This window comes from Thermobia domestica, chromosome 18, assembly GCF_964235325.1.
Source record: "Thermobia domestica chromosome 18, izTheDome1.hap1.1, whole genome shotgun sequence".
Lineage (NCBI taxonomy): Eukaryota > Metazoa > Arthropoda > Insecta > Zygentoma > Lepismatidae > Thermobia > Thermobia domestica.
The window spans coordinates 111,436,280-111,508,368 of NC_137471.1; positions in this window are offsets into that span (position 1 = coordinate 111,436,280).

Genomic DNA, 72,089 nt, shown 5'->3' on the forward strand with positions numbered 1-72,089 from the left:
ACCCTTGCAGGATTGATGAGACCACGTGACACTCATCTTAAGTCGAAAAAGTATGTCTTCAAACACTATTTTCTTCAATTTTCTTCAAAACTGTACTATTTGGTATAAATATGTTGTTAGGTAACATCTCAACAATATAACATATGTCATTTTTATATATATTATATTGTTGTGCATTGCACCTAACAACTATATACTAAAGGCTATATCTCCGAAACTTCTGCACATATTTTAACGAAATAAAGCTCAAATTGGAGAGCATTGCCCCCTTTATGATGTGAGTGCAAGCAGAGTCCTCTACCGTAGACGGGAATTTACCTTGAATATATCATATTTGGTACTTTCTAACTGTTTTTTGCAGAATATAACAGATTTTATACCATAATATGTCTCATTGCCTCATAACAATATGGCTGGCGAATGAGAACCGAGGGGTAAGAACATGTACCATTCAGAACTACACATAGCGCACTCGGTATATGGTGCATTTTCTTTATTTCTTGATGAAAAAAAAAATAATTTTATACTATTAAGGGTTGAAGTTTTGGATCACCCTGTAAATTTTTTCTACACAACTACCAAATATACTACCTAAGTGTTGCACACATGATAAAGGGGAAAGAAAATCTATAGATTACAACAAAAAATGTAAAAAATGAAGTTAGTACCTGTTGTTATACTTGAAGCAATTTAACCCTTGCAGGAATGATGAGACCACGTGACACTCATCTTAAGTCGAAAAAGTATGTCTTCAAACACTATTTTCTTCAATTTTCTTCAAAACTGTACTATTTGGTATAAATATGTTGTTAGGTAACATCTCAACAATATAACATATGTCATTTTTATATATATTATATTGTTGTGCATTGCACCTAACAACTATATACTAAAGGCTATATCTCCGAAACTTCTGCACATATTTTAACGAAATAAAGCTCAAATTGAAGAGCATTGCCCCCTTTATGATGTGAGTGCAAGCAGAGTCCTCTACCGTAGAAGGGAAGTTACCTTGTATATATCATATTTGGTACTTTCTAACTGTTTTTTTCAGAATATAACAGATTTCATACCATAATATGTCTCATTGCCTCATAACAATATGGCTGACGAATGAGAACCGAGGGGTAAGAACATGTACCATTCAGAACTACATACAGCGCACTCGGTATATGGTGCATTTTCTTTATTTCTTGATGAAAAAACAATAATTTTATACTATTAAGGGTTGAAGTTTTGGATCACCCTGTATATTTTTTCAACACAACTACCAAATATACTACCTAAGTGTTGCACACATGACGAAGGGGAAAGAAAATCTATAGATTACAACAAAAAATGTAAAAAATGAAGTTAGTACCTGTTGTTATACTTGAAGCCCTTGCAGGATTGATGAGACCACCTGACACTCATCTTAAGTCGAAAAAGTATGTCTTCAAACACTATTTTCTTCAATTTTCTTCAAAACTGTACTATTTGGTATAAATATGTTGTTAGGTAACATCTCAACAATATAACATATGTCATTTTTATATATATTATATTGTTGTGCATTGCACCTAACAACTATATACTAAAGGCTATATCTCCGAAACTTCTGCACATATTTTAACGAAATAAAGCTCAAATTGGAGAGCATTGCCCCTTTATGATGTGAGTGCAAGCAGAGTCCTCTACCGTAGAAGGGAAGTTACCTTGTATATATCATATTTGGTACTTTCTAACTGTTTTTTGCAGAATATAACAGATTTTATCCCATAATATATCTCATTGCCTCATAACAATATGGCTGACGAATGAGAACCGAGGGGTAAGAACATGTACCATTCAGAACTACATACAGCGCACTCGGTATATGGTGCATTTTCTTTATTTCTTGATGAAAAAACAATAATTTTATACTATTAAGGGTTGAAGTTTTGGATCACCCTGTATATTTTTTCTACACAACTACCAAATATACTACCTAAGTGTTGCACACATGATAAAGGGGAAAGAAAATCTATAGATTACAACAAAAAATGTAAAAAATGAAGTTAGTACCTGTTGTTATACTTGAAGCAATTTAACCCTTGCAGGATTGATGAGACCACGTGACACTCATCTTAAGTCGAAAAAGTATGTCTTCAAACACTATTTTCTTCAATTTTCTTCAAAACTGTACTATTTGGTATAAATATGTTGTTAGGTAACATCTCAACAATATAACATATGTCATTTTTATATATATTATATTGTTGTGCATTGCACCTAACAACTATATACTAAAGGCTATATCTCCGAAACTTCTGCACATATTTTAACGAAATAAAGCTCAAATTGGAGAGCATTGCCCCCTTTATGATGTGAGTGCAAGCAGAGTCCTCTACCGTAGAAGGGAAGTTACCTTGTATATATCACATTTGGGGCTTTCTAACTGTTTTTTTTTTCAGAATATAACAGATTTTATCCCATAATATGTCTCATTGCCTCATAACAATATGGCTGACGAATGAGAACCGAGGGGTAAGAACATGTACCATTCAGAACTACATACAGCGCACTCGGTATATGGTGCATTTTCTTTATTTCTTGATGAAAAAACAATAATTTTATACTATTAAGGGTTGAAGTTTTGGATCACCCTGTATATTTTTTCTACACAACTAGCAAATATACTACCTAAGTGTTGCACACATGATAAAGGGGAAAGAAAATCTATAGATTACAACAAAAAATGTAAAAAATGAAGTTAGTACCTGTTGTTATACTTGAAGCAATTTAACCCTTGCAGGATTGATGAGACCACGTGACACTCATCTTAAGTCGAAAAAGTATGTCTTCAAACACTATTTTCTTCAATTTTCTTCAAAACTGTACTATTTGGTATAAATATGTTGTTAGGTAACATCTCAACAATATAACATATGTCATTTTTATATATATTATATTATTGGGCATTGCACCTAACTACTATATACTAAAGGCTATATCTCCGAAACTTCTGCACATATTTTAACGAATTAAAGCTCAAATTGAAGAGCATTGCCCCCTTTATGATGTGAGTGCAAGCAGAGTCCTCTACCGTAGAAGGGAAGTTACCTTGTATATATCATATTTGGGGCTTTCTAACTGTTTTTTTTTTCAGAATATAACAGATTTTATCCCATAATATGTCTCATTGCCTCATAACAATATGGCTGACGAATGACAACCGAGGGGTAAGAACATGTACCATTCAGAACTACATACAGCGCACTCGGTATATGATGCATTTTCTTTATTTCTTGATGAAAAAACAATAATTTTATAGTATTAAGGGTTGAAATTTTGCATCACCCTGTATATTTTTTCAACACAACTACCAAATATACTACCTAAGCGTTGCACACATGACGAAGGGGAAAGAAAATCTATAGACTACAACAAAAAATGTAAAAAATGAAGTTAGTACCTGTTGTTATACGAGAAGCAATTTAACCCTTGCAGGATTGATGAGACCACGTGACACTCATCTTAAGTCGAAAAAGTATGTCTTCAAACACTATTTTCTTCAATTTTCTTCAAAACTGTACTATTTGGTATAAATATGTTGTTAGGTAACATCTCAACAATATAACATATGTCATTTTTATATATATTATATTGTTGTGCCTTGCACCTAACAACTATATACTAAAGGCTATATCTCCGAAACTTCTGCACATATTTTAACGAATTAAAGCTCAAATTGAAGAGCATTGCCCCCTTTATGATGTGAGTGCAAGCAGAGTCCTCTACCGTAGAAGGGAAGTTACCTTGTATATATCATATTTGGTACTTTCTAACTGTTTTTTTGCAGAATATAACAGATTTTATACCATAATATGTCTCATTGCCTCATAACAATATGGCTGACGAATGAGAACCGAGGGGTAAGAACATGTACCATTCAGAACTACATACAGCGCACTCGGTATATGGTGCATTTTCTTTATTTCTTGATGAAAAAACAATAATTTTATACTATTAAGTGTTGAAGTTTTGCATCACCCTGTATATTTTTTCTACACAACTACCAAATATACTACCTAAGTGTTGCACACATGATGAAGGGGAAAGAAAATCTATAGGTTACAACAAAAAATGTAAAAAATTAAGTTAGTACCTGTTGTTATACTTGAAGCAATTTAACCCTTGCAGGATTGATGAGACCACGTGACACTCATCTTAAGTCGAAAAAGTATGTCTTCAAACACTATTTTCTTCAATTTTCTTCAAAACTGTACTATTTGGTATAAATATGTTGTTAAGTAACATCTCAACAATATAATATATGTCATTTTTATATATATTATATTGTTGGGCATTGCACCTAACTACTATATACTAAAGGCTATATCTCCGAAACTTCTGCACATATTTTAACGAATTAAAGCTCAAATTGAAGAGCATTGCCCCCTTTATGATGTGAGTGCAAGCAGAGTCCTCTACCGTAGAAGGGAAGTTACCTTGTATATATCATATTTGGGGCTTTCTAACTGTTTTTTTTTTTCAGAATATAACAGATTTTATCCCATAATATGTCTCATTGCCTCATAACAATATGGCTGACGAATGACAACCGAGGGGTAAGAACATGTACCATTCAGAACTACATACAGCGCACTCGGTATATGGTGCATTTTCTTTATTTCTTGATGAAAAAACAATAATTTTATAGTATTAAGGGTTGAAATTTTGCATCACCCTGTATATTTTTTCAACACAACTACCAAATATACTACCTAAGTGTTGCACACATGACGAAGGGGAAAGAAAATCTATAGATTACAACAAAAAATGTAAAAAATGAAGTTAGTACCTGTTGTTATACTTGAAGCCCTTGCAGGATTGATGAGACCACGTGACACTCATCTTAAGTCGAAAAAGTATGTCTTCAAACACTATTTTCTTCAATTTTCTTCAAAACTGTACTATTTGGTATAAATATGTTGTTAGGTAACATCTCAACAATATAACATATGTCATTTTTATATATATTATATTGTTGTGCATTGCACCTAACAACTATATACTAAAGGCTATATCTCCGAAACTTCTGCACATATTTTAACGAAATAAAGCTCAAATTGGAGAGCATTGCCCCCTTTATGATGTGAGTGCAAGCAGAGTCCTCTACCGTAGAAGGGAAGTTAACTTGTATATATCACATTTGGGGCTTTCTAACTGTTTTTTTTTTCAGAATATAACAGATTTTATCCCATAATATGTCTCATTGCCTCATAACAATATGGCTGACGAATGAGAACCGAGGGGTAAGAACATGTACCATTCAGAACTACATACAGCGCACTCGGTATATGGTGCATTTTCTTTATTTCTTGATGAAAAAACAATAATTTTATACTATTAAGGGTTGAAGTTTTGGATCACCCTGTATATTTTTTCTACACAACTACCAAATATACTACCTAAGTGTTGCACACATGATAAAGGGGAAAGAAAATCTATAGATTACAACAAAAAATGTAAAAAATGAAGTTAGTACCTGTTGTTATACTTGAAGCAATTTAACCCTTGCAGGATTGATGAGACCACGTGACACTCATCTTAAGTCGAAAAAGTATGTCTTCAAACACTATTTTCTTCAATTTTCTTCAAAACTGTACTATTTGGTATAAATATGTTGTTAGGTAACATCTCAACAATATAACATATGTCATTTTTATATATATTATATTGTTGTGCATTGCACCTAACAACTATATACTAAAGGCTATATCTCCGAAACTTCTGCACATATTTTAACGAAATAAAGCTCAAATTGGAGAGCATTGCCCCCTTTATGATGTGAGTGCAAGCAGAGTCCTCTACCGTAGACGGGAATTTACCTTGAATATATCATATTTGGTACTTTCTAACTGTTTTTTGCAGAATATAACAGATTTTATACCATAATATGTCTCATTGCCTCATAACAATATGGCTGGCGAATGAGAACCGAGGGGTAAGAACATGTTCCATTCAGAACTACACATAGCGCACTCGGTATATGGTGCATTTTCTTTATTTCTTGATGAAAAAAAAAATAATTTTATACTATTAAGGGTTGAAGTTTTGGATCACCCTGTAAATTTTTTCTACACAACTACCAAATATACTACCTAAGTGTTGCACACATGATAAAGGGGAAAGAAAATCTATAGATTACAACAAAAAATGTAAAAAATGAAGTTAGTACCTGTTGTTATACTTGAAGCAATTTAACCCTTGCAGGAATGATGAGACCACGTGACACTCATCTTAAGTCGAAAAAGTATGTCTTCAAACACTATTTTCTTCAATTTTCTTCAAAACTGTACTATTTGGTATAAATATGTTGTTAGGTAACATCTCAACAATATAACATATGTCATTTTTATATATATTATATTGTTGTGCATTGCACCTAACAACTATATACTAAAGGCTATATCTCCGAAACTTCTGCACATATTTTAACGAAATAAAGCTCAAATTGAAGAGCATTGCCCCCTTTATGATGTGAGTGCAAGCAGAGTCCTCTACCGTAGAAGGGAAGTTACCTTGTATATATCATATTTGGTACTTTCTAACTGTTTTTTTCAGAATATAACAGATTTCATACCATAATATGTCTCATTGCCTCATAACAATATGGCTGACGAATGAGAACCGAGGGGTAAGAACATGTACCATTCAGAACTACATACAGCGCACTCGGTATATGGTGCATTTTCTTTATTTCTTGATGAAAAAACAATAATTTTATACTATTAAGGGTTGAAGTTTTGGATCACCCTGTATATTTTTTCAACACAACTACCAAATATACTACCTAAGTGTTGCACACATGACGAAGGGGAAAGAAAATCTATAGATTACAACAAAAAATGTAAAAAATGAAGTTAGTACCTGTTGTTATACTTGAAGCCCTTGCAGGATTGATGAGACCACCTGACACTCATCTTAAGTCGAAAAAGTATGTCTTCAAACACTATTTTCTTCAATTTTCTTCAAAACTGTACTATTTGGTATAAATATGTTGTTAGGTAACATCTCAACAATATAACATATGTCATTTTTATATATATTATATTGTTGTGCATTGCACCTAACAACTATATACTAAAGGCTATATCTCCGAAACTTCTGCACACATTTTAACGAAATAAAGCTCAAATTGGAGAGCATTGCCCCTTTATGATGTGAGTGCAAGCAGAGTCCTCTACCGTAGAAGGGAAGTTACCTTGTATATATCATATTTGGTACTTTCTAACTGTTTTTTGCAGAATATAACAGATTTTATACCATAATATATCTCATTGCCTCATAACAATATGGCTGACGAATGAGAACCGAGGGGTAAGAACATGTACCATTCAGAACTACATACAGCGCACTCGGTATATGGTGCATTTTCTTTATTTCTTGATGAAAAAACAATAATTTTATACTATTAAGGGTTGAAGTTTTGGATCACCCTGTATATTTTTTCTACACAACTACCAAATATACTACCTAAGTGTTGCACACATGATAAAGGGGAAAGAAAATCTATAGATTACAACAAAAAATGTAAAAAATGAAGTTAGTACCTGTTGTTATACTTGAAGCAATTTAACCCTTGCAGGATTGATGAGACCACGTGACACTCATCTTAAGTCGAAAAAGTATGTCTTCAAACACTATTTTCTTCAATTTTCTTCAAAACTGTACTATTTGGTATAAATATGTTGTTAGGTAACATCTCAACAATATAACATATGTCATTTTTATATATATTATATTGTTGTGCATTGCACCTAACAACTATATACTAAAGGCTATATCTCCGAAACTTCTGCACATATTTTAACGAAATAAAGCTCAAATTGGAGAGCATTGCCCCCTCTATGATGTGAGTGCAAGCAGAGTCCTCTACCGTAGAAGGGAAGTTACCTTGTATATATCACATTTGGGGCTTTCTAACTGTTTTTTTTTCAGAATATAACAGATTTTATCCCATAATATGTCTCATTGCCTCATAACAATATGGCTGACGAATGAGAACCGAGGGGTAAGAACATGTACCATTCAGAACTACATACAGCGCACTCGGTATATGGTGCATTTTCTTTATTTCTTGATGAAAAAACAATAATTTTATACTATTAAGGGTTGAAGTTTTGGATCACCCTGTATATTTTTTCTACACAACTACCAAATATACTACCTAAGTGTTGCACACATGATAAAGGGGAAAGAAAATCTATAGATTACAACAAAAAATGTAAAAAATGAAGTTAGTACCTGTTATTATACTTGAAGCAATTTAACCCTTGCAGGATTGATGAGACCACGTGACACTCATCTTAAGTCGAAAAAGTATGTCTTCAAACACTATTTTCTTCAATTTTCTTCAAAACTGTACTATTTGGTATAAATATGTTGTTAGGTAACATCTCAACAATATAACATATGTCATTTTTATATATATTATATTATTGGGCATTGCACCTAACTACTATATACTAAAGGCTATATCTCCGAAACTTCTGCACATATTTTAACGAATTAAAGCTCAAATTGAAGAGCATTGCCCCCTTTATGATGTGAGTGCAAGCAGAGTCCTCTACCGTAGAAGGGAAGTTACCTTGTATATATCATATTTGGGGCTTTCTAACTGTTTTTTTTTTCAGAATATAACAGATTTTATCCCATAATATGTCTCATTGCCTCATAACAATATGGCTGACGAATGACAACCGAGGGGTAAGAACATGTACCATTCAGAACTACATACAGCGCACTCGGTATATGATGCATTTTCTTTATTTCTTGATGAAAAAACAATAATTTTATAGTATTAAGGGTTGAAATTTTGCATCACCCTGTATATTTTTTCAACACAACTACCAAATATACTACCTAAGCGTTGCACACATGACGAAGGGGAAAGAAAATCTATAGACTACAACAAAAAATGTAAAAAATGAAGTTAGTACCTGTTGTTATACTTGAAGCAATTTAACCCTTGCAGGATTGATGAGACCACGTGACACTCATCTTAAGTCGAAAAAGTATGTCTTCAAAAACTATTTTCTTCAATTTTCTTCAAAACTGTACTATTTGGTATAAATATGTTGTTAGGTAACATCTCAACAATATAACATATGTCATTTTTATATATATTATATTGTTGTGCCTTGCACCTAACAACTATATACTAAAGGCTATATCTCCGAAACTTCTGCACATATTTTAACGAATTAAAGCTCAAATTGAAGAGTATTGCCCCCTTTATGATGTGAGTGCAAGCAGAGTCCTCTACCGTAGAAGGGAAGTTACCTTGTATATATCATATTTGGTACTTTCTAACTGTTTTTTTGCAGAATATAACAGATTTTATACCATAATATGTCTCATTGCCTCATAACAATATGGCTGACGAATGAGAACCGAGGGGTAAGAACATGTACCATTCAGAACTACATACAGCGCACTCGGTATATGGTGCATTTTCTTTATTTCTTGATGAAAAAACAATAATTTTATACTATTAAGTGTTGAAGTTTTGCATCACCCTGTATATTTTTTCTACACAACTACCAAATATACTACCTAAGTGTTGCACACATGATGAAGGGGAAAGAAAATCTATAGGTTACAACAAAAAATGTAAAAAATTAAGTTAGTACCTGTTGTTATACTTGAAGCAATTTAACCCTTGCAGGATTGATGAGACCACGTGACACTCATCTTAAGTCGAAAAAGTATGTCTTCAAACACTATTTTCTTCAATTTTCTTCAAAACTGTACTATTTGGTATAAATATGTTGTTAAGTAACATCTCAACAATATAATATATGTCATTTTTATATATATTATATTGTTGGGCATTGCACCTAACTACTATATACTAAAGGCTATATCTCCGAAACTTCTGCACATATTTTAACGAATTAAAGCTCAAATTGAAGAGCATTGCCCCCTTTATGATGTGAGTGCAAGCAGAGTCCTCTACCGTAGAAGGGAAGTTACCTTGTATATATCATATTTGGGGCTTTCTAACTGTTTTTTTTTTCAGAATATAACAGATTTTATCCCATAATATGTCTCATTGCCTCATAACAATATGGCTGACGAATGACAACCGAGGGGTAAGAACATGTACCATTCAGAACTACATACAGCGCACTCGGTATATGGTGCATTTTCTTTATTTCTTGATGAAAAAACAATAATTTTATAGTATTAAGGGTTGAAATTTTGCATCACCCTGTATATTTTTTCAACACAACTACCAAATATACTACCTAAATGTTGCACACATGACGAAGGGGAAAGAAAATCTATAGATTACAACAAAAAATGTAAAAAATGAAGTTAGTACCTGTTGTTATACTTGAAGCCCTTGCAGGATTGATGAGACCACGTGACACTCATCTTAAGTCGAAAAAGTATGTCTTCAAACACTATTTTCTTCAATTTTCTTCAAAACTGTACTATTTGGTATAAATATGTTGTTAGGTAACATCTCAACAATATAACATATGTCATTTTTATATATATTATATTGTTGTGCATTGCACCTAACAACTATATACTAAAGGCTATATCTCCGAAACTTCTGCACATATTTTAACGAAATAAAGCTCAAATTGGAGAGCATTGCCCCCTTTATGATGTGAGTGCAAGCAGAGTCCTCTACCGTAGAAGGGAAGTTACCTTGTATATATCACATTTGGGGCTTTCTAACTGTTTTTTTTTTCAGAATATAACAGATTTTATCCCATAATATGTCTCATTGCCTCATAACAATATGGCTGACGAATGAGAACCGAGGGGTAAGAACATGTACCATTCAGAACTACATACAGCGCACTCGGTATATGGTGCATTTTCTTTATTTCTTGATGAAAAAACAATAATTTTATACTATTAAGTGTTGAAGTTTTGCATCACCCTGTATATTTTTTCTACACAACTACCAAATATACTACCTAAGTGTTGCACACATGATGAAGGGGAAAGAAAATCTATAGGTTACAACAAAAAATGTAAAAAATTAAGTTAGTACCTGTTGTTATACTTGAAGCAATTTAACCCTTGCAGGATTGATGAGACCACGTGACACTCATCTTAAGTCGAAAAAGTATGTCTTCAAACACTATTTTCTTCAATTTTCTTCAAAACTGTACTATTTGGTATAAATATGTTGTTAGGTAACATCTCAACAATATAACATATGTCATTTTTATATATATTATATTATTGGGCATTGCACCTAACTACTATATACTAAAGGCTATATCTCCGAAACTTCTGCACATATTTTAACGAATTAAAGCTCAAATTGAAGAGCATTGCCCCCTTTATGATGTGAGTGCAAGCAGAGTCCTCTACCGTAGAAGGGAAGTTACCTTGTATATATCATATTTGGGGCTTTCTAACTGTTTTTTTTTTCAGAATATAACAGATTTTATCCCATAATATGTCTCATTGCCTCATAACAATATGGCTGACGAATGACAACCGAGGGGTAAGAACATGTACCATTCAGAACTACATACAGCGCACTCGGTATATGATGCATTTTCTTTATTTCTTGATGAAAAAACAATAATTTTATAGTATTAAGGGTTGAAATTTTGCATCACCCTGTATATTTTTTCAACACAACTACCAAATATACTACCTAAGCGTTGCACACATGACGAAGGGGAAAGAAAATCTATAGACTACAACAAAAAATGTAAAAAATGAAGTTAGTACCTGTTGTTATACTTGAAGCAATTTAACCCTTGCAGGATTGATGAGACCACGTGACACTCATCTTAAGTCGAAAAAGTATGTCTTCAAAAACTATTTTCTTCAATTTTCTTCAAAACTGTACTATTTGGTATAAATATGTTGTTAGGTAACATCTCAACAATATAACATATGTCATTTTTATATATATTATATTGTTGTGCCTTGCACCTAACAACTATATACTAAAGGCTATATCTCCGAAACTTCTGCACATATTTTAACGAATTAAAGCTCAAATTGAAGAGTATTGCCCCCTTTATGATGTGAGTGCAAGCAGAGTCCTCTACCGTAGAAGGGAAGTTACCTTGTATATATCATATTTGGTACTTTCTAACTGTTTTTTTGCAGAATATAACAGATTTTATACCATAATATGTCTCATTGCCTCATAACAATATGGCTGACGAATGAGAACCGAGGGGTAAGAACATGTACCATTCAGAACTACATACAGCGCACTCGGTATATGGTGCATTTTCTTTATTTCTTGATGAAAAAACAATAATTTTATACTATTAAGTGTTGAAGTTTTGCATCACCCTGTATATTTTTTCTACACAACTACCAAATATACTACCTAAGTGTTGCACACATGATGAAGGGGAAAGAAAATCTATAGGTTACAACAAAAAATGTAAAAAATTAAGTTAGTACCTGTTGTTATACTTGAAGCAATTTAACCCTTGCAGGATTGATGAGACCACGTGACACTCATCTTAAGTCGAAAAAGTATGTCTTCAAACACTATTTTCTTCAATTTTCTTCAAAACTGTACTATTTGGTATAAATATGTTGTTAAGTAACATCTCAACAATATAATATATGTCATTTTTATATATATTATATTGTTGGGCATTGCACCTAACTACTATATACTAAAGGCTATATCTCCGAAACTTCTGCACATATTTTAACGAATTAAAGCTCAAATTGAAGAGCATTGCCCCCTTTATGATGTGAGTGCAAGCAGAGTCCTCTACCGTAGAAGGGAAGTTACCTTGTATATATCATATTTGGGGCTTTCTAACTGTTTTTTTTTTCAGAATATAACAGATTTTATCCCATAATATGTCTCATTGCCTCATAACAATATGGCTGACGAATGACAACCGAGGGGTAAGAACATGTACCATTCAGAACTACATACAGCGCACTCGGTATATGGTGCATTTTCTTTATTTCTTGATGAAAAAACAATAATTTTATAGTATTAAGGGTTGAAATTTTGCATCACCCTGTATATTTTTTCAACACAACTACCAAATATACTACCTAAATGTTGCACACATGACGAAGGGGAAAGAAAATCTATAGATTACAACAAAAAATGTAAAAAATGAAGTTAGTACCTGTTGTTATACTTGAAGCCCTTGCAGGATTGATGAGACCACGTGACACTCATCTTAAGTCGAAAAAGTATGTCTTCAAACACTATTTTCTTCAATTTTCTTCAAAACTGTACTATTTGGTATAAATATGTTGTTAGGTAACATCTCAACAATATAACATATGTCATTTTTATATATATTATATTGTTGTGCATTGCACCTAACAACTATATACTAAAGGCTATATCTCCGAAACTTCTGCACATATTTTAACGAAATAAAGCTCAAATTGGAGAGCATTGCCCCCTTTATGATGTGAGTGCAAGCAGAGTCCTCTACCGTAGAAGGGAAGTTACCTTGTATATATCACATTTGGGGCTTTCTAACTGTTTTTTTTTTCAGAATATAACAGATTTTATCCCATAATATGTCTCATTGCCTCATAACAATATGGCTGACGAATGAGAACCGAGGGGTAAGAACATGTACCATTCAGAACTACATACAGCGCACTCGGTATATGGTGCATTTTCTTTATTTCTTGATGAAAAAACAATAATTTTATACTATTAAGGGTTGAAGTTTTGGATCACCCTGTATATTTTTTCTACACAACTACCAAATATACTACCTAAGTGTTGCACACATGATAAAGGGGAAAGAAAATCTATAGATTACAACAAAAAATGTAAAAAATGAAGTTAGTACCTGTTGTTATACTTGAAGCAATTTAACCCTTGCAGGATTGATGAGACCACGTGACACTCATCTTAAGTCGAAAAAGTATGTCTTCAAACACTATTTTCTTCAATTTTCTTCAAAACTGTACTATTTGGTATAAATATGTTGTTAGGTAACATCTCAACAATATAACATATGTCATTTTTATATATATTATATTATTGGGCATTGCACCTAACTACTATATACTAAAAGCTATATCTCCGAAACTTCTGCACATATTTTAACGAATTAAAGCTCAAATTGAAGAGCATTGCCCCCTTTATGATGTGAGTGCAAGCAGAGTCCTCTACCGTAGAAGGGAAGTTACCTTGTATATATCATATTTGGGGCTTTCTAACTGTTTTTTTTTCAGAATATAACAGATTTTATCCCATAATATGTCTCATTGCCTCATAACAATATGGCTGACGAATGACAACCGAGGGGTAAGAACATGTACCATTCAGAACTACATACAGCGCACTCGGTATATGATGCATTTTCTTTATTTCTTGATGAAAAAACAATAATTTTATAGTATTAAGGGTTGAAATTTTGCATCACCCTGTATATTTTTTCAACACAACTACCAAATATACTACCTAAGCGTTGCACACATGACGAAGGGGAAAGAAAATCTATAGACTACAACAAAAAATGTAAAAAATGAAGTTAGTACCTGTTGTTATACGAGAAGCAATTTAACCCTTGCAGGATTGATGAGACCACGTGACACTCATCTTAAGTCGAAAAAGTATGTCTTCAAACACTATTTTCTTCAATTTTCTTCAAAACTGTACTATTTGGTATAAATATGTTGTTAGGTAACATCTCAACAATATAACATATGTCATTTTTATATATATTATATTGTTGTGCCTTGCACCTAACAACTATATACTAAAGGCTATATCTCCGAAACTTCTGCACATATTTTAACGAATTAAAGCTCAAATTGAAGAGCATTGCCCCCTTTATGATGTGAGTGCAAGCAGAGTCCTCTACCGTAGAAGGGAAGTTACCTTGTATATATCATATTTGGTACTTTCTAACTGTTTTTTTGCAGAATATAACAGATTTTATACCATAATATGTCTCATTGCCTCATAACAATATGGCTGACGAATGAGAACCGAGGGGTAAGAACATGTACCATTCAGAACTACATACAGCGCACTCGGTATATGGTGCATTTTCTTTATTTCTTGATGAAAAAACAATAATTTTATACTATTAAGTGTTGAAGTTTTGCATCACCCTGTATATTTTTTCTACACAACTACCAAATATACTACCTAAGTGTTGCACACATGATGAAGGGGAAAGAAAATCTATAGGTTACAACAAAAAATGTAAAAAATTAAGTTAGTACCTGTTGTTATACTTGAAGCAATTTAACCCTTGCAGGATTGATGAGACCACGTGACACTCATCTTAAGTCGAAAAAGTATGTCTTCAAACACTATTTTCTTCAATTTTCTTCAAAACTGTACTATTTGGTATAAATATGTTGTTAGGTAACATCTCAACAATATAATATATGTCATTTTTATATATATTATATTGTTGGGCATTGCACCTAACTACTATATACTAAAGGCTATATCTCCGAAACTTCTGCACATATTTTAACGAATTAAAGCTCAAATTGAAGAGCATTGCCCCCTTTATGATGTGAGTGCAAGCAGAGTCCTCTACCGTAGAAGGGAAGTTACCTTGTATATATCATATTTGGGGCTTTCTAACTGTTTTTTTTTCAGAATATAACAGATTTTATCCCATAATATGTCTCATTGCCTCATAACAATATGGCTGACGAATGACAACCGAGGGGTAAGAACATGTACCATTCAGAACTACATACAGCGCACTCGGTATATGGTGCATTTTCTTTATTTCTTGATGAAAAAACAATAATTTTATAGTATTAAGGGTTGAAATTTTGCATCACCCTGTATATTTTTTCAACACAACTACCAAATATACTACCTAAGTGTTGCACACATGACGAAGGGGAAAGAAAATCTATAGATTACAACAAAAAATGTAAAAAATGAAGTTAGTACCTGTTGTTATACTTGAAGCCCTTGCAGGATTGATGAGACCACGTGACACTCATCTTAAGTCGAAAAAGTATGTCTTCAAACACTATTTTCTTCAATTTTCTTCAAAACTGTACTATTTGGTATAAATATGTTGTTAGGTAACATCTCAACAATATAACATATGTCATTTTTATATATATTATATTGTTGTGCATTGCACCTAACAACTATATACTAAAGGCTATATCTCCGAAACTTCTGCACATATTTTAACGAAATAAAGCTCAAATTGGAGAGCATTGCCCCCTTTATGATGTGAGTGCAAGCAGAGTCCTCTACCGTAGAAGGGAAGTTACCTTGTATATATCATATTTGGTACTTTCTAACTGTTTTTTGCAGAATATAACAGATTTTATACCATAATATGTCTCATTGCCTCATAACAATATGGCTGACGAATGACAACCGAGGGGTAAGAACATGTACCATTCAGAACTACATACAGCGCACTCGGTATATGGTGCATTTTCTTTATTTCTTGATGAAAAAACAATAATTTTATACTATTAAGGGTAGAAGTTTTGGATCACCCTGTATATTTTTTCTACACAACTACCAAATATACTACCTAAGTGTTGCACACATGATGAAGGGGAAAGAAAATCTATAGGTTACAACAAAAAATGTAAAAAATTAAGTTAGTACCTGTTGTTATACTTGAAGCAATTTAACCCTTGCAGGATTGATGAGACCACGTGACACTCATCTTAAGTCGAAAAAGTATGTCTTCAAACACTATTTTCTTCAATTTTCTTCAAAACTGTACTATTTGGTATAAATATGTTGTTAGGTAACATCTCAACAATATAATATATGTCATTTTTATATATATTATATTGTTGTGCATTGCACCTAACAACTATATACTAAAGGCTATATCTCCGAAACTTCTGCACATATTTTAACGAATTAAAGCTCAAATTGAAGAGCATTGCCCCCTTTATGATGTGAGTGCAAGCAGAGTCCACTACCGTAGAAGGGAAGTTACCTTGTATATATCATATTTGGGGCTTTCTAACTGTTTTTTTTTTCAGAATATAACAGATTTTATCCCATAATATGTCTCATTGCCTCATAACAATATGGCTGACGAACGACAACCGAGGGGTAAGAACATGTACCATTCAGAACTACATACAGCGCACTCGGTATATGGTGCATTTTCTTTATTTCTTGATGAAAAAACAATAATTTTATAGTATTAAGGGTTGAAATTTTGCATCACCCTGTATATTTTTTCAACACAACTACCAAATATACTACCTAAGTGTTGCACACATGACGAAGGGGAAAGAAAATCTATAGATTACAACAAAAAATTAAAAAAATGAAGTTAGTACCTGTTGTTATACTTGAAGCAATTTAAACCTTGCAGCATTGATGAGACCACGTGACACTCATCTTAAGTCGAAAAAGTATGTCTTCAAACACTATTTTCTTCAATTTTCTTCAAAACTGTACTATTTGGTATAAATATGTTGTTAGGTAACATCTCAACAATATAACATATGTCATTTTTATATATATTATATTGTTGTGCATTGCACCTAACAACTATATACTAAAGGCTATATCTCCGAAACTTCTGCACATATTTTAACGAAATAAAGCTCAAATTGGAGAGCATTGCCCCCTTTATGATGTGAGTGCAAGCAGAGTCCTCTACCGTAGACGGGAATTTACCTTGAATATATCATATTTGGTACTTTCTAACTGTTTTTTGCAGAATATAACAGATTTTATACCATAATATGTCTCATTGCCTCATAACAATATGGCTGGCGAATGAGAACCGAGGGGTAAGAACATGTACCATTCAGAACTACACACAGCGCACTCGGTATATGGTGCATATTCTTTATTTCTTGATGAAAAAAACAATAATTTTATACTATTAAGGGTTGAAGTTTTGGATCACCCTGTAAATTTTTTCTACACAACTACCAAATATACTACCTAAGTGTTGCACACATGATAAAGGGGAAAGAAAATCTATAGATTACAACAAAAAATGTAAAAAATGAAGTTATTACCTGTTGTTATACTTGAAGCAATTTAACCCTTGCAGGAATGATGAGACCACGTGACACTCATCTTAAGTCGAAAAAGTATGTCTTCAAACACTATTTTCTTCAATTTTCTTCAAAACTGTACTATTTGGTATAAATATGTTGTTAGGTAACATCTCAACAATATAACATATGTCATTTTTATATATATTATATTGTTGTGCATTGCACCTAACAACTATATACTAAAGGCTATATCTCCGAAACTTCTGCACATATTTTAACGAAATAAAGCTCAAATTGAAGAGCATTGCCCCCTTTATGATGTGAGTGCAAGCAGAGTCCTCTACCGTAGAAGGGAAGTTACCTTGTATATATCATATTTGGTACTTTCTAACTGTTTTTTTCAGAATATAACAGATTTCATACCATAATATGTCTCATTGCCTCATAACAATATGGCTGACGAATGAGAACCGAGGGGTAAGAACATGTACCATTCAGAACTACATACAGCGCACTCGGTATATGGTGCATTTTCTTTATTTCTTGATGAAAAAACAATAATTTTATACTATTAAGGGTTGAAGTTTTGGATCACCCTGTATATTTTTTCAACACAACTACCAAATATACTACCTAAGTGTTGCACACATGACGAAGGGGAAAGAAAATCTATAGATTACAACAAAAAATGTAAAAAATGAAGTTAGTACCTGTTGTTATACTTGAAGCCCTTGCAGGATTGATGAGACCACCTGACACTCATCTTAAGTCGAAAAAGTATGTCTTCAAACACTATTTTCTTCAATTTTCTTCAAAACTGTACTATTTGGTATAAATATGTTGTTAGGTAACATCTCAACAATATAACATATGTCATTTTTATATATATTATATTGTTGTGCCTTGCACCTAACAACTATATACTAAAGGCTATATCTCCGAAACTTCTGCACATATTTTAACGAAATAAAGCTCAAATTGGAGAGCATTGCCCCTTTATGATGTGAGTGCAAGCAGAGTCCTCTACCGTAGAAGGGAAGTTACCTTGTATATATCATATTTGGTACTTTCTAACTGTTTTTTGCAGAATATAACAGATTTTATACCATAATATATCTCATTGCCTCATAACAATATGGCTGACGAATGAGAACCGAGGGGTAAGAACATGTACCATTCAGAACTACATACAGCGCACTCGGTATATGGTGCATTTTCTTTATTTCTTGATGAAAAAACAATAATTTTATACTATTAAGGGTTGAAGTTTTGGATCACCCTGTATATTTTTTCTACACAACTACCAAATATACTACCTAAGTGTTGCACACATGATAAAGGGGAAAGAAAATCTATAGATTACAACAAAAAATGTAAAAAATGAAGTTAGTACCTGTTGTTATACTTGAAGCAATTTAACCCTTGCAGGATTGATGAGACCACGTGACACTCATCTTAAGTCGAAAAAGTATGTCTTCAAACACTATTTTCTTCAATTTTCTTCAAAACTGTACTATTTGGTATAAATATGTTGTTAGGTAACATCTCAACAATATAACATATGTCATTTTTATATATATTATATTGTTGTGCATTGCACCTAACAACTATATACTAAAGGCTATATCTCCGAAACTTCTGCACATATTTTAACGAAATAAAGCTCAAATTGGAGAGCATTGCCCCCTTTATGATGTGAGTGCAAGCAGAGTCCTCTACCGTAGAAGGGAAGTTACCTTGTATATATCACATTTGGGGCTTTCTAACTGTTTTTTTTCAGAATATAACAGATTTTATCCCATAATATGTCTCATTGCCTCATAACAATATGGCTGACGAATGAGAACCGAGGGGTAAGAACATGTACCATTCAGAACTACATACAGCGCACTCGGTATATGGTGCATTTTCTTTATTTCTTGATGAAAAAACAATAATTTTATACTATTAAGGGTTGAAGTTTTGGATCACCCTGTATATTTTTTCTACACAACTACCAAATATACTACCTAAGTGTTGCACACATGATAAAGGGGAAAGAAAATCTATAGATTACAACAAAAAATGTAAAAAATGAAGTTAGTACCTGTTGTTATACTTGAAGCAATTTAACCCTTGCAGGATTGATGAGACCACGTGACACTCATCTTAAGTCGAAAAAGTATGTCTTCAAACACTATTTTCTTCAATTTTCTTCAAAACTGTACTATTTGGTATAAATATGTTGTTAGGTAACATCTCAACAATATAACATATGTCATTTTTATATATATTATATTATTGGGCATTGCACCTAACTACTATATACTAAAGGCTATATCTCCGAAACTTCTGCACATATTTTAACGAATTAAAGCTCAAATTGAAGAGCATTGCCCCCTTTATGATGTGAGTGCAAGCAGAGTCCTCTACCGTAGAAGGGAAGTTACCTTGTATATATCATATTTGGGGCTTTCTAACTGTTTTTTTTTCAGAATATAACAGATTTTATCCCATAATATGTCTCATTGCCTCATAACAATATGGCTGACGAATGACAACCGAGGGGTAAGAACATGTACCATTCAGAACTACATACAGCGCACTCGGTATATGATGCATTTTCTTTATTTCTTGATGAAAAAACAATAATTTTATAGTATTAAGGGTTGAAATTTTGCATCACCCTGTATATTTTTTCAACACAACTACCAAATATACTACCTAAGCGTTGCACACATGACGAAGGGGAAAGAAAATCTATAGACTACAACAAAAAATGTAAAAAATGAAGTTAGTACCTGTTGTTATACGAGAAGCAATTTAACCCTTGCAGGATTGATGAGACCACGTGACACTCATCTTAAGTCGAAAAAGTATGTCTTCAAACACTATTTTCTTCAATTTTCTTCAAAACTGTACTATTTGGAATAAATATGTTGTTAGGTAACATCTCAACAATATAACATATGTCATTTTTATATATATTATATTGTTGTGCCTTGCACCTAACAACTATATACTAAAGGCTATATCTCCGAAACTTCTGCACATATTTTAACGAATTAAAGCTCAAATTGAAGAGCATTGCCCCCTTTATGATGTGAGTGCAAGCAGATTCCTCTACCGTAGAAGGGAAGTTACCTTGTATATATCATATTTGGTACTTTCTAACTGTTTTTTTGCAGAATATAACAGATTTTATACCATAATATGTCTCATTGCCTCATAACAATATGGCTGACGAATGAGAACCGAGGGGTAAGAACATGTACCATTCAGAACTACATACAGCGCACTCGGTATATGGTGCATTTTCTTTATTTCTTGATGAAAAAACAATAATTTTATACTATTAAGTGTTGAAGTTTTGCATCACCCTGTATATTTTTTCTACACAACTACCAAATATACTACCTAAGTGTTGCACACATGATGAAGGGGAAAGAAAATCTATAGGTTACAACAAAAAATGTAAAAAATTAAGTTAGTACCTGTTGTTATACTTGAAGCAATTTAACCCTTGCAGGATTGATGAGACCACGTGACACTCATCTTAAGTCGAAAAAGTATGTCTTCAAACACTATTTTCTTCAATTTTCTTCAAAACTGTACTATTTGGTATAAATATGTTGTTAAGTAACATCTCAACAATATAATATATGTCATTTTTATATATATTATTTTGTTGGGCATTGCACCTAACTACTATATACTAAAGGCTATATCTCCGAAACTTCTGCACATATTTTAACGAATTAAAGCTCAAATTGAAGAGCATTGCCCCCTTTATGATGTGAGTGCAAGCAGAGTCCTCTACCGTAGAAGGGAAGTTACCTTGTATATATCATATTTGGGGCTTTCTAACTGTTTTTTTTTTCAGAATATAACAGATTTTATCCCATAATATGTCTCATTGCCTCATAACAATATGGCTGACGAATGACAACCGAGGGGTAAGAACATGTACCATTCAGAACTACATACAGCGCACTCGGTATATGGTGCATTTTCTTTATTTCTTGATGAAAAAACAATAATTTTATAGTATTAAGGGTTGAAATTTTGCATCACCCTGTATATTTTTTCAACACAACTACCAAATATACTACCTAAGTGTTGCACACATGACGAAGGGGAAAGAAAATCTATAGATTACAACAAAAAATGTAAAAAATGAAGTTAGTACCTGTTGTTATACTTGAAGCCCTTGCAGGATTGATGAGACCACGTGACACTCATCTTAAGTCGAAAAAGTATGTCTTCAAACACTATTTTCTTCAATTTTCTTCAAAACTGTACTATTTGGTATAAATATGTTGTTAGGTAACATCTCAACAATATAACATATGTCATTTTTATATATATTATATTGTTGTGCATTGCACCTAACAACTATATACTAAAGGCTATATCTCCGAAACTTCTGCACATATTTTAACGAAATAAAGCTCAAATTGGAGAGCATTGCCCCTTTATGATGTGAGTGCAAGCAGAGTCCTCTACCGTAGAAGGGAAGTTACCTTGTATATATCATATTTGGTACTTTCTAACTGTTTTTTGCAGAATATAACAGATTTTATACCATAATATATCTCATTGCCTCATAACAATATGGCTGACGAATGAGAACCGAGGGGTAAGAACATGTACCATTCAGAACTACATACAGCGCACTCGGTATATGGTGCATTTTCTTTATTTCTTGATGAAAAAACAATAATTTTATACTATTAAGGGTTGAAGTTTTGGATCACCCTGTATATTTTTTCTACACAACTACCAAATATACTACCTAAGTGTTGCACACATGATAAAGGGGAAAGAAAATCTATAGATTACAACAAAAAATGTAAAAAATGAAGTTAGTACCTGTTGTTATACTTGAAGCAATTTAACCCTTGCAGGATTGATGAGACCACGTGACACTCATCTTAAGTCGAAAAAGTATGTCTTCAAACACTATTTTCTTCAATTTTCTTCAAAACTGTACTATTTGGTATAAATATGTTGTTAGGTAACATCTCAACAATATAACATATGTCATTTTTATATATATTATATTGTTGTGCATTGCACCTAACAACTATATACTAAAGGCTATATCTCCGAAACTTCTGCACATATTTTAACGAAATAAAGCTCAAATTGGAGAGCATTGCCCCCTTTATGATGTGAGTGCAAGCAGAGTCCTCTACCGTAGAAGGGAAGTTACCTTGTATATATCACATTTGGGGCTTTCTAACTGTTTTTTTTTTCAGAATATAACAGATTTTATCCCATAATATGTCTCATTGCCTCATAACAATATGGCTGACGAATGAGAACCGAGGGGTAAGAACATGTACCATTCAGAACTACATACAGCGCACTCGGTATATGGTGCATTTTCTTTATTTCTTGATGAAAAAACAATAATTTTATACTATTAAGGGTTGAAGTTTTGGATCACCCTGTATATTTTTTCTACACAACTACCAAATATACTACCTAAGTGTTGCACACATGATAAAGGGGAAAGAAAATCTATAGATTACAACAAAAAATGTAAAAAATGAAGTTAGTACCTGTTGTTATACTTGAAGCAATTTAACCCTTGCAGGATTGATGAGACCACGTGACACTCATCTTAAGTCGAAAAAGTATGTCTTCAAACACTATTTTCTTCAATTTTCTTCAAAACTGTACTATTTGGTATAAATATGTTGTTAGGTAACATCTCAACAATATAACATATGTCATTTTTATATATATTATATTATTGGGCATTGCACCTAACTACTATATACTAAAGGCTATATCTCCGAAACTTCTGCACATATTTTAACGAATTAAAGCTCAAATTGAAGAGCATTGCCCCCTTTATGATGTGAGTGCAAGCAGAGTCCTCTACCGTAGAAGGGAAGTTACCTTGTATATATCATATTTGGGGCTTTCTAACTGTTTTTTTTTCAGAATATAACAGATTTTATCCCATAATATGTCTCATTGCCTCATAACAATATGGCTGACGAATGACAACCGAGGGGTAAGAACATGTACCATTCAGAACTACATACAGCGCACTCGGTATATGATGCATTTTCTTTATTTCTTGATGAAAAAACAATAATTTTATAGTATTAAGGGTTGAAATTTTGCATCACCCTGTATATTTTTTCAACACAACTACCAAATATACTACCTAAGCGTTGCACACATGACGAAGGGGAAAGAAAATCTATAGACTACAACAAAAAATGTAAAAAATGAAGTTAGTACCTGTTGTTATACGAGAAGCAATTTAACCCTTGCAGGATTGATGAGACCACGTGACACTCATCTTAAGTCGAAAAAGTATGTCTTCAAACACTATTTTCTTCAATTTTCTTCAAAACTGTACTATTTGGTATAAATATGTTGTTAGGTAACATCTCAACAATATAACATATGTCATTTTTATATATATTATATTGTTGTGCCTTGCACCTAACAACTATATACTAAAGGCTATATCTCCGAAACTTCTGCACATATTTTAACGAATTAAAGCTCAAATTGAAGAGCATTGCCCCCTTTATGATGTGAGTGCAAGCAGAGTCCTCTACCGTAGAAGGGAAGTTACCTTGTATATATCATATTTGGTACTTTCTAACTGTTTTTTTGCAGAATATAACAGATTTTATACCATAATATGTCTCATTGCCTCATAACAATATGGCTGACGAATGAGAACCGAGGGGTAAGAACATGTACCATTCAGAACTACATACAGCGCACTCGGTATATGGTGCATTTTCTTTATTTCTTGATGAAAAAACAATAATTTTATACTATTAAGTGTTGAAGTTTTGCATCACCCTGTATATTTTTTCTACACAACTACCAAATATACTACCTAAGTGTTGCACACATGATGAAGGGGAAAGAAAATCTATAGGTTACAACAAAAAATGTAAAAAATTAAGTTAGTACCTGTTGTTATACTTGAAGCCCTTGCAGGATTGATGAGACCACGTGACACTCATCTTAAGTCGAAAAAGTATGTCTTCAAACACTATTTTCTTCAATTTTCTTCAAAACTGTACTATTTGGTATAAATATGTTGTTAGGTAACATCTCAACAATATAACATATGTCATTTTTATATATATTATATTGTTGTGCATTGCACCTAACAACTATATACTAAAGGCTATATCTCCGAAACTTCTGCACATATTTTAACGAAATAAAGCTCAAATTGGAGAGCATTGCCCCCTTTATGATGTGAGTGCAAGCAGAGTCCTCTACCGTAGAAGGGAAGTTACCTTGTATATATCATATTTGGTACTTTCTAACTGTTTTTTGCAGAATATAACAGATTTTATACCATAATATGTCTCATTGCCTCATAACAATATGGCTGACGAATGAGAACCGAGGGGTAAGAACATGTACCATTCAGAACTACATACAGCGCACTCGGTATATGGTGCATTTTCTTTATTTCTTGATGAAAAAACAATAATTTTATAGTATTAAGGGTTGAAATTTTGCATCACCCTGTATATTTTTTCAACACAACTACCAAATATACTACCTAAATGTTGCACACATGACGAAGGGGAAAGAAAATCTATAGATTACAACAAAAAATGTAAAAAATGAAGTTAGTACCTGTTGTTATACTTGAAGCCCTTGCAGGATTGATGAGACCACGTGACACTCATCTTAAGTCGAAAAAGTATGTCTTCAAACACTATTTTCTTCAATTTTCTTCAAAACTGTACTATTTGGTGTAAATATGTTGTTAGGTAACATCTCAACAATATAACATATGTCATTTTTATATATATTATATTGTTGTGCATTGCACCTAACAACTATATACTAAAGGCTATATCTCCGAAACTTCTGCACATATTTTAACGAAATAAAGCTCAAATTGGAGAGCATTGCCCCCTTTATGATGTGAGTGCAAGCAGAGTCCTCTACCGTAGAAGGGAAGTTACCTTGTATATATCACATTTGGGGCTTTCTAACTGTTTTTTTTTCAGAATATAACAGATTTTATCCCATAATATGTCTCATTGCCTCATAACAATATGGCTGACGAATGAGAACCGAGGGGTAAGAACATGTACCATTCAGAACTACATACAGCGCACTCGGTATATGGTGCATTTTCTTTTATTTCTTGATGAAAAAACAATAATTTTATACTATTAAGGGTTGAAGTTTTGGATCACCCTGTATATTTTTTCTACACAACTACCAAATATACTACCTAAGTGTTGCACACATGATAAAGGGGAAAGAAAATCTATAGATTACAACAAAAAATGTAAAAAATGAAGTTAGTACCTGTTGTTATACTTGAAGCAATTTAACCCTTGCAGGATTGATGAGACCACGTGACACTCATCTTAAGTCGAAAAAGTATGTCTTCAAACACTATTTTCTTCAATTTTCTTCAAAACTGTACTATTTGGTATAAATATGTTGTTAGGTAACATCTCAACAATATAACATATGTCATTTTTATATATATTATATTATTGGGCATTGCACCTAACTACTATATACTAAAGGCTATATCTCCGAAACTTCTGCACATATTTTAACGAATTAAAGCTCAAATTGAAGAGCATTGCCCCCTTTATGATGTGAGTGCAAGCAGAGTCCTCTACCGTAGAAGGGAAGTTACCTTGTATATATCATATTTGGGGCTTTCTAACTGTTTTTTTTTTCAGAATATAACAGATTTTATCCCATAATATGTCTCATTGCCTCATAACAATATGGCTGACGAATGACAACCGAGGGGTAAGAACATGTACCATTCAGAACTACATACAGCGCACTCGGTATATGATGCATTTTCTTTATTTCTTGATGAAAAAACAATAATTTTATAGTATTAAGGGTTGAAATTTTGCATCACCCTGTATATTTTTTCAACACAACTACCAAATATACTACCTAAGCGTTGCACACATGACGAAGGGGAAAGAAAATCTATAGACTACAACAAAAAATGTAAAAAATGAAGTTAGTACCTGTTGTTATACGAGAAGCAATTTAACCCTTGCAGGATTGATGAGACCACGTGACACTCATCTTAAGTCGAAAAAGTATGTCTTCAAACACTATTTTCTTCAATTTTCTTCAAAACTGTACTATTTGGTATAAATATGTTGTTAGGTAACATCTCAACAATATAACATATGTCATTTTTATATATATTATATTGTTGTGCCTTGCACCTAACAACTATATACTAAAGGCTATATCTCCGAAACTTCTGCACATATTTTAACGAATTAAAGCTCAAATTGAAGAGCATTGCCCCCTTTATGATGTGAGTGCAAGCAGAGTCCTCTACCGTAGAAGGGAAGTTACCTTGTATATATCATATTTGGTACTTTCTAACTGTTTTTTTGCAGAATATAACAGATTTTATACCATAATATGTCTCATTGCCTCATAACAATATGGCTGACGAATGAGAACCGAGGGGTAAGAACATGTACCATTCAGAACTACATACAGCGCACTCGGTATATGGTGCATTTTCTTTATTTCTTGATGAAAAAACAATAATTTTATACTATTAAGTGTTGAAGTTTTGCATCACCCTGTATATTTTTTCTACACAACTACCAAATATACTACCTAAGTGTTGCACACATGATGAAGGGGAAAGAAAATCTATAGGTTACAACAAAAAATGTAAAAAATTAAGTTAGTACCTGTTGTTATACTTGAAGCAATTTAACCCTTGCAGGATTGATGAGACCACGTGACACTCATCTTAAGTCGAAAAAGTATGTCTTCAAACACTATTTTCTTCAATTTTCTTCAAAACTGTACTATTTGGTATAAATATGTTGTTAAGTAACATCTCAACAATATAATATATGTCATTTTTATATATATTATATTGTTGGGCATTGCACCTAACTACTATATACTAAAGGCTATATCTCCGAAACTTCTGCACATATTTTAACGAATTAAAGCTCAAATTGAAGAGCATTGCCCCCTTTATGATGTGAGTGCAAGCAGAGTCCTCTACCGTAGAAGGGAAGTTACCTTGTATATATCATATTTGGGGCTTTCTAACTGTTTTTTTTTTCAGAATATAACAGATTTTATCCCATAATATGTCTCATTGCCTCATAACAATATGGCTGACGAATGACAACCGAGGGGTAAGAACATGTACCATTCAGAACTACATACAGCGCACTCGGTATATGGTGCATTTTCTTTATTTCTTGATGAAAAAACAATAATTTTATAGTATTAAGGGTTGAAATTTTGCATCACCCTGTATATTTTTTCAACACAACTACCAAATATACTACCTAAGTGTTGCACACATGACGAAGGGGAAAGAAAATCTATAGATTACAACAAAAAATGTAAAAAATGAAGTTAGTACCTGTTGTTATACTTGAAGCCCTTGCAGGATTGATGAGACCACGTGACACTCATCTTAAGTCGAAAAAGTATGTCTTCAAACACTATTTTCTTCAATTTTCTTCAAAACTGTACTATTTGGTATAAATATGTTGTTAGGTAACATCTCAACAATATAACATATGTCATTTTTATATATATTATATTGTTGTGCATTGCACCTAACAACTATATACTAAAGGCTATATCTCCGAAACTTCTGCACATATTTTAACGAAATAAAGCTCAAATTGGAGAGCATTGCCCCCTTTATGATGTGAGTGCAAGCAGAGTCCTCTACCGTAGAAGGGAAGTTACCTTGTATATATCATATTTGGTACTTTCTAACTGTTTTTTGCAGAATATAACAGATTTTATACCATAATATGTCTCATTGCCTCATAACAATATGGCTGACGAATGAGAACCGAGGGGTAAGAACATGTACCATTCAGAACTACATACAGCGCACTCGGTATATGGTGCATTTTCTTTATTTCTTGATGAAAAAACAATAATTTTATAGTATTAAGGGTTGAAATTTTGCATCACCCTGTATATTTTTTCAACACAACTACCAAATATACTACCTAAATGTTGCACACATGACGAAGGGGAAAGAAAATCTATAGATTACAACAAAAAATGTAAAAAATGAAGTTAGTACCTGTTGTTATACTTGAAGCCCTTGCAGGATTGATGAGACCACGTGACACTCATCTTAAGTCGAAAAAGTATGTCTTCAAACACTATTTTCTTCAATTTTCTTCAAAACTGTACTATTTGGTATAAATATGTTGTTAGGTAACATCTCAACAATATAACATATGTCATTTTTATATATATTATATTGTTGTGCATTGCACCTAACAACTATATACTAAAGGCTATATCTCCGAAACTTCTGCACATATTTTAACGAAATAAAGCTCAAATTGGAGAGCATTGCCCCCTTTATGATGTGAGTGCAAGCAGAGTCCTCTACCGTAGAAGGGAAGTTACCTTGTATATATCATATTTGGTACTTTCTAACTGTTTTTTGCAGAATATAACAGATTTTATACCATAATATGTCTCATTGCCTCATAACAATATGGCTGACGAATGAGAACCGAGGGGTAAGAACATGTACCATTCAGAACTACATACAGCGCACTCGGTATATGGTGCATTTTCTTTATTTCTTGATGAAAAAACAATAATTTTATAGTATTAAGGGTTGAAATTTTGCATCACCCTGTATATTTTTTCAACACAACTACCAAATATACTACCTAAATGTTGCACACATGACGAAGGGGAAAGAAAATCTATAGATTACAACAAAAAATGTAAAAAATGAAGTTAGTACCTGTTGTTATACTTGAAGCCCTTGCAGGATTGATGAGACCACGTGACACTCATCTTAAGTCGAAAAAGTATGTCTTCAAACACTATTTTCTTCAATTTTCTTCAAAACTGTACTATTTGGTATAAATATGTTGTTAGGTAACATCTCAACAATATAACATATGTCATTTTTATATATATTATATTGTTGTGCATTGCACCTAACAACTATATACTAAAGGCTATATCTCCGAAACTTCTGCACATATTTTAACGAAATAAAGCTCAAATTGGAGAGCATTGCCCCCTTTATGATGTGAGTGCAAGCAGAGTCCTCTACCGTAGAAGGGAAGTTACCTTGTATATATCACATTTGGGGCTTTCTAACTGTTTTTTTTTTCAGAATATAACAGATTTTATCCCATAATATGTCTCATTGCCTCATAACAATATGGCTGACGAATGAGAACCGAGGGGTAAGAACATGTACCATTCAGAACTACATACAGCGCACTCGGTATATGGTGCATTTTCTTTATTTCTTGATGAAAAAACAATAATTTTATACTATTAAGGGTTGAAGTTTTGGATCACCCTGTATATTTTTTCTACACAACTACCAAATATACTACCTAAGTGTTGCACACATGATAAAGGGGAAAGAAAATCTATAGATTACAACAAAAAATGTAAAAAATTAAGTTAGTACCTGTTGTTATACTTGAAGCAATTTAACCCTTGCAGGATTGATGAGACCACGTGACACTCATCTTAAGTCGAAAAAGTATGTCTTCAAACACTATTTTCTTCAATTTTCTTCAAAACTGTACTATTTGGTATAAATATGTTGTTAGGTAACATCTCAACAATATAACATATGTCATTTTTATATATATTATATTATTGGGCATTGCACCTAACTACTATATACTAAAGGCTATATCTCCGAAACTTCTGCACATATTTTAACGAATTAAAGCTCAAATTGAAGAGCATTGCCCCCTTTATGATGTGAGTGCAAGCAGAGTCCTCTACCGTAGAAGGGAAGTTACCTTGTATATATCATATTTGGGGCTTTCTAACTGTTTTTTTTTTCAGAATATAACAGATTTTATCCCATAATATGTCTCATTGCCTCATAACAATATGGCTGACGAATGACAACCGAGGGGTAAGAACATGTACCATTCAGAACTACATACAGCGCACTCGGTATATGATGCATTTTCTTTATTTCTTGATGAAAAAACAATAATTTTATAGTATTAAGGGTTGAAATTTTGCATCACCCTGTATATTTTTTCAACACAACTACCAAATATACTACCTAAGCGTTGCACACATGACGAAGGGGAAAGAAAATCTATAGACTACAACAAAAAATGTAAAAAATGAAGTTAGTACCTGTTGTTATACGAGAAGCAATTTAACCCTTGCAGGATTGATGAGACCACGTGACACTCATCTTAAGTCGAAAAAGTATGTCTTCAAACACTATTTTCTTCAATTTTCTTCAAAACTGTACTATTTGGTATAAATATGTTGTTAGGTAACATCTCAACAATATAACATATGTCATTTTTATATATATTATATTGTTGTGCCTTGCACCTAACAACTATATACTAAAGGCTATATCTCCGAAACTTCTGCACATATTTTAACGAATTAAAGCTCAAATTGAAGAGCATTGCCCCCTTTATGATGTGAGTGCAAGCAGAGTCCTCTACCGTAGAAGGGAAGTTACCTTGTATATATCATATTTGGTACTTTCTAACTGTTTTTTTGCAGAATATAACAGATTTTATACCATAATATGTCTCATTGCCTCATAACAATATGGCTGACGAATGAGAACCGAGGGGTAAGAACATGTACCATTCAGAACTACATACAGCGCACTCGGTATATGGTGCATTTTCTTTATTTCTTGATGAAAAAACAATAATTTTATACTATTAAGTGTTGAAGTTTTGCATCACCCTGTATATTTTTTCTACACAACTACCAAATATACTACCTAAGTGTTGCACACATGATGAAGGGGAAAGAAAATCTATAGGTTACAACAAAAAATGTAAAAAATTAAGTTAGTACCTGTTGTTATACTTGAAGCAATTTAACCCTTGCAGGATTGATGAGACCACGTGACACTCATCTTAAGTCGAAAAAGTATGTCTTCAAACACTATTTTCTTCAATTTTCTTCAAAACTGTACTATTTGGTATAAATATGTTGTTAAGTAACATCTCAACAATATAATATATGTCATTTTTATATATATTATATTGTTGGGCATTGCACCTAACTACTATATACTAAAGGCTATATCTCCGAAACTTCTGCACATATTTTAACGAATTAAAGCTCAAATTGAAGAGCATTGCCCCCTTTATGATGTGAGTGCAAGCAGAGTCCTCTACCGTAGAAGGGAAGTTACCTTGTATATATCATATTTGGGGCTTTCTAACTGTTTTTTTTTTCAGAATATAACAGATTTTATCCCATAATATGTCTCATTGCCTCATAACAATATGGCTGACGAATGACAACCGAGGGGTAAGAACATGTACCATTCAGAACTACATACAGCGCACTCGGTATATGGTGCATTTTCTTTATTTCTTGATGAAAAAACAATAATTTTATAGTATTAAGGGTTGAAATTTTGCATCACCCTGTATATTTTTTCAACACAACTACCAAATATACTACCTAAGTGTTGCACACATGACGAAGGGGAAAGAAAATCTATAGATTACAACAAAAAATGTAAAAAATGAAGTTAGTACCTGTTGTTATACTTGAAGCCCTTGCAGGATTGATGAGACCACGTGACACTCATCTTAAGTCGAAAAAGTATGTCTTCAAACACTATTTTCTTCAATTTTCTTCAAAACTGTACTATTTGGTATAAATATGTTGTTAGGTAACATCTCAACAATATAACATATGTCATTTTTATATATATTATATTGTTGTGCATTGCACCTAACAACTATATACTAAAGGCTATATCTCCGAAACTTCTGCACATATTTTAACGAAATAAAGCTCAAATTGGAGAGCATTGCCCCCTTTATGATGTGAGTGCAAGCAGAGTCCTCTACCGTAGAAGGGAAGTTACCTTGTATATATCATATTTGGTACTTTCTAACTGTTTTTTGCAGAATATAACAGATTTTATACCATAATATGTCTCATTGCCTCATAACAATATGGCTGACGAATGAGAACCGAGGGGTAAGAACATGTACCATTCAGAACTACATACAGCGCACTCGGTATATGGTGCATTTTCTTTATTTCTTGATGAAAAAACAATAATTTTATACTATTAAGGGTTGAAGTTTTGGATCACCCTGTATATTTTTTCTACACAACTACCAAATATACTACCTAAGTGTTGCACACATGATAAAGGGGAAAGAAAATCTATAGATTACAACAAAAAATGTAAAAAATTAAGTTAGTACCTGTTGTTATACTTGAAGCAATTTAACCCTTGCAGGATTGATGAGACCACGTGACACTCATCTTAAGTCGAAAAAGTATGTCTTCAAACACTATTTTCTTCAATTTTCTTCAAAACTGTACTATTTGGTATAAATATGTTGTTAGGTAACATCTCAACAATATAACATATGTCATTTTTATATATATTATATTGTTGTGCATTGCACCTAACAACTATATACTAAAGGCTATATCTCCGAAACTTCTGCACATATTTTAACGAAATAAAGCTCAAATTGGAGAGCATTGCCCCCTTTATGATGTGAGTGCAAGCAGAGTCCTCTACCGTAGAAGGGAAGTTACCTTGTATATATCACATTTGGGGCTTTCTAACTGTTTTTTTTTCAGAATATAACAGATTTTATCCCATAATATGTCTCATTGCCTCATAACAATATGGCTGACGAATGAGAACCGAGGGGTAAGAACATGTACCATTCAGAACTACATACAGCGCACTCGGTATATGGTGCATTTTCTTTATTTCTTGATGAAAAAACAATAATTTTATACTATTAAGGGTTGAAGTTTTGGATCACCCTGTATATTTTTTCTACACAACTACCAAATATACTACCTAAGTGTTGCACACATGATAAAGGGGAAAGAAAATCTATAGATTACAACAAAAAATGTAAAAAATGAAGTTAATACCTGTTGTTATACTTGAAGCAATTTAACCCTTGCAGGATTGATGAGACCACGTGACACTCATCTTAAGTCGAAAAAGTATGTCTTCAAACACTATTTTCTTCAATTTTCTTCAAAACTGTACTATTTGGTATAAATATGTTGTTAGGTAACATCTCAACAATATAACATATGTCATTTTTATATATATTATATTATTGGGCATTGCACCTAACTACTATATACTAAAGGCTATATCTCCGAAACTTCTGCACATATTTTAACGAATTAAAGCTCAAATTGAAGAGCATTGCCCCCTTTATGATGTGAGTGCAAGCAGAGTCCTCTACCGTAGAAGGGAAGTTACCTTGTATATATCATATTTGGGGCTTTCTAACTGTTTTTTTTCAGAATATAACAGATTTTATCCCATAATATGTCTCATTGCCTCATAACAATATGGCTGACGAATGACAACCGAGGGGTAAGAACATGTACCATTCAGAACTACATACAGCGCACTCGGTATATGATGCATTTTCTTTATTTCTTGATGAAAAAACAATAATTTTATAGTATTAAGGGTTGAAATTTTGCATCACCCTGTATATTTTTTCAACACAACTACCAAATATACTACCTAAGCGTTGCACACATGACGAAGGGGAAAGAAAATCTATAGACTACAACAAAAAATGTAAAAAATGAAGTTAGTACCTGTTGTTATACGAGAAGCAATTTAACCCTTGCAGGATTGATGAGACCACGTGACACTCATCTTAAGTCGAAAAAGTATGTCTTCAAACACTATTTTCTTCAATTTTCTTCAAAACTGTACTATTTGGTATAAATATGTTGTTAGGTAACATCTCAACAATATAACATATGTCATTTTTATATATATTATATTGTTGTGCCTTGCACCTAACAACTATATACTAAAGGCTATATCTCCGAAACTTCTGCACATATTTTAACGAAATAAAGCTCAAATTGAAGAGCATTGCCCCCTTTATGATGTGAGTGCAAGCAGAGTCCTCTACCGTAGAAGGGAAGTTACCTTGTATATATCATATTTGGTACTTTCTAACTGTTTTTTTGCAGAATATAACAGATTTTATACCATAATATGTCTCATTGCCTCATAACAATATGGCTGACGAATGAGAACCGAGGGGTAAGAACATGTACCATTCAGAACTACATACAGCGCACTCGGTATATGGTGCATTTTCTTTATTTCTTGATGAAAAAACAATAATTTTATACTATTAAGTGTTGAAGTTTTGCATCACCCTGTATATTTTTTCTACACAACTACCAAATATACTACCTAAGTGTTGCACACATGATGAAGGGGAAAGAAAATCTATAGGTTACAACAAAAAATGTAAAAAATTAAGTTAGTACCTGTTGTTATACTTGAAGCAATTTAACCCTTGCAGGATTGATGAGACCACGTGACACTCATCTTAAGTCGAAAAAGTATGTCTTCAAACACTATTTTCTTCAATTTTCTTCAAAACTGTACTATTTGGTATAAATATGTTGTTAAGTAACATCTCAACAATATAATATATGTCATTTTTATATATATTATATTGTTGGGCATTGCACCTAACTACTATATACTAAAGGCTATATCTCCGAAACTTCTGCACATATTTTAACGAATTAAATCTCAAATTGAAGAGCATTGCCCCCTTTATGATGTGAGTGCAAGCAGAGTCCTCTACCGTAGAAGGGAAGTTACCTTGTATATATCATATTTGGGGCTTTCTAACTGTTTTTTTTTTTTCAGAATATAACAGATTTTATCCCATAATATGTCTCATTGCCTCATAACAATATGGCTGACGAATGACAACTGAGGGGTAAGAACATGTACCATTCAGAACTACATACAGCGCACTCGGTATATGGTGCATTTTCTTTATTTCTTGATGAAAAAACAATAATTTTATAGTATTAAGGGTTGAAATTTTGCATCACCCTGTATATTTTTTCAACACAACTACCAAATATACTACCTAAGTGTTGCACACACGACGAAGGGGAAAGAAAATCTATAGATTACAACAAAAAATGTAAAAAATGAAGTTAGTACCTGTTGTTATACTTGAAGCCCTTGCAGGATTGATGAGACCACGTGACACTCATCTTAAGTCGAAAAAGTATGTCTTCAAACACTATTTTCTTCAATTTTCTTCAAAACTGTACTATTTGGTATAAATATGTTGTTAGGTAACATCTCAACAATATAACATATGTCATTTTTATATATATTATATTGTTGTGCATTGCACCTAACAACTATATACTAAAGGCTATATCTCCGAAACTTCTGCACATATTTTAACGAAATAAAGCTCAAATTGGAGAGCATTGCCCCCTTTATGATGTGAGTGCAAGCAGAGTCCTCTACCGTAGAAGGGAAGTTACCTTGTATATATCATATTTGGTACTTTCTAACTGTTTTTTGCAGAATATAACAGATTTTATCCCATAATATGTCTCATTGCCTCATAACAATATGGCTGACGAATGAGAACCGAGGGGTAAGAACATGTACCATTCAGAACTACATACAGCGCACTCGGTATATGGTGCATTTTCTTTATTTCTTGATGAAAAAACAATAATTTTATACTATTAAGTTTTGAAGTTTTGGATCACCCTGTATATTTTTTCTACACAACTACCAAATATACTACCTAAGTTTTGCACACATGATGAAGGGGAAAGAAAATCTATAGGTTACAACAAAAAATGTAAAAAATTAAGTTAGTACCTGTTGTTATACTTGAAGCAATTTAACCCTTGCAGGATTGATGAGACCACGTGACACTCATCTTAAGTCGAAAAAGTATGTCTTCAAACACTATTTTCTTCAATTTTCTTCAAAACTGTACTATTTGGTATAAATATGTTGTTAGGTAACATCTCAACAATATAATATATGTCATTTTTATATATATTATATTGTTGGGCATTGCACCTAACTACTATATACTAAAGGCTATATCTCCGAAACTTCTGCACATATTTTAACGAATTAAAGCTCAAATTGAAGAGCATTGCCCCCTTTATGATGTGAGTGCAAGCAGAGTCCACTACCGTAGAAGGGAAGTTACCTTGTATATATCATATTTGGGGCTTTCTAACTGTTTTTTTTTTCAGAATATAACAGATTTTATCCCATAATATGTCTCATTGCCTCATAACAATATGGCTGACGAACGACAACCGAGGGGTAAGAACATGTACCATTCAGAACTACATACAGCGCACTCGGTATATGGTGCATTTTCTTTATTTCTTGATGAAAAAACAATAATTTTATAGTATTAAGGGTTGAAATTTTGCATCACCCTGTATATTTTTTCAACACAACTACCAAATATACTACCTAAGTGTTGCACACATGACGAAGGGGAAAGAAAATCTATAGATTACAACAAAAAATGTAAAAAATGAAGTTAGTACCTGTTGTTATACTTGAAGCAATTTAAACCTTGCAGGATTGATGAGACCACGTGACACTCATCTTAAGTCGAAAAAGTATGTCTTCAAACACTATTTTCTTCAATTTTCTTCAAAACTGTACTATTTGGTATAAATATGTTGTTAGGTAACATCTCAACAATATAACATATGTCATTTTTATATATATTATATTGTTGTGCATTGCACCTAACAACTATATACTAAAGGCTATATCTCCGAAAATTCTGCACATATTTTAACGAAATAAAGCTCAAATTGGAGAGCATTGCCCCCTTTATGATGTGAGTGCAAGCAGAGTCCTCTACCGTAGACGGGAATTTACCTTGAATATATCATATTTGGTACTTTCTAACTGTTTTTTGCAGAATATAACAGATTTTATACCATAATATGTCTCATTGCCTCATAACAATATGGCTGGCGAATGAGAACCGAGGGGTAAGAACATGTACCATTCAGAACTACATACAGCGCACTCGGTATATGGTGCATTTTCTTTATTTCTTGATGAAAAAAACAATAATTTTATACTATTAAGGGTTGAAGTTTTGGATCACCCTGTAAATTTTTTCTACACAACTACCAAATATACTACCTAAGTGTTGCACACATGATAAAGGGGAAAGAAAATCTATAGATTACAACAAAAAATGTAAAAAATGAAGTTAGTACCTGTTGTTATACTTGAAGCAATTTAACCCTTGCAGGAATGATGAGACCACGTGACACTCATCTTAAGTCGAAAAAGTATGTCTTCAAACACTATTTTCTTCAATTTTCTTCAAAACTGTACTATTTGGTATAAATATGTTGTTAGGTAACATCTCAACAATATAACATATGTCATTTTTATATATATTATATTGTTGTGCATTGCACCTAACAACTATATACTAAAGGCTATATCTCCGAAACTTCTGCACATATTTTAACGAAATAAAGCTCAAATTGGAGAGCATTGCCCCCTTTATGATGTGAGTGCAAGCAGAGTCCTCTACCGTAGAAGGGAAGTTACCTTGTATATATCACATTTGGGGCTTTCTAACTGTTTTTTTTTCAGAATATAACAGATTTTATCCCATAATATGTCTCATTGCCTCATAACAATATGGCTGACGAATGAGAACCGAGGGGTAAGAACATGTACCATTCAGAACTACATACAGCGCACTCGGTATATGGTGCATTTTCTTTATTTCTTGATGAAAAAACAATAATTTTATACTATTAAGGGTTGAAGTTTTGGATCACCCTGTATATTTTTTCTACACAACTACCAAATATACTACCTAAGTGTTGCACACATGATAAAGGGGAAAGAAAATCTATAGATTACAACAAAAAATGTAAAAAATGAAGTTAGTACCTGTTGTTATACTTGAAGCAATTTAACCCTTGCAGGATTGATGAGACCACGTGACACTCATCTTAAGTCGAAAAAGTATGTCTTCAAACACTATTTTCTTCAATTTTCTTCAAAACTGTACTATTTGGTATAAATATGTTGTTAGGTAACATCTCAACAATATAACATATGTCATTTTTATATATATTATATTATTGGGCATTGCACCTAACTACTATATACTAAAGGCTATATCTCCGAAACTTCTGCACATATTTTAACGAATTAAAGCTCAAATTGAAGAGCATTGCCCCCTTTATGATGTGAGTGCAAGCAGAGTCCTCTACCGTAGAAGGGAAGTTACCTTGTATATATCATATTTGGGGCTTTCTAACTGTTTTTTTTTCAGAATATAACAGATTTTATCCCATAATATGTCTCATTGCCTCATAACAATATGGCTGACGAATGACAACCGAGGGGTAAGAACATGTACCATTCAGAACTACATACAGCGCACTCGGTATATGATGCATTTTCTTTATTTCTTGATGAAAAAACAATAATTTTATAGTATTAAGGGTTGAAATTTTGCATCACCCTGTATATTTTTTCAACACAACTACCAAATATACTACCTAAGCGTTGCACACATGACGAAGGGGAAAGAAAATCTATAGACTACAACAAAAAATGTAAAAAATGAAGTTAGTACCTGTTGTTATACGAGAAGCAATTTAACCCTTGCAGGATTGATGAGACCACGTGACACTCATCTTAAGTCGAAAAAGTATGTCTTCAAACACTATTTTCTTCAATTTTCTTCAAAACTGTACTATTTGGTATAAATATGTTGTTAGGTAACATCTCAACAATATAACATATGTCATTTTTATATATATTATATTGTTGTGCCTTGCACCTAACAACTATATACTAAAGGCTATATCTCCGAAACTTCTGCACATATTTTAACGAATTAAAGCTCAAATTGGAGAGCATTGCCCCCTTTATGATGTGAGTGCAAGCAGAGTCCTCTACCGTAGAAGGGAAGTTACCTTGTATATATCATATTTGGTACTTTCTAACTGTTTTTTGCAGAATATAACAGATTTTATACCATAATATGTCTCATTGCCTCATAACAATATGGCTGACGAATGAGAACCGAGGGGTAAGAACATGTACCATTCAGAACTACATACAGCGCACTCGGTATATGGTGCATTTTCTTTATTTCTTGATGAAAAAACAATAATTTTATACTATTAAGGGTTGAAGTTTTGGATCACCCTGTATATTTTTTCTACACAACTACCAAATATACTACCTAAGTGTTGCACACATGATAAAGGGGAAAGAAAATCTATAGATTACAACAAAAAATGTAAAAAATGAAGTTAGTACCTGTTGTTATACTTGAAGCCCTTGCAGGATTGATGAGACCACGTGACACTCATCTTAAGTCGAAAAAGTATGTCTTCAAACACTATTTTCTTCAATTTTCTTCAAAACTGTACTATTTGGTATAAATATGTTGTTAGGTAACATCTCAACAATATAACATATGTCATTTTTATATATATTATATTGTTGTGCATTGCACCTAACAACTATATACTAAAGGCTATATCTCCGAAACTTCTGCACATATTTTAACGAAATAAAGCTCAAATTGGAGAGCATTGCCCCCTTTATGATGTGAGTGCAAGCAGAGTCCTCTACCGTAGAAGGGAAGTTACCTTGTATATATCACATTTGGGGCTTTCTAACTGTTTTTTTTTCAGAATATAACAGATTTTATCCCATAATATGTCTCATTGCCTCATAACAATATGGCTGACGAATGAGAACCGAGGAGTAAGAACATGTACCATTCAGAACTACATACAGCGCACTCGGTATATGGTGCATTTTCTTTATTTCTTGATGAAAAAACAATAATTTTATACTATTAAGGGTTGAAGTTTTGGATCACCCTGTATATTTTTTCTACACAACTACCAAATATACTACCTAAGTGTTGCACACATGATAAAGGGGAAAGAAAATCTATAGATTACAACAAAAAATGTAAAAAATGAAGTTAGTACCTGTTGTTATACTTGAAGCAATTTAACCCTTGCAGGATTGATGAGACCACGTGACACTCATCTTAAGTCGAAAAAGTATGTCTTCAAACACTATTTTCTTCAATTTTCTTCAAAACTGTACTATTTGGTATAAATATGTTGTTAGGTAACATCTCAACAATATAACATATGTCATTTTTATATATATTATATTATTGGGCATTGCACCTAACTACTATATACTAAAGGCTATATCTCCGAAACTTCTGCACATATTTTAACGAATTAAAGCTCAAATTGAAGAGCATTGCCCCCTTTATGATGTGAGTGCAAGCAGAGTCCTCTACCGTAGAAGGGAAGTTACCTTGTATATATCATATTTGGGGCTTTCTAACTGTTTTTTTTCAGAATATAACAGATTTTATCCCATAATATGTCTCATTGCCTCATAACAATATGGCTGACGAATGACAACCGAGGGGTAAGAACATGTACCATTCAGAACTACATACAGCGCACTCGGTATATGATGCATTTTCTTTATTTCTTGATGAAAAAACAATAATTTTATAGTATTAAGGGTTGAAATTTTGCATCACCCTGTATATTTTTTCAACACAACTACCAAATATACTACCTAAGCGTTGCACACATGACGAAGGGGAAAGAAAATCTATAGACTACAACAAAAAATGTAAAAAATGAAGTTAGTACCTGTTGTTATACGAGAAGCAATTTAACCCTTGCAGGATTGATGAGACCACGTGACACTCATCTTAAGTCGAAAAAGTATGTCTTCAAACACTATTTTCTTCAATTTTCTTCAAAACTGTACTATTTGGTATAAATATGTTGTTAGGTAACATCTCAACAATATAACATATGTCATTTTTATATATATTATATTGTTGTGCCTTGCACCTAACAACTATATACTAAAGGCTATATCTCCGAAACTTCTGCACATATTTTAACGAAATAAAGCTCAAATTGAAGAGCATTGCCCCCTTTATGATGTGAGTGCAAGCAGAGTCCTCTACCGTAGAAGGGAAGTTACCTTGTATATATCATATTTGGTACTTTCTAACTGTTTTTTTGCAGAATATAACAGATTTTATACCATAATATGTCTCATTGCCTCATAACAATATGGCTGACGAATGAGAACCGAGGGGTAAGAACATGTACCATTCAGAACTACATACAGCGCACTCGGTATATGGTGCATTTTCTTTATTTCTTGATGAAAAAACAATAATTTTATACTTTTAAGTGTTGAAGTTTTGCATCACCCTGTATATTTTTTCTACACAACTACCAAATATACTACCTAAGTGTTGCACACATGATGAAGGGGAAAGAAAATCTATAGGTTACAACAAAAAATGTAAAAAATTAAGTTAGTACCTGTTGTTATACTTGAAGCAATTTAACCCTTGCAGGATTGATGAGACCACGTGACACTCATCTTAAGTCGAAAAAGTATGTCTTCAAACACTATTTTCTTCAATTTTCTTCAAAACTGTACTATTTGGTATAAATATGTTGTTAAGTAACATCTCAACAATATAATATATGTCATTTTTATATATATTATATTGTTGGGCATTGCACCTAACTACTATATACTAAAGGCTATATCTCCGAAACTTCTGCACATATTTTAACGAATTAAAGCTCAAATTGAAGAGCATTGCCCCCTTTATGATGTGAGTGCAAGCAGAGTCCTCTACCGTAGAAGGGAAGTTACCTTGTATATATCATATTTGGGGCTTTCTAACTGTTTTTTTTTTCAGAATATAACAGATTTTATCCCATAATATGTCTCATTGCCTCATAACAATATGGCTGACGAATGACAACCGAGGGGTAAGAACATGTACCATTCAGAACTACATACAGCGCACTCGGTATATGGTGCATTTTCTTTATTTCTTGATGAAAAAACAATAATTTTATAGTATTAAGGGTTGAAATTTTGCATCACCCTGTATATTTTTTCAACACAACTACCAAATATACTACCTAAGTGTTGCACACATGACGAAGGGGAAAGAAAATCTATAGATTACAACAAAAAATGTAAAAAATGAAGTTAGTACCTGTTGTTATACTTGAAGCCCTTGCAGGATTGATGAGACCACGTGACACTCATCTTAAGTCGAAAAAGTATGTCTTCAAACACTATTTTCTTCAATTTTCTTCAAAACTGTACTATTTGGTATAAATATGTTGTTAGGTAACATCTCAACAATATAACATATGTCATTTTTATATATATTATATTGTTGTGCATTGCACCTAACAACTATATACTAAAGGCTATATCTCCGAAACTTCTGCACATATTTTAACGAAATAAAGCCCAAATTGGAGAGCATTGCCTCCTTTATGATGTGAGTGCAAGCAGAGTCCTCTACCGTAGAAGGGAAGTTACCTTGTATATATCATATTTGGTACTTTCTAACTGTTTTTTGCAGAATATAACAGATTTTATACCATAATATGTCTCATTGCCTCATAACAATATGGCTGACGAATGAGAACCGAGGGGTAAGAACATGTACCATTCAGAACTACATACAGCGCACTCGGTATATGGTGCATTTTCTTTATTTCTTGATGAAAAAACAATAATTTTATACTATTAAGTTTTGAAGTTTTGGATCACCCTGTATATTTTTTCTACACAACTACCAAATATACTACCTAAGTTTTGCACACATGATGAAGGGGAAAGAAAATCTATAGGTTACAACAAAAAATGTAAAAAATTAAGTTAGTACCTGTTGTTATACTTGAAGCAATTTAACCCTTGCAGGATTGATGAGACCACGTGACACTCATCTTAAGTCGAAAAAGTATGTCTTCAAACACTATTTTCTTCAATTTTCTTCAAAACTGTACTATTTGGTATAAATATGTTGTTAGGTAACATCTCAACAATATAATATATGTCATTTTTATATATATTATATTGTTGGGCATTGCACCTAACTACTATATACTAAAGGCTATATCTCCGAAACTTCTGCACATATTTTAACGAATTAAAGCTCAAATTGAAGAGCATTGCCCCCTTTATGATGTGAGTGCAAGCAGAGTCCACTACCGTAGAAGGGAAGTTACCTTGTATATATCATATTTGGGGCTTTCTAACTGTTTTTTTTTTCAGAATATAACAGATTTTATCCCATAATATGTCTCATTGCCTCATAACAATATGGCTGACGAACGACAACCGAGGGGTAAGAACATGTACCATTCAGAACTACATACAGCGCACTCGGTATATGGTGCATTTTCTTTATTTCTTGATGAAAAAACAACAATTTTATAGTATTAAGGGTTGAAATTTTGCATCACCCTGTATATTTTTTCAACACAACTACCAAATATACTACCTAAGTGTTGCACACATGACGAAGGGGAAAGAAAATCTATAGATTACAACAAAAAATGTAAAAAATGAAGTTAGTACCTGTTGTTATACTTGAAGCAATTTAAACCTTGCAGGATTGATGAGACCACGTGACACTCATCTTAAGTCGAAAAAGTATGTCTTCAAACACTATTTTCTTCAATTTTCTTCAAAACTGTACTATTTGGTATAAATATGTTGTTAGGTAACATCTCAACAATATAACATATGTCATTTTTATATATATTATATTGTTGTGCATTGCACCTAACAACTATATACTAAAGGCTATATCTCCGAAAATTCTGCACATATTTTAACGAAATAAAGCTCAAATTGGAGAGCATTGCCCCCTTTATGATGTGAGTGCAAGCAGAGTCCTCTACCGTAGACGGGAATTTACCTTGAATATATCATATTTGGTACTTTCTAACTGTTTTTTGCAGAATATAACAGATTTTATACCATAATATGTCTCATTGCCTCATAACAATATGGCTGGCGAATGAGAACCGAGGGGTAAGAACATGTACCATTCAGAACTACATACAGCGCACTCGGTATATGGTGCATTTTCTTTATTTCTTGATGAAAAAAACAATAATTTTATACTATTAAGGGTTGAAGTTTTGGATCACCCTGTAAATTTTTTCTACACAACTACCAAATATACTACCTAAGTGTTGCACACATGATAAAGGGGAAAGAAAATCTATAGATTACAACAAAAAATGTAAAAAATGAAGTTAGTACCTGTTGTTATACTTGAAGCAATTTAACCCTTGCAGGAATGATGAGACCACGTGACACTCATCTTAAGTCGAAAAAGTATGTCTTCAAACACTATTTTCTTCAATTTTCTTCAAAACTGTACTATTTGGTATAAATATGTTGTTAGGTAACATCTCAACAATATAACATATGTCATTTTTATATATATTATATTGTTGTGCATTGCACCTAACAACTATATACTAAAGGCTATATCTCCGAAACTTCTGCACATATTTTAACGAAATAAAGCTCAAATTGAAGAGCATTGCCCCCTTTATGATGTGAGTGCAAGCAGGGTCCTCTACCGTAGAAGGGAAGTTACCTTGTATATATCATATTTGGTACTTTCTAACTGTTTTTTTCAGAATATAACAGATTTCATACCATAATATGTCTCATTGCCTCATAACAATATGGCTGACGAATGAGAACCGAGGGGTAAGAACATGTACCATTCAGAACTACATACAGCGCACTCGGTATATGGTGCATTTTCTTTATTTCTTGATGAAAAAACAATAATTTTATACTATTAAGGGTTGAAGTTTTGGATCACCCTGTATATTTTTTCAACACAACTACCAAATATACTACCTAAGTGTTGCACACATGACGAAGGGGAAAGAAAATCTATAGATTACAACAAAAAATGTAAAAAATGAAGTTAGTACCTGTTGTTATACTTGAAGCCCTTGCAGGATTGATGAGACCACCTGACACTCATCTTAAGTCGAAAGAGTATGTCTTCAAACACTATTTTCTTCAATTTTCTTCAAAACTGTACTATTTGGTATAAATATGTTGTTAGGTAACATCTCAACAATATAACATATGTCATTTTTATATATATTATATTGTTGTGCATTGCACCTAACAACTATATACTAAAGGCTATATCTCCGAAACTTCTTCAAATATTTTAACGAAATAAAGCTCAAATTGGAGAGCATTGCCCCTTTATGATGTGAGTGCAAGCAGAGTCCTCTACCGTAGAAGGGAAGTTACCTTGTATATATCATATTTGGTACTTTCTAACTGTTTTTTGCAGAATATAACAGATTTTATACCATAATATATCTCATTGCCTCATAACAATATGGCTGACGAATGAGAACCGAGGGGTAAGAACATGTACCATTCAGAACTACATACAGCGCACTCGGTATATGGTGCATTTTCTTTATTTCTTGATGAAAAAACAATAATTTTATACTATTAAGGGTTGAAGTTTTGGATCACCATGTATATTTTTTCTACACAACTACCAAATATACTACCTAAGTGTTGCACACATGATAAAGGGGAAAGAAAATCTATAGATTACAACAAAAAATGTAAAAAATGAAGTTAGTACCTGTTGTTATACTTGAAGCAATTTAACCCTTGCAGGATTGATGAGACCACGTGACACTCATCTTAAGTCGAAAAAGTATGTCTTCAAACACTATTTTCTTCAATTTTCTTCAAAACTGTACTATTTGGTATAAATATGTTGTTAGGTAACATCTCAACAATATAACATATGTCATTTTTATATATATTATATTGTTGTGCATTGCACCTAACAACTATATACTAAAGGCTATATCTCCGAAACTTCTGCACATATTTTAACGAAATAAAGCTCAAATTGGAGAGCATTGCCCCCTTTATGATGTGAGTGCAAGCAGAGTCCTCTACCGTAGAAGGGAAGTTACCTTGTATATATCACATTTGGGGCTTTCTAACTGTTTTTTTTTCAGAATATAACAGATTTTATCCCATAATATGTCTCATTGCCTCATAACAATATGGCTGACGAATGAGAACCGAGGGGTAAGAACATGTACCATTCAGAACTACATACAGCGCACTCGGTATATGGTGCATTTTCTTTATTTCTTGATGAAAAAACAATAATTTTATACTATTAAGGGTTGAAGTTTTGGATCACCCTGTATATTTTTTCTACACAACTACCAAATATACTACCTAAGTGTTGCACACATGATAAAGGGGAAAGAAAATCTATAGATTACAACAAAAAATGTAAAAAATGAAGTTAGTACCTGTTGTTATACTTGAAGCAATTTAACCCTTGCAGGATTGATGAGACCACGTGACACTCATCTTAAGTCGAAAAAGTATGTCTTCAAACACTATTTTCTTCAATTTTCTTCAAAACTGTACTATTTGGTATAAATATGTTGTTAGGTAACATCTCAACAATATAACATATGTCATTTTTATATATATTATATTATTGGGCATTGCACCTAACTACTATACACTAAAGGCTATATCTCCGAAACTTCTGCACATATTTTAACGAATTAAAGCTCAAATTGAAGAGCATTGCCCCCTTTATGATGTGAGTGCAAGCAGAGTCCTCTACCGTAGAAGGGAAGTTACCTTGTATATATCATATTTGGGGCTTTCTAACTGTTTTTTTTCAGAATATAACAGATTTTATCCCATAATATGTCTCATTGCCTCATAACAATATGGCTGACGAATGACAACCGAGGGGTAAGAACATGTACCATTCAGAACTACATACAGCGCACTCGGTATATGATGCATTTTCTTTATTTCTTGATGAAAAAACAATAATTTTATAGTATTAAGGGTTGAAATTTTGCATCACCCTGTATATTTTTTCAACACAACTACCAAATATACTACCTAAGCGTTGCACACATGACGAAGGGGAAAGAAAATCTATAGACTACAACAAAAAATGTAAAAAATGAAGTTAGTACCTGTTGTTATACGAGAAGCAATTTAACCCTTGCAGGATTGATGAGACCACGTGACACTCATCTTAAGTCGAAAAAGTATGTCTTCAAACACTATTTTCTTCAATTTTCTTCAAAACTGTACTATTTGGTATAAATATGTTGTTAGGTAACATCTCAACAATATAACATATGTCATTTTTATATATATTATATTGTTGTGCCTTGCACCTAACAACTATATACTAAAGGCTATATCTCCGAAACTTCTGCACATATTTTAACGAAATAAAGCTCAAATTGAAGAGCATTGCCCCCTTTATGATGTGAGTGCAAGCAGAGTCCTCTACCGTAGAAGGGAAGTTACCTTGTATATATCATATTTGGTACTTTCTAACTGTTTTTTTTGCAGAATATAACAGATTTTATACCATAATATGTCTCATTGCCTCATAACAATATGGCTGACGAATGAGAACCGAGGGGTAAGAACATGTACCATTCAGAACTACATACAGCGCACTCGGTATATGGTGCATTTTCTTTATTTCTTGATGAAAAAACAATAATTTTATACTATTAAGTGTTGAAGTTTTGCATCACCCTGTATATTTTTTCTACACAACTACCAAATATACTACCTAAGTGTTGCACACATGATGAAGGGGAAAGAAAATCTATAGGTTACAACAAAAAATGTAAAAAATTAAGTTAGTACCTGTTGTTATACTTGAAGCAATTTAACCCTTGCAGGATTGATGAGACCACGTGACACTCATCTTAAGTCGAAAAAGTATGTCTTCAAACACTATTTTCTTCAATTTTCTTCAAAACTGTACTATTTGGTATAAATATGTTGTTAAGTAACATCTCAACAATATAATATATGTCATTTTTATATATATTATATTGTTGGGCATTGCACCTAACTACTATATACTAAAGGCTATATCTCCGAAACTTCTGCACATATTTTAACGAATTAAAGCTCAAATTGAAGAGCATTGCCCCCTTTATGATGTGAGTGCAAGCAGAGTCCTCTACCGTAGAAGGGAAGTTACCTTGTATATATCATATTTGGGGCTTTCTAACTGTTTTTTTTTTCAGAATATAACAGATTTTATCCCATAATATGTCTCATTGCCTCATAACAATATGGCTGACGAATGACAACCGAGGGGTAAGAACATGTACCATTCAGAACTACATACAGCGCACTCGGTATATGGTGCATTTTCTTTATTTCTTGATGAAAAAACAATAATTTTATAGTATTAAGGGTTGAAATTTTGCATCACCCTGTATATTTTTTCAACACAACTACCAAATATACTACCTAAGTGTTGCACACATGACGAAGGGGAAAGAAAATCTATAGATTACAACAAAAAATGTAAAAAATGAAGTTAGTACCTGTTGTTATACTTGAAGCCCTTGCAGGATTGATGAGACCACGTGACACTCATCTTAAGTCGAAAAAGTATGTCTTCAAACACTATTTTCTTCAATTTTCTTCAAAACTGTACTATTTGGTATAAATATGTTGTTAGGTAACATCTCAACAATATAACATATGTCATTTTTATATATATTATATTGTTGTGCATTGCACCTAACAACTATATACTAAAGGCTATATCTCCGAAACTTCTGCACATATTTTAACGAAATAAAGCCCAAATTGGAGAGCATTGCCTCCTTTATGATGTGAGTGCAAGCAGAGTCCTGTACCGTAGAAGGGAAGTTACCTTGTATATATCATATTTGGTACTTTCTAACTGTTTTTTGCAGAATATAACAGATTTTATACCATAATATGTCTCATTGCCTCATAACAATATGGCTGACGAATGAGAACCGAGGGGTAAGAACATGTACCATTCAGAACTACATACAGCGCACTCGGTATATGGTGCATTTTCTTTATTTCTTGATGAAAAAACAATAATTTTATACTATTAAGTTTTGAAGTTTTGGATCACCCTGTATATTTTTTCTACACAACTACCAAATATACTACCTAAGTTTTGCACACATGATGAAGGGGAAAGAAAATCTATAGGTTACAACAAAAAATGTAAAAAATGAAGTTAGTACCTGTTGTTATACTTGAAGCAATTTAACCCTTGCAGGATTGATGAGACCACGTGACACTCATCTTAAGTCGAAAAAGTATGTCTTCAAACACTATTTTCTTCAATTTTCTTCAAAACTGTACTATTTGGTATAAATATGTTGTTAGGTAACATCTCAACAATATAATATATGTCATTTTTATATATATTATATTGTTGGGCATTGCACCTAACTACTATATACTAAAGGCTATATCTCCGAAACTTCTGCACATATTTTAACGAATTAAAGCTCAAATTGAAGAGCATTGCCCCCTTTATGATGTGAGTGCAAGCAGAGTCCACTACCGTAGAAGGGAAGTTACCTTGTATATATCATATTTGGGGCTTTCTAACTGTTTTTTTTTTCAGAATATAACAGATTTTATCCCATAATATGTCTCATTGCCTCATAACAATATGGCTGACGAACGACAACCGAGGGGTAAGAACATGTACCATTCAGAACTACATACAGCGCACTCGGTATATGGTGCATTTTCTTTATTTCTTGATGAAAAAACAACAATTTTATAGTATTAAGGGTTGAAATTTTGCATCACCCTGTATATTTTTTCAACACAACTACCAAATATACTACCTAAGTGTTGCACACATGACGAAGGGGAAAGAAAATCTATAGATTACAACAAAAAATGTAAAAAATGAAGTTAGTACCTGTTGTTATACTTGAAGCAATTTAAACCTTGCAGGATTGATGAGACCACGTGACACTCATCTTAAGTCGAAAAAGTATGTCTTCAAACACTATTTTCTTCAATTTTCTTCAAAACTGTACTATTTGGTATAAATATGTTGTTAGGTAACATCTCAACAATATAACATATGTCATTTTTATATATATTATATTATTGGGCATTGCACCTAACTACTATATACTAAAGGCTATATCTCCGAAACTTCTGCACATATTTTAACGAATTAAAGCTCAAATTGAAGAGCATTGCCCCCTTTATGATGTGAGTGCAAGCAGAGTCCTCTACCGTAGAAGGGAAGTTACCTTGTATATATCATATTTGGGGCTTTCTAACTGTTTTTTTTCAGAATATAACAGATTTTATCCCATAATATGTCTCATTGCCTCATAACAATATGGCTGACGAATGACAACCGAGGGGTAAGAACATGTACCATTCAGAACTACATACAGCGCACTCGGTATATGATGCATTTTCTTTATTTCTTGATGAAAAAACAATAATTTTATAGTATTAAGGGTTGAAATTTTGCATCACCCTGTATATTTTTTCAACACAACTACCAAATATACTACCTAAGCGTTGCACACATGACGAAGGGGAAAGAAAATCTATAGACTACAACAAAAAATGTAAAAAATGAAGTTAGTACCTGTTGTTATACGAGAAGCAATTTAACCCTTGCAGGATTGATGAGACCACGTGACACTCATCTTAAGTCGAAAAAGTATGTCTTCAAACACTATTTTCTTCAATTTTCTTCAAAACTGTACTATTTGGTATAAATATGTTGTTAAGTAACATCTCAACAATATAATATATGTCATTTTTATATATATTATATTGTTGGGCATTGCACCTAACTACTATATACTAAAGGCTATATCTCCGAAACTTCTGCACATATTTTAACGAATTAAAGCTCAAATTGAAGAGCATTGCCCCCTTTATGATGTGAGTGCAAGCAGAGTCCTCTACCGTAGAAGGGAAGTTACCTTGTATATATCATATTTGGGGCTTTCTAACTGTTTTTTTTTCAGAATATAACAGATTTTATCCCATAATATGTCTCATTGCCTCATAACAATATGGCTGACGAATGACAACCGAGGGGTAAGAACATGTACCATTCAGAACTACATACAACGCACTCGGTATATGGTGCATTTTCTTTATTTCTTGATGAAAAAACAATAATTTTATAGTATTAAGGGTTGAAATTTTGCATCACCCTGTATATTTTTTCAACACAACTACCAAATATACTACCTAAGTGTTGCACACATGACGAAGGGGAAAGAAAATCTATAGATTACAACAAAAAATGTAAAAAATGAAGTTAGTACCTGTTGTTATACTTGAAGCCCTTGCAGGATTGATGAGACCACGTGACACTCATCTTAAGTCGAAAAAGTATGTCTTCAAACACTATTTTCTTCAATTTTCTTCAAAACTGTACTATTTGGTATAAATATGTTGTTAGGTAACATCTCAACAATATAACATATGTCATTTTTATATATATTATATTGTTGTGCATTGCACCTAACAACTATATACTAAAGGCTATATCTCCGAAACTTCTGCACATATTTTAACGAAATAAAGCCCAAATTGGAGAGCATTGCCTCCTTTATGATGTGAGTGCAAGCAGAGTCCTGTACCGTAGAAGGGAAGTTACCTTGTATATATCATATTTGGTACTTTCTAACTGTTTTTTGCAGAATATAACAGATTTTATACCATAATATGTCTCATTGCCTCATAACAATATGGCTGACGAATGAGAACCGAGGGGTAAGAACATGTACCATTCAGAACTACATACAGCGCACTCGGTATATGGTGCATTTTCTTTATTTCTTGATGAAAAAACAATAATTTTATACTATTAAGTTTTGAAGTTTTGGATCACCCTGTATATTTTTTCTACACAACTACCAAATATACTACCTAAGTTTTGCACACATGATGAAGGGGAAAGAAAATCTATAGGTTACAACAAAAAATGTAAAAAATTAAGTTAGTACCTGTTGTTATACTTGAAGCAATTTAACCCTTGCAGGATTGATGAGACCACGTGACACTCATCTTAAGTCGAAAAAGTATGTCTTCAAACACTATTTTCTTCAATTTTCTTCAAAACTGTACTATTTGGTATAAATATGTTGTTAGGTAACATCTCAACAATATAATATATGTCATTTTTATATATATTATATTGTTGGGCATTGCACCTAACTACTATATACTAAAGGCTATATCTCCGAAACTTCTGCACATATTTTAACGAATTAAAGCTCAAATTGAAGAGCATTGCCCCCTTTATGATGTGAGTGCAAGCAGAGTCCACTACCGTAGAAGGGAAGTTACCTTGTATATATCATATTTGGGGCTTTCTAACTGTTTTTTTTTTCAGAATATAACAGATTTTATCCCATAATATGTCTCATTGCCTCATAACAATATGGCTGACGAACGACAACCGAGGGGTAAGAACATGTACCATTCAGAACTACATACAGCGCACTCGGTATATGGTGCATTTTCTTTATTTCTTGATGAAAAAACAACAATTTTATAGTATTAAGGGTTGAAATTTTGCATCACCCTGTATATTTTTTCAACACAACTACCAAATATACTACCTAAGTGTTGCACACATGACGAAGGGGAAAGAAAATCTATAGATTACAACAAAAAATGTAAAAAATGAAGTTAGTACCTGTTGTTATACTTGAAGCAATTTAAACCTTGCAGGATTGATGAGACCACGTGACACTCATCTTAAGTCGAAAAAGTATGTCTTCAAACACTATTTTCTTCAATTTTCTTCAAAACTGTACTATTTGGTATAAATATGTTGTTAGGTAACATCTCAACAATATAACATATGTCATTTTTATATATATTATATTGTTGTGCATTGCACCTAACAACTATATACTAAAGGCTATATCTCCGAAAATTCTGCACATATTTTAACGAAATAAAGCTCAAATTGGAGAGCATTGCCCCCTTTATGATGTGAGTGCAAGCAGAGTCCTCTACCGTAGACGGGAATTTACCTTGAATATATCATATTTGGTACTTTCTAACTGTTTTTTGCAGAATATAACAGATTTTATACCATAATATGTCTCATTGCCTCATAACAATATGGCTGACGAATGAGAACCGAGGGGTAAGAACATGTACCATTCAGAACTACATACAGCGCACTCGGTATATGGTGCATTTTCTTTATTTCTTGATGAAAAAACAATAATTTTATACTATTAAGTGTTGAAGTTTTGCATCACCCTGTATATTTTTTCTACACAACTACCAAATATACTACCTAAGTGTTGCACACATGATGAAGGGGAAAGAAAATCTATAGGTTACAACAAAAAATGTAAAAAATTAAGTTAGTACCTGTTGTTATACTTGAAGCAATTTAACCCTTGCAGGATTGATGAGACCACGTGACACTCATCTTAAGTCGAAAAAGTATGTCTTCAAACACTATTTTCTTCAATTTTCTTCAAAACTGTACTATTTGGTATAAATATGTTGTTAAGTAACATCTCAACAATATAATATATGTCATTTTTATATATATTATATTGTTGGGCATTGCACCTAACTACTATATACTAAAGGCTATATCTCCGAAACTTCTGCACATATTTTAACGAATTAAAGCTCAAATTGAAGAGCATTGCCCCCTTTATGATGTGAGTGCAAGCAGAGTCCTCTACCGTAGAAGGGAAGTTACCTTGTATATATCATATTTGGGGCTTTCTAACTGTTTTTTTTTTTCAGAATATAACAGATTTTATCCCATAATATGTCTCATTGCCTCATAACAATATGGCTGACGAATGACAACCGAGGGGTAAGAACATGTACCATTCAGAACTACATACAGCGCACTCGGTATATGGTGCATTTTCTTTATTTCTTGATGAAAAAACAATAATTTTATAGTATTAAGGGTTGAAATTTTGCATCACCCTGTATATTTTTTCAACACAACTACCAAATATACTACCTAAGTGTTGCACACATGACGAAGGGGAAAGAAAATCTATAGATTACAACAAAAAATGTAAAAAATGAAGTTAGTACCTGTTGTTATACTTGAAGCCCTTGCAGGATTGATGAGACCACGTGACACTCATCTTAAGTCGAAAAAGTATGTCTTCAAACACTATTTTCTTCAATTTTCTTCAAAACTGTACTATTTGGTATAAATATGTTGTTAGGTAACATCTCAACAATATAACATATGTCATTTTTATATATATTATATTGTTGTGCATTGCACCTAACAACTATATACTAAAGGCTATATCTCCGAAACTTCTGCACATATTTTAACGAAATAAAGCCCAAATTGGAGAGCATTGCCTCCTTTATGATGTGAGTGCAAGCAGAGTCCTGTACCGTAGAAGGGAAGTTACCTTGTATATATCATATTTGGTACTTTCTAACTGTTTTTTGCAGAATATAACAGATTTTATACCATAATATGTCTCATTGCCTCATAACAATATGGCTGACGAATGAGAACCGAGGGGTAAGAACATGTACCATTCAGAACTACATACAGCGCACTCGGTATATGGTGCATTTTCTTTATTTCTTGATGAAAAAACAATAATTTTATACTATTAAGTTTTGAAGTTTTGGATCACCCTGTATATTTTTTCTACACAACTACCAAATATACTACCTAAGTTTTGCACACATGATGAAGGGGAAAGAAAATCTATAGGTTACAACAAAAAATGTAAAAAATTAAGTTAGTACCTGTTGTTATACTTGAAGCAATTTAACCCTTGCAGGATTGATGAGACCACGTGACACTCATCTTAAGTCGAAAAAGTATGTCTTCAAACACTATTTTCTTCAATTTTCTTCAAAACTGTACTATTTGGTATAAATATGTTGTTAGGTAACATCTCAACAATATAATATATGTCATTTTTATATATATTATATTGTTGGGCATTGCACCTAACTACTATATACTAAAGGCTATATCTCCGAAACTTCTGCACATATTTTAACGAATTAAAGCTCAAATTGAAGAGCATTGCCCCCTTTATGATGTGAGTGCAAGCAGAGTCCACTACCGTAGAAGGGAAGTTACCTTGTATATATCATATTTGGGGCTTTCTAACTGTTTTTTTTTTTCAGAATATAACAGATTTTATCCCATAATATGTCTCATTGCCTCATAACAATATGGCTGACGAACGACAACCGAGGGGTAAGAACATGTACCATTCAGAACTACATACAGCGCACTCGGTATATGGTGCATTTTCTTTATTTCTTGATGAAAAAACAACAATTTTATAGTATTAAGGGTTGAAATTTTGCATCACCCTGTATATTTTTTCAACACAACTACCAAATATACTACCTAAGTGTTGCACACATGACGAAGGGGAAAGAAAATCTATAGATTACAACAAAAAATGTAAAAAATGAAGTTAGTACCTGTTGTTATACTTGAAGCAATTTAAACCTTGCAGGATTGATGAGACCACGTGACACTCATCTTAAGTCGAAAAAGTATGTCTTCAAACACTATTTTCTTCAATTTTCTTCAAAACTGTACTATTTGGTATAAATATGTTGTTAGGTAACATCTCAACAATATAACATATGTCATTTTTATATATATTATATTGTTGTGCATTGCACCTAACAACTATATACTAAAGGCTATATCTCCGAAAATTCTGCACATATTTTAACGAAATAAAGCTCAAATTGGAGAGCATTGCCCCCTTTATGATGTGAGTGCAAGCAGAGTCCTCTACCGTAGACGGGAATTTACCTTGAATATATCATATTTGGTACTTTCTAACTGTTTTTTGCAGAATATAACAGATTTTATACCATAATATGTCTCATTGCCTCATAACAATATGGCTGACGAATGAGAACCGAGGGGTAAGAACATGTACCATTCAGAACTACATACAGCGCACTCGGTATATGGTGCATTTTCTTTATTTCTTGATGAAAAAACAATAATTTTATACTATTAAGTGTTGAAGTTTTGCATCACCCTGTATATTTTTTCTACACAACTACCAAATATACTACCTAAGTGTTGCACACATGATGAAGGGGAAAGAAAATCTATAGGTTACAACAAAAAATGTAAAAAATTAAGTTAGTACCTGTTGTTATACTTGAAGCAATTTAACCCTTGCAGGATTGATGAGACCACGTGACACTCATCTTAAGTCGAAAAAGTATGTCTTCAAACACTATTTTCTTCAATTTTCTTCAAAACTGTACTATTTGGTATAAATATGTTGTTAAGTAACATCTCAACAATATAATATATGTCATTTTTATATATATTATATTGTTGGGCATTGCACCTAACTACTATATACTAAAGGCTATATCTCCGAAACTTCTGCACATATTTTAACGAATTAAAACTCAAATTGGAGAGCATTGCCCCCTTTATGATGTGAGTGCAAGCAGAGTCCTCTACCGTAGAAGGGAAGTTACCTTGTATATATCATATTTGGGGCTTTCTAACTGTTTTTTTTTCAGAATATAACAGATTTTATCCCATAATATGTCTCATTGCCTCATAACAATATGGCTGACGAATGACAACCGAGGGGTAAGAACATGTACCATTCAGAACTACATACAGCGCACTCGGTATATGGTGCATTTTCTTTATTTCTTGATGAAAAAACAATAATTTTATAGTATTAAGGGTTGAAATTTTGCATCACCCTGTATATTTTTTCAACACAACTACCAAATATACTACCTAAGTGTTGCACACATGACGAAGGGGAAAGAAAATCTATAGATTACAACAAAAAATGTAAAAAATGAAGTTAGTACCTGTTGTTATACTTGAAGCCCTTGCAGGATTGATGAGACCACCTGACACTCATCTTAAGTCGAAAGAGTATGTCTTCAAACACTATTTTCTTCAATTTTCTTCAAAACTGTACTATTTGGTATAAATATGTTGTTAGGTAACATCTCAACAATATAACATATGTCATTTTTATATATATTATATTGTTGTGCATTGCACCTAACAACTATATACTAAAGGCTATATCTCCGAAACTTCTGCACATATTTTAACGAAATAAAGCTCAAATTGGAGAGCATTGCCCCCTTTATGATGTGAGTGCAAGCAGAGTCCTCTACCGTAGAAGGGAAGTTACCTTGTATATATCATATTTGGGACTTTCTAACTGTTTTTTGCAGAATATAACAGATTTTATACCATAATATATCTCATTGCCTCATAACAATATGGCTGACGAATGAGAACCGAGGGGTAAGAACATGTACCATTCAGAACTACATACAGCGCACTCGGTATATGGTGCATTTTCTTTATTTCTTGATGAAAAAACAATAATTTTATACTATTAAGGGTTGAAGTTTTGGATCACCCTGTATATTTTTTCTACACAACTACCAAATATACTACCTAAGTGTTGCACACATGATAAAGGGGAAAGAAAATCTATAGATTACAACAAAAAATGTAAAAAATGAAGTTAGTACCTGTTGTTATACTTGAAGCAATTTAACCCTTGCAGGATTGATGAGACCACGTGACACTCATCTTAAGTCGAAAAAGTATGTCTTCAAACACTATTTTCTTCAATTTTCTTCAAAACTGTACTATTTGGTATAAATATGTTGTTAGGTAACATCTCAACAATATAACATATGTCATTTTTATATATATTATATTGTTGTGCATTGCACCTAACAACTATATACTAAAGGCTATATCTCCGAAACTTCTGCACATATTTTAACGAAATAAAGCTCAAATTGGAGAGCATTGCCCCCTTTATGATGTGAGTGCAAGCAGAGTCCTCTACCGTAGAAGGGAAGTTACCTTGTATATATCACATTTGGGGCTTTCTAACTGTTTTTTTTTCAGAATATAACAGATTTTATCCCATAATATGTCTCATTGCCTCATAACAATATGGCTGACGAATGAGAACCGAGGGGTAAGAACATGTACCATTCAGAACTACATACAGCGCACTCGGTATATGGTGCATTTTCTTTATTTCTTGATGAAAAAACAATAATTTTATACTATTAAGGGTTGAAGTTTTGGATCACCCTGTATATTTTTTCTACACAACTACCAAATATACTACCTAAGTGTTGCACACATGATAAAGGGGAAAGAAAATCTATAGATTACAACAAAAAATGTAAAAAATGAAGTTAGTACCTGTTGTTATACTTGAAGCAATTTAACCCTTGCAGGATTGATGAGACCACGTGACACTCATCTTAAGTCGAAAAAGTATGTCTTCAAACACTATTTTCTTCAATTTTCTTCAAAACTGTACTATTTGGTATAAATATGTTGTTAGGTAACATCTCAACAATATAACATATGTCATTTTTATATATATTATATTATTGGGCATTGCACCTAACTACTATATACTAAAGGCTATATCTCCGAAACTTCTGCACATATTTTAACGAATTAAAGCTCAAATTGAAGAGCATTGCCCCCTTTATGATGTGAGTGCAAGCAGAGTCCTCTACCGTAGAAGGGAAGTTACCTTGTATATATCATATTTGGGGCTTTCTAACTGTTTTTTTTCAGAATATAACAGATTTTATCCCATAATATGTCTCATTGCCTCATAACAATATGGCTGACGAATGACAACCGAGGGGTAAGAACATGTACCATTCAGAACTACATACAGCGCACTCGGTATATGATGCATTTTCTTTATTTCTTGATGAAAAAACAATAATTTTATAGTATTAAGGGTTGAAATTTTGCATCACCCTGTATATTTTTTCAACACAACTACCAAATATACTACCTAAGCGTTGCACACATGACGAAGGGGAAAGAAAATCTATAGACTACAACAAAAAATGTAAAAAATGAAGTTAGTACCTGTTGTTATACGAGAAGCAATTTAACCCTTGCAGGATTGATGAGACCACGTGACACTCATCTTAAGTCGAAAAAGTATGTCTTCAAACACTATTTTCTTCAATTTTCTTCAAAACTGTACTATTTGGTATAAATATGTTGTTAGGTAACATCTCAACAATATAACATATGTCATTTTTATATATATTATATTGTTGTGCCTTGCACCTAACAACTATATACTAAAGGCTATATCTCCGAAACTTCTGCACATATTTTAACGAAATAAAGCTCAAATTGAAGAGCATTGCCCCCTTTATGATGTGAGTGCAAGCAGAGTCCTCTACCGTAGAAGGGAAGTTACCTTGTATATATCATATTTGGTACTTTCTAACTGTTTTTTTGCAGAATATAACAGATTTTATACCATAATATGTCTCATTGCCTCATAACAATATGGCTGACGAATGAGAACCGAGGGGTAAGAACATGTACCATTCAGAACTACATACAGCGCACTCGGTATATGGTGCATTTTCTTTATTTCTTGATGAAAAAACAATAATTTTATACTATTAAGTGTTGAAGTTTTGCATCACCCTGTATATTTTTTCTACACAACTACCAAATATACTACCTAAGTGTTGCACACATGATGAAGGGGAAAGAAAATCTATAGGTTACAACAAAAAATGTAAAAAATTAAGTTAGTACCTGTTGTTATACTTGAAGCAATTTAACCCTTGCAGGATTGATGAGACCACGTGACACTCATCTTAAGTCGAAAAAGTATGTCTTCAAACACTATTTTCTTCAATTTTCTTCAAAACTGTACTATTTGGTATAAATATGTTGTTAAGTAACATCTCAACAATATAATATATGTCATTTTTATATATATTATATTGTTGGGCATTGCACCTAACTACTATATACTAAAGGCTATATCTCCGAAACTTCTGCACATATTTTAACGAATTAAAACTCAAATTGGAGAGCATTGCCCCCTTTATGATGTGAGTGCAAGCAGAGTCCTCTACCGTAGAAGGGAAGTTACCTTGTATATATCATATTTGGGGCTTTCTAACTGTTTTTTTTTTCAGAATATAACAGATTTTATCCCATAATATGTCTCATTGCCTCATAACAATATGGCTGACGAATGACAACCGAGGGGTAAGAACATGTACCATTCAGAACTACATACAGCGCACTCGGTATATGGTGCATTTTCTTTATTTCTTGATGAAAAAACAATAATTTTATAGTATTAAGGGTTGAAATTTTGCATCACCCTGTATATTTTTTCAACACAACTACCAAATATACTACCTAAGTGTTGCACACATGACGAAGGGGAAAGAAAATCTATAGATTACAACAAAAAATGTAAAAAATGAAGTTAGTACCTGTTGTTATACTTGAAGCAATTTAACCCTTGCAGGATTGATGAGACCACGTGACACTCATCTTAAGTCGAAAAAGTATGTCTTCAAACACTATTTTCTTCAATTTTCTTCAAAACTGTACTATTTGGTATAAATATGTTGTTAGGTAACATCTCAACAATATAACATATGTCATTTTTATATATATTATATTGTTGTGCATTGCACCTAACAACTATATACTAAAGGCTATATCTCCGAAACTTCTGCACATATTTTAACGAAATAAAGCTCAAATTGAAGAGCATTGCCCCCTTTATGATGTGAGTGCAAGCATAGTCCTCTACCGTAGAAGTGGAGTTACCTTGTATATATCATATTTGGTACTTTCTAACTGTTTTTTCAGAATATAACAGATTTTATACCATAATATGTCTCATTGCCTCATAACAATATGGCGGGCGAATGAGAACCGAGGGGTAAGAACATGTACCATTCAGAACTACATACAGCGCACTCGGTATATGGTGCATTTTCTTTATTTCTTGATGAAAAAACAATAATTTTATACTATTAAGGGTTGAAGTTTTGCATCACCCTGTATATTTTTTCTACACAACTACCAAATATACTACCTAAGTGTTGCACACATGATGAAGGGGAAAGAAAATCTATAGGTTACAACAAAAAATGTAAAAAATTAAGTTAGTACCTGTTGTTATACTTGAAGCAATTTAACCCTTGCAGGATTGATGAGACCACGTGACACTCATCTTAAGTCGAAAAAGTATGTCTTCAAACACTATTTTCTTCAATTTTCTTCAAAACTGTACTATTTGGTATAAATATGTTGTTAGGTAACATCTCAACAATATAATATATGTCATTTTTATATATATTATATTGTTGGGCATTGCACCTAACTACTATATACTAAAGGCTATATCTCCGAAACTTCTGCACATATTTTAACGAATTAAAGCTCAAATTGAAGAGCATTGCCCCCTTTATGATGTGAGTGCAAGCAGAGTCCTCTACCGTAGAAGGGAAGTTACCTTGTATATATCATATTTGGGGCTTTCTAACTGTTTTTTTTTCAGAATATAACAGATTTTATCCCATAATATGTCTCATTGCCTCATAACAATATGGCTGACGAATGACAACCGAGGGGTAAGAACATGTACCATTCAGAACTACATACAGCGCACTCGGTATATGGTGCATTTTCTTTATTTCTTGATGAAAAAACAATAATTTTATAGTATTAAGGGTTGAAATTTTGCATCACCCTGTATATTTTTTCAACACAACTACCAAATATACTACCTAAGTGTTGCACACATGACGAAGGGGAAAGAAAATCTATAGATTACAACAAAAAATGTAAAAAATGAAGTTAGTACCTGTTGTTATACTTGAAGCCCTTGCAGGATTGATGAGACCACCTGACACTCATCTTAAGTCGAAAGAGTATGTCTTCAAACACTATTTTCTTCAATTTTCTTCAAAACTGTACTATTTGGTATAAATATGTTGTTAGGTAACATCTCAACAATATAACATATGTCATTTTTATATATATTATATTGTTGTGCATTGCACCTAACAACTATATACTAAAGGCTATATCTCCGAAACTTCTGCACATATTTTAACGAAATAAAGCTCAAATTGGAGAGCATTGCCCCCTTTATGATGTGAGTGCAAGCAGAGTCCTCTACCGTAGAAGGGAAGTTACCTTGTATATATCATATTTGGTACTTTCTAACTGTTTTTTGCAGAATATAACAGATTTTATACCATAATATATCTCATTGCCTCATAACAATATGGCTGACGAATGAGAACCGAGGGGTAAGAACATGTACCATTCAGAACTACATACAGCGCACTCGGTATATGGTGCATTTTCTTTATTTCTTGATGAAAAAACAATAATTTTATACTATTAAGGGTTGAAGTTTTGGATCACCCTGTATATTTTTTCTACACAACTACCAAATATACTACCTAAGTGTTGCACACATGATAAAGGGGAAAGAAAATCTATAGATTACAACAAAAAATGTAAAAAATGAAGTTAGTACCTGTTGTTATACTTGAAGCAATTTAACCCTTGCAGGATTGATGAGACCACGTGACACTCATCTTAAGTCGAAAAAGTATGTCTTCAAACACTATTTTCTTCAATTTTCTTCAAAACTGTACTATTTGGTATAAATATGTTGTTAGGTAACATCTCAACAATATAACATATGTCATTTTTATATATATTATATTGTTGTGCATTGCACCTAACAACTATATACTAAAGGCTATATCTCCGAAACTTCTGCACATATTTTAACGAAATAAAGCTCAAATTGGAGAGCATTGCCCCCTTTATGATGTGAGTGCAAGCAGAGTCCTCTACCGTAGAAGGGAAGTTACCTTGTATATATCACATTTGGGGCTTTCTAACTGTTTTTTTTTCAGAATATAACAGATTTTATCCCATAATATGTCTCATTGCCTCATAACAATATGGCTGACGAATGAGAACCGAGGGGTAAGAACATGTACCATTCAGAACTACATACAGCGCACTCGGTATATGGTGCATTTTCTTTATTTCTTGATGAAAAAACAATAATTTTATACTATTAAGGGTTGAAGTTTTGGATCACCCTGTATATTTTTTCTACACAACTACCAAATATACTACCTAAGTGTTGCACACATGATAAAGGGGAAAGAAAATCTATAGATTACAACAAAAAATGTAAAAAATGAAGTTAGTACCTGTTGTTATACTTGAAGCAATTTAACCCTTGCAGGATTGATGAGACCACGTGACACTCATCTTAAGTCGAAAAAGTATGTCTTCAAACACTATTTTCTTCAATTTTCTTCAAAACTGTACTATTTGGTATAAATATGTTGTTAGGTAACATCTCAACAATATAACATATGTCATTTTTATATATATTATATTATTGGGCATTGCACCTAACTACTATATACTAAAGGCTATATCTCCGAAACTTCTGCACATATTTTAACGAATTAAAGCTCAAATTGAAGAGCATTGCCCCCTTTATGATGTGAGTGCAAGCAGAGTCCTCTACCGTAGAAGGGAAGTTACCTTGTATATATCATATTTGGGGCTTTCTAACTGTTTTTTTTCAGAATATAACAGATTTTATCCCATAATATGTCTCATTGCCTCATAACAATATGGCTGACGAATGACAACCGAGGGGTAAGAACATGTACCATTCAGAACTACATACAGCGCACTCGGTATATGATGCATTTTCTTTATTTCTTGATGAAAAAACAATAATTTTATAGTATTAAGGGTTGAAATTTTGCATCACCCTGTATATTTTTTCAACACAACTACCAAATATACTACCTAAGCGTTGCACACATGACGAAGGGGAAAGAAAATCTATAGACTACAACAAAAAATGTAAAAAATGAAGTTAGTACCTGTTGTTATACGAGAAGCAATTTAACCCTTGCAGGATTGATGAGACCACGTGACACTCATCTTAAGTCGAAAAAGTATGTCTTCAAACACTATTTTCTTCAATTTTCTTCAAAACTGTACTATTTGGTATAAATATGTTGTTAGGTAACATCTCAACAATATAACATATGTCATTTTTATATATATTATATTGTTGTGCCTTGCACCTAACAACTATATACTAAAGGCTATATCTCCGAAACTTCTGCACATATTTTAACGAAATAAAGCTCAAATTGAAGAGCATTGCCCCCTTTATGATGTGAGTGCAAGCAGAGTCCTCTACCGTAGAAGGGAAGTTACCTTGTATATATCATATTTGGTACTTTCTAACTGTTTTTTTGCAGAATATAACAGATTTTATACCATAATATGTCTCATTGCCTCATAACAATATGGCTGACGAATGAGAACCGAGGGGTAAGAACATGTACCATTCAGAACTACATACAGCGCACTCGGTATATGGTGCATTTTCTTTATTTCTTGATGAAAAAACAATAATTTTATACTATTAAGTGTTGAAGTTTTGCATCACCCTGTATATTTTTTCTACACAACTACCAAATATACTACCTAAGTGTTGCACACATGATGAAGGGGAAAGAAAATCTATAGGTTACAACAAAAAATGTAAAAAATTAAGTTAGTACCTGTTGTTATACTTGAAGCAATTTAACCCTTGCAGGATTGATGAGACCACGTGACACTCATCTTAAGTCGAAAAAGTATGTCTTCAAACACTATTTTCTTCAATTTTCTTCAAAACTGTACTATTTGGTATAAATATGTTGTTAAGTAACATCTCAACAATATAATATATGTCATTTTTATATATATTATATTGTTGGGCATTGCACCTAACTACTATATACTAAAGGCTATATCTCCGAAACTTCTGCACATATTTTAACGAATTAAAACTCAAATTGGAGAGCATTGCCCCCTTTATGATGTGAGTGCAAGCAGAGTCCTCTACCGTAGAAGGGAAGTTACCTTGTATATATCATATTTGGGGCTTTCTAACTGTTTTTTTTTTCAGAATATAACAGATTTTATCCCATAATATGTCTCATTGCCTCATAACAATATGGCTGACGAATGACAACCGAGGGGTAAGAACATGTACCATTCAGAACTACATACAGCGCACTCGGTATATGGTGCATTTTCTTTATTTCTTGATGAAAAAACAATAATTTTATAGTATTAAGGGTTGAAATTTTGCATCACCCTGTATATTTTTTCAACACAACTACCAAATATACTACCTAAGTGTTGCACAGATGACGAAGGGGAAAGAAAATCTATAGATTACAACAAAAAATGTAAAAAATGAAGTTAGTACCTGTTGTTATACTTGAAGCAATTTAACCCTTGCAGGATTGATGAGACCACGTGACACTCATCTTAAGTCGAAAAAGTATGTCTTCAAACACTATTTTCTTCAATTTTCTTCAAAACTGTACTATTTGGTATAAATATGTTGTTAGGTAACATCTCAACAATATAACATATGTCATTTTTATATATATTATATTGTTGTGCATTGCACCTAACAACTATATACTAAAGGCTATATCTCCGAAACTTCTGCACATATTTTAACGAAATAAAGCTCAAATTGAAGAGCATTGCCCCCTTTATGATGTGAGTGCAAGCATAGTCCTCTACCGTAGAAGTGGAGTTACCTTGTATATATCATATTTGGTACTTTCTAACTGTTTTTTCAGAATATAACAGATTTTATACCATAATATGTCTCATTGCCTCATAACAATATGGCTGGCGAATGAGAACCGAGGGGTAAGAACATGTACCATTCAGAACTACATACAGCGCACTCGGTATATGGTGCATTTTCTTTATTTCTTGATGAAAAAACAATAATTTTATACTATTAAGGGTTGAAGTTTTGCATCACCCTGTATATTTTTTCTACACAACTACCAAATATACTACCTAAGTGTTGCACACATGATGAAGGGGAAAGAAAATCTATAGGTTACAACAAAAAATGTAAAAAATTAAGTTAGTACCTGTTGTTATACTTGAAGCAATTTAACCCTTGCAGGATTGATGAGACCACGTGACACTCATCTTAAGTCGAAAAAGTATGTCTTCAAACACTATTTTCTTCAATTTTCTTCAAAACTGTACTATTTGGTATAAATATGTTGTTAGGTAACATCTCAACAATATAATATATGTCATTTTTATATATATTATATTGTTGGGTATTGCACCTAACTACTATATACTAAAGGCTATATCTCCGAAACTTCTGCACATATTTTAACGAATTAAAGCTCAAATTGAAGAGCATTGCCCCCTTTATGATGTGAGTGCAAGCAGAGTCCACTACCGTAGAAGGGAAGTTACCTTGTATATATCATATTTGGGGCTTTCTAACTGTTTTTTTTTCAGAATATAACAGATTTTATCCCATAATATGTCTCATTGCCTCATAACAATATGGCTGACGAATGACAACCGAGGGGTAAGAACATGTACCATTCAGAACTACATACAGCGCACTCGGTATATGGTGCATTTTCTTTATTTCTTGATGAAAAAACAATAATTTTATAGTATTAAGGGTTGAAATTTTGCATCACCCTGTATATTTTTTCAACACAACTACCAAATATACTACCTAAGTGTTGCACACATGACGAAGGGGAAAGAAAATCTATAGATTACAACAAAAAATGTAAAAAATGAAGTTAGTACCTGTTGTTATACTTGAAGCAATTTAACCCTTGCAGGATTGATGAGACCACGTGACACTCATCTTAAGTCGGAAAAGTATGTCTTCAAACACTATTTTCTTCAATTTTCTTCAAAACTGTACTATTTGGTATAAATATGTTGTTAGGTAACATCTCAACAATATAATATATGTCATTTTTATATATATTATATTGTTGGGCATTGCACCTAACTACTATATACTAAAGGCTATATCTCCGAAACTTCTGCACATATTTTAACGAATTCAAGCTCAAATTGAAGAGCATTGCCCCCTTTATGATGTGAGTGCAAGCAGAGTCCTCTACCGTAGAAGGGAAGTTACCTTGTATATATCATATTTGGGGCTTTTTAACTGTTTTTTTTTCAGAATATAACAGATTTTATCCCATAATATGTCTCATTGCCTCATAACAATATGGCTGACGAATGACAACCGAGGGGTAAGAACATGTACCATTCAGAACTACATACAGCGCACTCGGTATATGGTGCATTTTCTTTATTTCTTGATGAAAAAACAATAATTTTATAGTATTAAGGGTTGAAATTTTGCATCACCCTGTATATTTTTTCAACACAACTACCAAATATACTACCTAAGTGTTGCACACATGACGAAGGGGAAAGAAAATCTATAGATTACAACAAAAAATGTAAAAAATGAAGTTAGTACCTGTTGTTATACTTGAAGCAATTTAACCCTTGCAGGATTGATGAGACCACGTGACACTCATCTTAAGTCGAAAAAGTATATCTTCAAACACTATTTTCTTCAATTTTCTTCAAAACTGTACTATTTGGTATAAATATGTTGTTAGGTAACATCTCAACAATATAACATATGTCATTTTTATATATATTATATTGTTGTGCATTGCACCTAACAACTATATACTAAAGGCTATATCTCCGAAACTTCTGCACATATTTTAACGAAATAAAGCTCAAATTGGAGAGCATTGCCCCCTTTATGATGTGAGTGCAAGCAGAGTCCTCTACCGTAGAAGGGAAGTTACCTTGTATATATCATATTTGGTACTTTCTAACTGTTTTTTGCAGAATATAACAGATTTTATACCATAATATGTCTCATTGCCTCATAACAATATGGCTGACGAATGAGAACCGAGGGGTAAGAACATGTACCATTCAGAACTACATACAGCGCACTCGGTATATGGTGCATTTTCTTTATTTCTTGATGAAAAAACAATAATTTTATACTATTAAGGGTAGAAGTTTTGGATCACCCTGTATATTTTTTCTACACAACTACCAAATATACTACCTAAGTGTTGCACACATGATGAAGGGGAAAGAAAATCTATAGGTTACAACAAAAAATGTAAAAAATTAAGTTAGTACCTGTTGTTATACTTGAAGCAATTTAACCCTTGCAGGATTGATGAGACCACGTGACACTCATCTTAAGTCGAAAAAGTATGTCTTCAAACACTATTTTCTTCAATTTTCTTCAAAACTGTACTATTTGGTATAAATATGTTGTTAGGTAACATCTCAACAATATAACATATGTCATTTTTATATATATTATATTGTTGTGCATTGCACCTAACAACTATATACTAAAGGCTATATCTCCGAAACTTCTGCACATATTTTAACGAAATAAAGCTCAAATTGGAGAGCATTGCCCCCTTTATGATGTGAGTGCAAGCAGAGTCCTCTACCGTAGACGGGAATTTACCTTGAATATATCATATTTGGTACTTTCTAACTGTTTTTTGCAGAATATAACAGATTTTATACCATAATATGTCTCATTGCCTCATAACAATATGGCTGACGAATGAGAACCGAGGGGTAAGAACATGTACCATTCAGAACTACATACAGCGCACTCGGTATATGGTGCATTTTCTTTATTTCTTGATGAAAAAACAATAATTTTATACTATTAAGGGTTGAAGTTTTGGATCACCCTGTATATTTTTTCTACACAACTACCAAATATACTACCTAAGTGTTACACACATGATAAAGGGGAAAGAAAATCTATAGATTACAACAAAAAATGTAAAAAATGAAGTTAGTACCTGTTGTTATACTTGAAGCAATTTAACCCTTGCAGGAATGATGAGACCACGTGACACTCATCTTAAGTCGAAAAAGTATGTCTTCAAACACTATTTTCTTCAATTTTCTTCAAAACTGTACTATTTGGTATAAATATGTTGTTAGGTAACATCTCAACAATATAACATATGTCATTTTTATATATATTATATTGTTGTGCATTGCACCTAACAACTATATACTAAAGGCTATATCTCCGAAACTTCTGCACATATTTTAACGAAATAAAGCTCAAATTGGAGAGCATTGCCCCTTTATGATGTGAGTGCAAGCAGAGTCCTCTACCGTAGAAGGGAAGTTACCTTGTATATATCATATTTGGTACTTTCTAACTGTTTTTTGCAGAATATAACAGATTTTATACCATAATATGTCTCATTGCCTCATAACAATATGGCTGACGAATGAGAACCGAGGGGTAAGAACATGTACCATTCAGAACTACATACATCGCACTCGGTATATGGTGCATTTTCTTTATTTCTTGATGAAAAAACAATAATTTTATACTCTTAAGGGTTGAAGTTTTGGATCACCCTGTATATTTTTTCTACACAACTACCAAATATACTACCTAAGTGTTGCACACATGATAAAGGGGAAAGAAAATCTATAGATTACAACAAAAAATGTAAAAAATGAAGTTAGTACCTGTTGTTATACTTGAAGCAATTTAACCCTTGCAGGATTGATGAGACCACGTGACACTCATCTTAAGTCGAAAAAGTATGTCTTCAAACACTATTTTCTTCAATTTTCTTCAAAACTGTACTATTTGGTATAAATATGTTGTTAGGTAACATCTCAACAATATAACATATGTCATTTTTATATATATTATATTATTGGGCATTGCACCTAACTACTATATACTAAAGGCTATATCTCCGAAACTTCTGCACATATTTTAACGAATTAAAGCTCAAATTGAAGAGCATTGCCCCCTTTATGATGTGAGTGCAAGCAGAGTCCTCTACCGTAGAAGGGAAGTTACCTTGTATATATCATATTTGGGGCTTTCTAACTGTTTTTTTTTTTTCAGAATATAACAGATTTTATCCCATAATATGTCTCATTGCCTCATAACAATATGGCTGACGAATGACAACCGAGGGGTAAGAACATGTACCATTCAGAACTACATACAGCGCACTCGGTATATGATGCATTTTCTTTATTTCTTGATGAAAAAACAATAATTTTATAGTATTAAGGGTTGAAATTTTGCATCACCCTGTATATTTTTTCAACACAACTACCAAATATACTACCTAAGTGTTGCACACATGACGAAGGGGAAAGAAAATCTATAGACTACAACAAAAAATGTAAAAAATGAAGTTAGTACCTGTTGTTATACTTGAAGCAATTTAACCCTTGCAGGATTGATGAGACCACGTGACACTCATCTTAAGTCGAAAAAGTATGTCTTCAAACACTATTTTCTTCAATTTTCTTCAAAACTGTACTATTTGGTATAAATATGTTGTTAGGTAACATCTCAACAATATAACATATGTCATTTTTATATATATTATATTGTTGTGCCTTGCACCTAACTACTATATACTAAAGGCTATATCTCCGAAACTTCTGCACATATTTTAACGAAATAAAGCTCAAATTGAAGAGCATTGCCCCCTTTATGATGTGAGTGCAAGCAGAGTCCTCTACCGTAGAAGTGAAGTTACCTTGTATATATCATATTTGGTACTTTCTAACTGTTTTTTCAGAATATAACAGATTTTATACCATAATATGTCTCATTGCCTCATAACAATATGGCTGGCGAATGAGAACCGAGGGGTAAGAACATGTACCATTCAGAACTACATACAGCGCACTCGGTATATGGTGCATTTTCTTTATTTCTTGATGAAAAAACAATAATTTTATACTATTAAGGGTTGAAGTTTTGCATCACCCTGTATATTTTTTCTACACAACTACCAAATATACTACCTAAGTGTTGCACACATAATGAAGGGGAAAGAAAATCTATAGGTTACAACAAAAAATGTAAAAAATTAAGTTAGTACCTGTTGTTATACTTGAAGCAATTTAACCCTTGCAGGATTGATGAGACCACGTGACACTCATCTTAAGTCGAAAAAGTATGTCTTCAAACACTATTTTCTTCAATTTTCTTCAAAACTGTACTATTTGGTATAAATATGTTGTTAGGTAACATCTCAACAATATAACATATGTCATTTTTATATATATTATATTGTTGGGCATTGCACCTAACTACTATATACTAAAGGCTATATCTCCGAAACTTCTGCACATATTTTAACGAATTAAAACTCAAATTGGAGAGCATTGCCCCCTTTATGATGTGAGTGCAAGCAGAGTCCTCTACCGTAGAAGGGAAGTTACCTTGTATATATCATATTTGGTACTTTCTAACTGTTTTTTGCAGAATATAACAGATTTTATACCATAATATGTCTCATTGCCTCATAACAATATGGCTGACGAATGAGAACCGAGGGGTAAGAACATGTACCATTCAGAACTACATACAGCGCACTCGGTATATGGTGCATTTTCTTTATTTCTTGATGAAAAAACAATAATTTTATACTATTAAGGGTAGAAATTTGGATCACCCTGTATATTTTTTCTACACAACTACCAAATATACTACCTAAGTGTTGCACACATGATGAAGGGGAAAGAAAATCTATAGGTTACAACAAAAAATGTAAAAAATTAAGTTAGTACCTGTTGTTATACTTGAAGCAATTTAACCCTTGCAGGATTGATGAGACCACGTGACACTCATCTTAAGTCGAAAAAGTATGTCTTCAAACACTATTTTCTTCAATTTTCTTCAAAACTGTACTATTTGGTATAAATATGTTGTTAGGTAACATCTCAACAATATAATATATGTCATTTTTA